At 52.0% G+C, this 70,539-nt stretch overlaps 2 protein-coding genes across 7 annotated transcripts; one reads left to right on the forward strand and one right to left on the reverse strand.

The window, feature by feature from the left end:
* Positions 1–5,035: 5,035 nt before the first annotated feature.
* On the reverse strand, positions 5,036–25,725 carry MIER2 (MIER family member 2). 6 transcript variants are annotated; one of them, XM_038384003.2, is made up of 13 exons: positions 25,606–25,725; positions 20,483–20,570; positions 19,877–20,028; positions 18,937–19,062; positions 18,083–18,206; positions 17,099–17,205; positions 16,369–16,438; positions 12,464–12,615; positions 11,742–11,823; positions 11,497–11,591; positions 10,799–10,902; positions 9,515–9,651; positions 5,036–8,565 (listed from the first exon to the last, which is right to left on the reverse strand). In XM_038384003.2, exons 1-13 carry the CDS (start codon positions 25,612–25,614, stop codon positions 8,108–8,110), a joined length of 1,704 nt encoding a protein of 567 aa, XP_038239931.1. In that variant the 5' UTR covers positions 25,615–25,725; the 3' UTR covers positions 5,036–8,107. The 6 variants fall into 6 exon arrangements, with proteins under 6 accessions (XP_038239931.1, XP_038239930.1, XP_038239929.1 ...); XM_038384002.2 differs by having other exon boundaries at positions 10,775–10,902; XM_038384001.2 differs by having other exon boundaries at positions 18,937–19,122.
* A 20,118-nt stretch (positions 25,726–45,843) lies between these two features.
* LOC119848524 (insulin gene enhancer protein ISL-2-like) lies at positions 45,844–49,757 on the forward strand. The gene is made up of 5 exons (XM_038384486.2): positions 45,844–45,940; positions 46,707–46,890; positions 47,668–47,915; positions 48,347–48,600; positions 49,554–49,757. Exons 1-5 carry the CDS (start codon positions 45,844–45,846, stop codon positions 49,755–49,757), a joined length of 987 nt encoding a protein of 328 aa, XP_038240414.2.
* The last annotated feature ends 20,782 nt before the right edge of the window (positions 49,758–70,539 follow it).

Below are 70,539 nucleotides of genomic sequence, written 5' to 3' on the forward strand. Positions count from 1 at the left end.
CACTCCCCAGTCTCCTCCCTCGTCTATGCCAGAGGGCTGATTGAGTCCCATGATCCAGAGAGGCAGATTTAGTATGTCACAGGTGGGGTTGAGCCCCATCTCCTCTTAAAGGACCAGCTCTGTGACAAAGGATTCTTTACAGAGGCTGCTGGACACAGACTGACGCCGGATCACTCCCTGGCTCCTGGGTTGTACTGCCTGGTGCTAACAACTCAGGCTCTCCCTAAGTCCCAGCCAGGCTTGGCCTCCAGCCCACCTTTAGGGCAATTCCTCTCGAGTTACTGTCTATTGTCCACGATCCAGTGTCCCCTCCTTCCATCACACGGGCAACTCAACAACAGTTAATTCCCTTGGACTCCACTGTGTTCCGCCGGGATGAAGATACCCACTGCAGAAACAATCCCTGTCCTATATCTACCACTTCTGACTGGATCCCGAGAGGGGTGGGACCAGATCTGCTTGGGCTGTAAAGGCAGAGTGGAGAAAACAGACAGATGAGAAGAGATTCTTAAGCATTTCCCACCTGATGTAGAGTCTATGGACAGATCCCAGCATTTTGTAGGCACTCATGCCACAAAAGGGAAAGGCTCAGCTAGACTTTACTTTGCAGAGTTTCCTGAGCCTTAACAGTGGCCCACGGTTCTGTCCAGACGGCTGCTCTCTCAACGTGAGCTTTGGGCCTCTAGAAATAGTTGTGTATTGGTGCCCTGCTTTACCTAGAACTTATATCAGAAGAAAGACTGGCAGGTGACAGAGGCAGCCACACGAACTGCCATGCCTGGAAGCTGACACTCTCCTAATTTCCAACCACCCATGACTAGTGACCTTCGCCAGCCAAACATCAGTAGGGGGGCTGCATGGGATGCAGAGTAGACTTTGAACATCCCTATAAAGCCAGGGTGAATAGTACAGCTGGTGCCATGGAACTGCTAGGTAACAAGGGGAGCTGAGGGTTGTATTTCACAGCTAAAGCCTAATCATTCAGGGGGCTGACTGAATAAAATACAGAAGGCTGAGAAAAATAGCTCCAGCATTTAGCAAATGCATGAAAATGATGAGTGTCTAGGTGTGAATTATCTCTGGAAATAATCGATAAGCTCAGCATGGGTTTACTGGCTGAGGAATTCCCAGCAGATCAAATCCTGGAGATCCTAAGGGGACAGAGGGACAGAGAGAGTGTGCACACAGGAATTACCAGGCTGGATCAGACCCAAGGTCCATCTGGTTCAGTATCCCATCTCTGACAGTGGCCAGCCCCAGATGCCATAGAGTAATGGTTCTCAACCGGAGTATACGTACTCCAGGTGATATGCAGAGGTCTTCCAGGGCGTACGTCAACTCACCTAGATACCTGCCTTGTTTTACAACAAAAAAAGCACTAGCGAAGTCAGGACAAACTAAAAAATTTCATACAGACAATCACTTGTTTCTACAGCTCTCTACACTATATGCCGAAATATAAGTACAGTATTTATATTCCAATTGATGTATTGTATAATTATATGGTAAAAATGAGAAAGTCAGCAAGTTTTCAGTAACAATGTGCTGTGACACTTTAATATTTTTATGTCTGATTTTGTCAGCAAGTCGTTTTAAGTGAGGTGAAACTTGCGGTACGCAAGACATATCAGACTCCTGAAGGGGGTATAGTAGTCTGGAAAGATTGAGAGCCACTGCTGTAGAGGAAGGTGTAAGAACCCCACAGTAGCAGATCTGGGATAATCTGGCCCCCTCATTGGATCTTATCCTGTCCCCTAATAGTTAGAGACTGGCTTAAGACGTGAAGGCTGAGGTTTAATATCCCTTCTGAACTTTTTATCCTAATTAATTATGCTAGATCAGGGGAGAGATTTCACTCAGATCCAGGTAGATATAGGCAATGTAATTTGAGACACTTGGGACCTGATTCTCAGTGCGCCTGTTCCTGGGCATGGTGGGGAGCTGGATGGGAGTGGCTTTAAACCACCTTGCTGCTTCCCATATTCTGTGGAAGGAGGGTGGGAGAGTAATTGAGTTGGGCCTGGTCTACACACAGATGTTACACCAGTCCAACTAGTTCTGCTAGTAGTGTGTCCACACTTAGGGGAGTTGTGCTTTAACTCTACCACTCTACTAAAGAGGTGCAATTTGTGTGTGTAGACAAGATCTTGGATATTTTCACAGGGGACATGGCTGTTTCTATAGCGAGGGTGGGACAATTGTGGCTTGCTCAGTGAGGATTATTGAGCTGTACCCCAACATGTGATTGATGGATTTGACTTCTAAGATGGCATGTTAGACTAGCAGAGGGGAGCAAACAGTTGCAACACCTGATCCCACAGGTAGAGACGGGCAAGGACTTCACTGCATAAGAGGTGGATGCAGGGAGGGGTTACATGGTATAACTCAAGTGCATTCATGCTCTAGCTGTAAAATCCTAGTGGAAACAAGGCACCTGTGGTTTTTGCCACGAGGGGCCTCCCCTGCGCGTGGTTGCCCTCAGCTAGCTAGCTTTGTGGTAAACAGGGCCTTGTCTACACTAGGATTTTGCAACAGAGGAGCTAATACACATTAGACAGTAAAAACACACCTTTCTTGGGCAGTGAAGACAAAACCATAGTCCTGAGAGGAGTAATTACGAGCCACTGAAACTGAATGGGGCTTTATGAGACACTGTCAGAGAATGTAGCTTTCTCAATGGCTCCAGCTGAGATCACTTTGAACTGGGTGGGTCAGATGGATAGAAGAGGCTATTTGAAAGACCCTCGAACTCACAGGGTACATGTATGCTACCGAGACTATATGGCATAGCTAGTGTAGATGCAACCTACACCGACAGAAGGGGTTATGCTGTTGGTGTAGGAACACCACCAGCCCAAACGACATAAGCAATCTTCCATCAACATAGCTGTGTCGACATGGGCTTTTTTGCCAGCCTCGCGATTTGGTTGCGGGGTGGGTTTTGCACACCTCTGACTGGTGGAGCTATGCTGCTATAACTGTCAGTGTACACCAAGCCGCAAGTGGTTCGGAGCTGGCTGGGAGAATGCAAGTTTGTTCCTCCCGTAATTTAAGAGGCATGCCTGTCTGCCTAGCAGTGAGGTAAGGTATCAGGGAAGGTTCCAGAACAATTAAGGCAGGCAGGTTAATTACAACACTTGCAGCCAATCAAGAAGCTGCTAGAATCAATAAAGGCAGGCTAATCAGGGCACCTGGGTTTAAAAAGGAGCTCACTTCAGTTTGTGGTGTGCATGCGAGGAGCTGGGAGCAAGAGGTGCAAGAAGCTGAGAGTGAGAAGGTGTACTGCTGGAAGCTTATGCTCAAATAAATTTGTTAGTCTCCAAGGTGCCACAAGTCCTCCTTTTCTTTTTGCGAATCCAGACTAACACGGCAGATAACCAGCATTATCAGACACCAGGAGGAAGGTCCTGTGGTGAGAATAAAGGTGGTGGTGGGAGGAGGCCATGGGGAAGTAGCCAGGGAGTTGTAGCTGTGACGCAGCTGTTACAGAAGCCACAGTAGACAGCTGCAATCCACAGGGCCCTGGGCTGGAACCCGGAGTAGAGGGCGGGCCCGGGTTCCCCCCCCCCCATCCCTCCAACTCCCTACTTGATATCAGAGGAGTTGAACTGGACTGTGGGTTCCACCAGACAGGAAAGTCTCTGGCCTGTTCCCCGACCCACTAGGTGGATCAGCAGAGACTGCAGGGATTGTTCTTCTTCTTTTCCCCATGCTGGCCCATGATGAGGCTGAGTCAATGGCAGGTTTGAGCCACGAAAATGGCCAAAGTGAGGGCTGCTGTGAACCTCTGAGGCGAGAAAATCCGCCAATAAGTGCAGGACCCACCAAGGCAGAGGAGGAACTAATGGGGTTTTTAAAGATGCCTAACGCCATCATTAGGCGCCTAAAAACCTGGCCCAAAGTCCCTGAAGCTGGATTTTGGATCAAGATAGGAACTGCGAGCTCAGACCTGTAGGCTGTGCAATAGCTCTCCTGCTTTGCAGACAGATCCCACTGAACGCATTGCTATCTCAAGTGGGTTGTGATACACGTTGCGTACAAGCACTGGGTTGGGTGTCTGGGCATCCACACCCACTGCTAACTGGGTCTGAAGCACTTCAGCTCTCCCAATTTAACAGAACTTTTAGCCAAACCGCATTCTTTCTGCCCCAGGTTACAATTGTTCTGACTCCCCTCTCACATGCATATTAAATTGCCCCTTACAACCTGCAATGGAAGGCGCAGGACGATTGGAGACAGACATCTCAGCATACTTATTAGCAGGGAAGCCCCCAAGCCAGCCAGCCCAGCTGTATGCTCAGGAGGCACCAGGCAGAGCGAGGGCCTATGTGTAAATCCAGGAGTTGGGACACCTTCTCTTGAGGGATGGAGTGGCAGAGAAAAGGTTAAGAGCTGGCAGGCATCCATTCTTGGGGCAGCGGGTGGGCTCACTGTTCCAGGACCTTATCTGGCTACCTTGCTGTCTTACCATAATATCGCACCTCAGGGGAGGCAGCATTACCTGGTAGACAGAGCAATAGCCTGGGATACAGGAGACATGGGTTATATCCCTGCCTCTGTGACTGGGTGTACTCACAGACCTGCTCCGTGCCTCAGTTTCCCCACACGTACAATGGGGATAATGATTCTACCCTCCTTTCTAAAGTGCGTTGAGATTTAGGGATTATTATTATTACTTCGATGGCCCCAGTCATGGTACTCTCTGGGCTATTGAATTAATCCCTGCAGTCACTCCACGGACACTAACTGAGCCATAGCACAGGCGAATTTGCAATCCACTATGGCAACCCGGGAACAGAGCATCCACAGCGACAGCCTGTTAAGATTAACCATCTATGTGCTCTGGGGAGTGCTCTCTCCGCCAGCCACACGCACGGGGCTCATCTCCTGGTAACACGAGCACTGGTCTCTGGAGATGCTTTGCCACTCTCACTAGTGCAGAGTAGCGAATAGAAGCCAACAGCCCCTCTCACTACCGGTGCCCAAAGGGCTGTGACAGCCCAATGCCTCGGAAAACAAGACGAGCTCCCTGTTTGTTTTCAAATCATATTTTTAATTAAATAAATAACGGCGAGGGGTTTTCAAGGCAGTATCACTTCACAGTGCGGGGCCTCCGGGGGGGAGGGGAAGAGTCTGGCATTGGGGGCAGCTCAAAGTAAATGTGCTTCGTGAGAAAAACCAAACCAAACCAAAAACTGACTCCCTCTCCCCGGCCTTTTCCGTCCCTCCCCAGACAGGGCGTGCAGAAAACATGCCGCGTTCGCTTTAAGCCCCCGCTCGAATCTGTAAACAACATTGAAGAATATAAATAAAGAGACATTTCCCCGCCCCCCACTCCTTATTAGGACTCAAAAATGAAAAACGAAAGAAAAAACGTTTATCAATTTCCTCCAATGTACCTGGCTGTTGGAGGGGTGCTGGGAGCTCCCCCCTCCCTGGAAAAGCCTCAGAGCTTCCCCACACCCTCCCCCTACTCACTCCTTCTCCTTTCAGAAAGGAAAGGCCCCCAAAAGGAAATCACAGCCTGGGGGCTTGGGCCAGGTGCTGGCAGCTCACATTTGTGTCCCGTCTCCAGCAGGCGGGAGCAGTGGGTGGGGAGACCCCCCCGAGTTAGCACCTCTGTCTCACAAACTGACTTCATGGTCAAGGCAGCTGTACTTTGGAGTTTACCACCTCAGCTGAGCTGGCCAGGGGCAGGGTCCCTGACAGAGTGGGTGACACAAAGCTGGGGTTTAGGTGATGTGAGATAAGGCTGGCTTCTCCGTCACCATGTGCCTTGGGGAGCCACTCCCCCGCTCCAGTGCAAAGTGGGTGTAAAATGCATTGGGACACTAGCACTTTCCACCTTCTTCATGCTCACAGTGAACAGGTGAACACGGCCTGTTTGTTCAGGGGAGGACCCAGCCCACAATGGCTGATAAGGTCATTTCAAATCCATCAGCAGCAGAACTAGCTTCAGGGTGGTGGCCTGAAGGCAGCTATCAAAAAAAAAATTGCAATTGGATGAAGGGTGTCTGTCACTGGAGTCCCGAATGGCCAGCAGCCTGCGGGAAATGTGTGCACATGACTAACGTCCACAGCACGGAGGACAGGCACTGCACAAGTAGCCACATGCCGCAGTGAAAGGCTCCAGGGCGCGGGAGCTGCCAGAGCCTTTCACTGCGGTGGGGAAAGGCTCTGGCAGCAGGACACTCCACTGGTAAAAGTAGCAGCACAGACGGGGAGCCGCTGTTTGGGTGGGTAGACAGCTGCCTAGGGTCTATACTATGGGAGCTGAGGTGTGTCTGGCACTCTGTACCACTTTCCTCAGCGATGCCTCCTTGTCTACACTGCCATGTGTAGCTGTGCTTGCTGGGTGTGCAGTGTGCGTACGCCATAAGCGTCGATGCACCGTGGGTGTATGTGTGCTCCTGGAGGAGTGGGGAAAATTCAGCCAGCAGCAAACCCCAAATCTGGGTAGTGCCGGAGAAGCTGAGAGGTATTGGGCTTCTGCAAGCCACAGACGGCCCTGTCTCGTTTGGCACGCTCCGCAGTGACTAACGCCCTGCTGCCATTGGACACAATCTCGGTCACCTCAGTCATGTCTCTTGCAAGGGTAAACACATTCCTTTCTCTTACAAAATAGAGAGTTTCTTTACATTACATTTTTGAATATCAGGGTTGATGTCCCAGAGGGCTGTTGCATCATCTTGCCAGGGCTGTGTGCCATGTGCTCACACAGGCTGGCAAAGGAGATGATTAAGGTAGACAAGCGGTCCTACCAGCGGTGAGTGTCATATGCTCGGATGGGTTACTAGGGCTGAAAGCTCTCCTTTCAGGCACACAGCTACACACCTTGTGCTTGCACAGGATACAAGGGACGTGCCCAGGTTTGATGCACCTGCCTGGCACCTGTGTGGGCCCCTGCTTAGCACCGGATAGGCGGGCTGGTGCGCCCCCACCTCCTGGGCACGTATACCATGAGCTCAGAGGCAGCCCGCTAGCTTCTGTTTCAGTTTCTGTAGGATTCTAATGTAAGTCCCAAGATCCAACTCACTGATTATTACTACCCTTTTCCCCCAGCTGATCAATGAGCTTGGAACCAGTCAGGCAGTTCTGCAGGCAGCTCATTCAGATTTAACTCTTTTGCAATGCAAGCAAGGATTTTACAGACCATGTCACCCACTGCCAGCCTCACTAGAAACTCCCTCTGCTACCAATGCAGCCTCATCCCTGTATTCGGGTTCTCCACGGAGCAGCACAACCAATGGTTAAGTGTTGGGAAGGGAAGGAGAGTTGAGCAATGTGCAGACAGGCTGCCCACCCTAAATGGTACTTTCCAAGAGCTGAGCCTGTAGCCAGAGGTGTGGGAGGGGATGGGACAGGCTGTTTCTCATCTGGACCTGGCAGTGGAGAAGACAGACGGATGCTGATGGCGCTCTAGATCTGAACACAGTCTCAATACACATGCCTGCCCCCAGATTAACAAATCAACAGGCACACTACAGCTGTTAGAAAAGAAAAGATGAGAGAATTACTTCTATTGCAACACAAAATCTGAGGGTGAATGGCCACGCCTGTCCACCCCCTCCTTCGGCACAAACACGCCCATCTCTGCATCCAGAGGGACACTCCAGCCTGGACTGACTGTGCTTCTTCATGTCACTTTCCTAAGCACATGTACCTCCGATTACATTGTCCATCCCAGCCCCCAAAGTGCCCACTACACATCTTCATCCTCAATAACAACCCACTGTGCAACCGGTTTTCCCTAGAGAAAGCCCCCTCTGTTGGGGTCACTGGATACTTCCACTGTCCTCAGGCCAGAGGCTGTCTGAACTGCATGGTACTGCCTGTGGCGACACCAGGAAGGCTGGGCTCATGGACTCATCCCCCTACTAAAACCTCCCATCAGCTTTGCGCAGGTGTGTCAGACGGCACTAAAGCAGAAAGGTGTTTGGTTTCACTGTAGCCTTGGAAGGACAGACGCCAAAACATCAAGGAGATGGAAAGACAGATTCCGACCGACAGCTCCAAGCTGGCCCCGTGGAACACGGAAGCCCAGGGAATTCACTCAGTCGGGTCAAAGTCGTAGCTCGGTCTGTGACAAGGTCAAGACTGGAAATTCTCACTGTGACAAAGGCCCCGGGCAGGCCTGGTGAGCAGCCAGGAAACTATTTACATCTCCAATACCGATGATGCCAAAATCTGTGACCGATAAGGACACTTGAGCAGGGGACACCAGTGCCTCTGGGTCCCTGTCCAAATCCACACGGCCGGAAATTAAAGGCAACCCCTCGTTAATGTCTCCGGGGAGAGTGAAGTCCATAGTTATCGTCTCGCCGGAGCTCTGCAATGTCTCCTGTTTCTCTGCCAGGCCCGGTCCTGCCGGTGGCAGCTGATAAAGCCCCATTTCCGAGGGGTTACCTGGATGCCGTGTGCAAGTGGCTGAGATGCCGCCCGAGGACGTGTCCTCTGCAGGGTCAAAGGAACAGTTTGTCTCTGAGGGAGTGCTGCACTCGTAAGCCTGGCCCGACTCACTCATGCTGCCCAAGCTGCAGGCTGCGCTCTCCACGCTCAGAGGCTCTGCATGGCCCAAGGGGCAGAGGAGGAACAGAGAGACAGGGTGAGGAAAGCAGATGAGAGAAAGCTAGAGTGAGTTCATTGTACACACATGCAGATAACACTGTACAGGGTCTTATTCACACCCGCTGACCAGAATGATCTAGTCAGACTGTACGTGGCCATGATCACTCGCTCCTTCATGGTATCGGCCAAGATCCATCACAGTTTATCACTGTTATTGCTACTGTTTGCCAGACACTGGGAATGGCGTGGATCACTTGATGACCACCTGTTCTGTTCATTCCCTCTGAAGCATCTGGCATTGGCCACTGTCGGCACACAGGATACTGGGCTGGATGGACCATTGGTATGACCCAGCATGGCCATTCTTATGTGGTTCCCCTGTGTGGGATGCATGTGTGGAGTGGGGAGACTGGGAAGACGGTTCATTGGGGCGGGGGGGGGGACACATACATCAGTGCTTCTATGGAAATTCAGATGATCCTCTGATGTGACTCTCCAAGATGTGCCTGATGCTAGGAACCCCCACCGCCAAACACACCCCAGGGTGTTTTTCCCCCAGACGTGGATACGCGAAGGTCCAGGTTTGTTAGGAGATGGTAAGAGAGGCAGATTATTCCCCACTCCTTTACATTCTCCCCAGAGCTCACCCTTAGCGCTAAATTTCCAACCTCATGCTCTGACCGTGGGATGGGCTGATTTAGTGACAGACTAGGCCCCTCCCTTAGCACTGAGCCCTTTCGTGCTGTGTGGGTGTCCTCTCAATGGTTTTCCCAGGACCTGGTTCCAACCAGTGGAATTTAAGGAGCTGCGATAACAGGCGCACGCCTGCAAATATGCCATGGGAAGTCATGAGAGAAGGACAAACAGAAGCTCCGTACTCCAGAGCAGTGGGAAGGAGAGGCTTCCATCCCCCAGCTCTGGCACTGGAGGAAGGCAAAGGAGTTACCTGCACTCTCAATTGCCAGGTGATCTTGATTGAAGCGAGAGTCCAGGCAGCTGGTGGCGGAGGGAATCGGTGGGGAGTTCCGAGAGCGGGTGGCATTTTCCGCCTCACCCCCATCCAAGTCGTTATCCACATAATCCCTGCAGGGGGAGAGACGACGCTGTGACCATCCACTCAGTGGGGTTAAGTAGGTGGGGGAATCAACAACCCTCCCTAACACACTGCCAAGGGACAACGCAGGAGGTAACAAGGACATTCTCAGCACCATGTACAGGGAGCAATTGGCAACAGGCTCGCTATGCAGAAAACATCCTTCCACTCAAGGTCTGTGGGGCCCCTTCTGTTCCTGCATGGGCGCAACCCTCCTGAAATCAGTGGAGCTAAACCAGTGCATGTGAAATCAGAATTGGCCCTCTCAGGTTCCAACACTTGCTGAACTCTGCAATCCCAGAGACCTACGGACTTCTCTTCCTCCCACAGTGTACTCAATGGGCAAACACTCCCCCCAGTGAGCCGGCCACTGCACAGAACTGCTGTCCTGGCCTGCTGCAGCGTCAGCGTGCTGGCAGACAGAGCTGGGTGGGAAATGGCTTTCTGGTCCCTGGAAAATTGTCAAGATTTTGACATTTTTTCGTATCCCAAAGTGGGACAAAAGATCAACATCTCAAAAACATTTGCTAACCAACAAGCCGAGATATTTTTGGGCTTGGGTCCAAAGCTTTGTTTTGACATTTTGAAAACGTTTTGTTTCAATTTCATCCTTTTTTTATTTCAAAAAAATGGTTTTTATTATAATGAGCTTTTATTTCTATCCAAAAAATCATTTCAAACAAAACCAGAATTTTTCGGTTAAAAAAAAAAAAAAAGTCAAAACGGGACGTTTCAACAATTTTGAAACATCCCCCCCTTTCCCATTTTTCGAACTGAGACACTGGCCCAAACCTACCGTTTCCCACTAAGTTTCACTTGTGATTAGTTGTTTTCCAACAAAAAACATTTCCTGGAAAAATGCCCACCCAGCACTACTGGCAAACAGCTGCTTTCCTTTGTTGCGGGACAGTGGGCTACACTGTGTATGCAACGTGTGCATCAGTTGGCCTGCCATCCCCCAGTACCCTCCCAACTAGAAGACCTATCTCATGAGTTTTATGGCGGGGAGCGTTATTTTAAGATCAAGGACCCTGAAGCAGGGCGTTGGGCGAGACAGGGAGCCTCGCTGGTAAGTAATATTTACTAATCTTAGTCTGAGAATATTCCACGCACGTGGCTCCAGGGTGGAGGACATACTTCTTCCTTCCGAAGCGAGTCTGCTGGGTGAAGTAGTCATAGCGCTCCGACTTCTTCCACATGTAATAGTACTCCACGCATTCTCCCACTGACCGGGTGCGGACCTGCAGGGAGCGATTAGTCAGAGTCCCTCCATAGAGCCCCAAGGGCTTTACGAAGGGTCAGTACCATCACCCCACTTTGTAGATGGGGAAACCAAGTTCATTCAAGTGACTTGACCCAAGTCGCATGGTGAGTCAGTGGCAGGAACTGGAATCTCTTGACTCTCAGCCTTGTGCTCTATTCATTGGACTACATGGCTCCCCTTTCATCCTGAAGGATCCCACTGAACTCTACAAACAACCCACACCCTGCAATCACTGACCCCCAGAAACATCGCAAGGGTGAAGAGAGTTTGCAAAGCACTTTGAGATCCTCAGCTAGCCAGTGCTAATTTTTAATAAATTAAGCCTCGCAATCTCTGATGGACGTCTGAATTGTTTTCCCTGTAGTACAGATGGGAGAAATCAAGCAAACAGTGTTGATTACATGCACCAGACCCATGCACTTGACAACGACCACACAACAAATCAGTTGGGATTAGAACTTTTAGCAGTCCGAATTTCCCCATATTAAGTAAGGTTTAACATATGTTCCCAGCACTAGCATGCACTCCTGCAGCTCCTCTCAGTCTGTGACACAGAAACATGAATCTTTACCTTGTTAGCTTGTATGAGATGGAAGTTTTTCCCATGGACTCTAAACCCGTGTTCAAAGTTTCTGCATTCTTCCTCACTCCAGGCACAAAGCTCATCTGCAGCACAAGGAAACAGGATGTTAGGAGTTCCACAGAACCCCAGGGTTACTGAGAGACAGACACGTCCAGGGGCTGCTGGAGTTGCAGAAGGAATCTGGACATTTGGGATACAGCACGCAAGAGAATCTGAAAGGTTGGGTATCTCACCTCTGATGACCTTCACGTTGAATCGCAATCTCCGCAGTGCCTCTTCTGCATTGAAGTTACATTTAACCAGTTCATACAGAGCCTATGCAATGTAATAAAGAACTGCTGATTACATGCACTGGCCGCATATACCACTAACTAACTCAGCTGTGGCTCACTGAACCTGCCCAAACAGCATTTTCTCTTCTGGAGCCACTTATCTACACCACCCCACTTGGACCGTCAGCAAGGATTGCTCCACAGTTCGAGGCTCTAAATTATGAAGCACGGGGCTATCTTGGGAGGATTCTAGAGACAGTAGGTGTGCATGTGTCCTCATACAGCTGTAATTAAAATACTAGTATGAACAGGCCAGTTCAGCAACCTGGTGGCAACACAACCCACATGGAGTATTTGAGGCAAGTCCCAAACACTCCTTTTGCTCCTCAACCCAGCAGGAGGCAGTAGAAAGCAGCAGGCTCAGCAAGAAAGGTTCCCTCTGTCTGATCCATGGAGCAGCAGTGATGGGCCCCAGAGGGAGATGTATCATCTAGAAAGGAGGTCTCATTCACCCAGGGTCTTTATGAGATCCACTCCCTCACCTCTGAAACAAACAAGCGATCCATTCTGAAACTCCCTGTGATATTTCCTGCTCCCATGGCCAGTGCTACTTGACTTCTGTCCACAACACTAAGACAACAGAGAATTTGGTGACTGCACAAAGCCCTGGCTCCCAGGCTCACCTGCTCATTGTCCTTCACCATCTCTCCATCTGACAGACTGGCACTGGAGACCTCGTCCCACTGCCGCTTAACTGCTCGGTACAAGAACTCTTCCACCTCCCGCTCAGGGAGGATGTTTGGGTCCCACAGCAGCTGATCTTCATTCTCGTAGGCTAATGGGAACATCAGGGCATGTCTGAAATGAGCTGGTCAATCCGAGAGCACCCCTGGTTTTCAAGAGGTGGGCTGTGAGTGGATCAGAGAGGAAGTCTCTGGGCTCCAGCCTGGCAGTTATGGTCAGATGGGACACTCCAGCTCAGAGTCCTTAGATTTGAAAGCCAGGGTGTTTTCTCTCCTGAATCTGGAGAGTGTAGGGCTGCTGATCCCAGATTCCCCCTTTCGTCTGATTAGCCCAAGATTGTTGACTGTCAGAGCACAGTGACTCTGTTTGCTCAGGCTTTTCCTGAAGGGGTGACTGGAAAGACTTTTTGATGCTCATGACTTCTCTAGGCTTATTAGAGAACATGTTGTCAATTGATGCATGTGGTTTTAAAAGGCCAGATTCTGCAGTGCCCCTTCCTGCACTGGGCATAGGAGTGGGAGGGCAAAGGTGGCTTTAAGCAGCCACTGTTTCTGTCAAATTCAGGCCTGGGCATCCCCCTCGCTGCTCCCACTCTCACACATTGGCACACGGCTGTGTATTGTGCTCTAAGAATATAAGAATGGCCATATTGGGTCAGACCAAAGGTCCATCTAGTCCAGTGTCCTGTCTTCCAACAGTGGCCAATGCCAGGTGCCCCAGAGGGAATGAACAGAACACCCATTCCCAGCTTCTGGCAAACAGAGGCTAGGGACTCCATCCCTGCCTATCCTGGCTAATAGCCATGGATGGGCCTATCCTCCATGAATTTATCTAGTTCTTTTTTGAAACCTGTTATAGTCTTGGCTTTTACAACATCCTCTGGCAAGGAGTTCCACAGGTTGACTGTACATTGTGTGAAGAAATACTCTCTTTTGTTGTTTTAAACCTGCTGCCTATTCATTTCATTTGGTGACCCCTAGTTCTTGTGTTATGAGAAGGAATAAATAACACTTCCTTATTTACAGGTTTCAGAGTAGCAGCCGTGTTAGTCTGTATTCGCAAAAAGAAAAGGAGAACATCCGAAAAGGGTGCATCCGATGAAGTGAGCTGTAGCTCACGAAAGCTTATGCTCAAATAAATTTGTTAGTCTCTAAGGTGCCACAAGTACTCCTTTTCTTTTTACTTCCTTATTTACTTTCTCCACACCAGTCTTCATTCTATAGACCTCTATCATATCCCCCCTTAGTCGTTTCTTTTCCAAGCTGAAAAGTCCCCGTCTTGTTAATCTCTCCTCAAACGGAAGCCATTCCATACGCCTAATCATTTTTGTTGCTTTTTTCTGAACCTTTTCCAATTCCAATATACCTTTTTTGAGATGGGGCAACCACATCTGCACACAGTATTCAAGATGTGGGTGTATCATGGATTTATACAGAGGCAACATGATATTTTCTGACTTATTATCTAACCCTTTCTTAATGATGCCCAACATTCTGTTTGCTTTTTTGACTGCTGCTGCACATTGAGTGGATGTTTTCAGAGAACTATCCACACTGACTCCAAGATCTCTTTTTGAGTGATAACAACCAATTTAAACCCCATCATTGTATAAGTGTAGTTGGGATTATGTTTTTCCAATGTGCATTACTTTGCATTTATCCACTTTGATTTTAATCTGCCATTTTGTTGCCCAGTCACCCAGTTTTGCGAGATCCTTTTGTAGCTCTTCCCAGTCTGCCTGGGACTTAACTATCTTGAGCAATTTTGTATCCTAGGCAAATTTTGCCACCTCACCGTTTACCCCTTTTTCCAGATCATTTACGAATATGTTGAATAGGGCTGGGCCCATTACAGACCCATAGGGGACAGCACTATTTACCTCTCTCATTTCTGAAAACTGACCATTTATTCCTATCCTTTGTTTCCTATCTTTTAACCAGTTATACATTCACAGATATGTGGGAAATTGTTTAAATGAAAACAAAGCAAATAGAAAACAAATACTTGCAATGAACTAAAACAACAGGCAAGGAAACATTTCTATTCAGATATAAGGATTGGTAACCACTGGCACCTAATATACTTTTCAAGACAAAGGGTCTGATTCTCCTTGGCCCTTCACCTGGCATATTCATTTACACTAGAGCAAAGTGAGTGCAGAGAAGGTGTACATCCACTTTGCACTGGTGTTCACATGAAGCATATGGTGCAGGACAATGGAGAATGTGACCCAAGATCTATGGTGCTGAGCACCCTCAGTTCCCATTAACTTCAGTAGGAGTTAAGGGCACCCAGCGATATGAGAGAGTCCTAAATGTGAGCTTAAAACTAGTAGGAAGTGAACCCTTTAAAGTAAATTTCCCAGAGTCCGCCTGGCATAGAGAATGAGGGAGGAAGTGAGTCATTTCTAGAGAACAGACTCCTAGCTAGCAGACTGCATCTCAGTTCCAGCTAACGGGTGCAGAGTCTTGAGATAATAAATGATTGGACACAAACTGAAAACCAAAATGATTCTCTGCTTCTGAGAGATCCTATCTAGCTGGAAATTGTGATCGGAACTGGGAATTTAACATGAAAATGTATAGATAAATGGTATCGCTTGCCAGTTTGTGAAATATAAATACAATATTACTGTGAGGCATTAATTTTTCTTTGGCCATGGCTGAGACTCACATCCCCAACTTTGCAAACTCAGACCAATCCATCAGAAATTTCACATGCTTGATATCAGGATTTTTCAGGAAAGTTTTGAGGCAAATAAGACAAAGAGTTTGGCAGACAGAGTTTCAAATATAAGATCAACGGTGGGGAGAAGCAGGATCCATCTCTGCATGACTTCTGAACCCACAATAAGCTCCTATTGGTGATTATTTGTGAAACGTTCGGGGGCAAGGGAGGAAAGCAAGTAAATTCTCAGGGTAAAAACTTTGTTCACTTGGAATTAAGCATGAAAACAATCTAACACTGCTGTTCAGGAACAAAATCAAGTGAACACAGTTTTCTAAAAACAAAACCCACATCAATTAGAAAGCCTGTAAAGTCCAAGTTTTAACAAAAACCCAAACACCAAAAATTATGGAAAATAAAATAATCTGAAAAATCTTAACTCTGCTGCACTTCACTGCCCTGAGAAATGCCAGAAATGTAGAGACAATGTGATCCTCAAAGAGCAAGGTGTCTATAAGAACCAATGGCTGGAAGTTGAAGATAGACAAATTCAGAGGAGAAGTCAGGAGCGCGTTTTTAGCAGTGAGGGTAATTAACCATTGTGGCTGAGTCGCCATCACTGGCAATTTTTAAATCAAAACTGGATGTTTTTCTAACAGATCCGTTCTAGTTCCACCCCAGCTACTGGACTTGAAGCAGAAATAAATTCAGAGAAGTCCTATGGCCTGTGTTGTGCAAAAGATCCGACTAGATCACCACAATGTTCCCTTGTGGCTTTAAAATCTATGAAACTATATTATCAGAGACTCCAAAAATGAAAGATGCCTTCGTACTTTACCTTCATTGTAAACTTGCAGTGATTACAAACTGCCAGATCACATAAAGCAAACTGCTAAGACTGCTGGCTCTTTTAGGGCTACGCACAGTCTTGTTAAAATACTGGATCACACTGTGAACCAAAGGAGAGCACACTGGTGACAACTAATCCACTACCCTTTTCCTAAAAGCCCCACTTCTGTTTGGAGGAATGAGTATTGTTAGACATACAGACATCATATCTAGAGATACAAACCTCAGCGACAGAGCCAACACTCTGGCAGTGGCTCAGATCAGTGGACCCCATATCCAGAAAAGATACAGCACAAATGTTACAGTCAGAGTGAGGAAGGGCTCTCACCTTTTTCACAGTGCCTGTTTAAGTGGAGGACAGGAACAGCTGCCTGGTACTGAGGTCCAACCATTATCTCCTGAAAACCATCACAGAGAAGGGAATTAATACAAGGTGACTGCGTTATGTGGTTGTACTAGAATCAACTCAGAGGCCTGGTGATGAACGAAGCTTAATCTGCCTCACTAAACACACTGGCAGACCACACTGTCTGGGTTTGCTCTAGGGGGGATCCCTCCCATTCGTTAGAACAATTACGAAGGGGTTTTCAAACAAATTAGTTTGTGGACCCTCTGACTTGAAGCCTGGTCTCGCTGCTGAATATTTATACCAAGAGCTTATGTCATCTGAGGCTGCAGAAGAGGAGAGGCATTGTGCGTCCAAATAGGAGTCTACTCGCATTTTCCACAAGATAGTTCTCCAAAGCCCCATCCTGGGCATGCAACACCAGACCTCACCTCCCCTAGGCTACGAGTTGCCGGTTTGAATTTTGAGGTACAGCAGCCCCCTCGCCGGGAGGATAATCTCGGCTACATGCTCCACAGGGCACGCTTTAAGATACGTCTGGCATAGCCTTGCATAGAATGGAAGACCCAGAGGACAGGCACCTGACACTGAGCTCCCCAAGAAGGCACCCCCGAGGTTGGGTCTCGTGGTTTTCTTGAGCTGTTCGGCTTTCTCACGCTCGAATGCAGAGCATGAGCCCCCCAGGGAGGTGCGGTTGGCTCGGATCACTCACCTTCTTGCACTCGTTGGACGGGATGGAGTCCTCTTCGCACTCTTCAGCCGAGGAGGAGGCACAAGGAGAAGAGCAGGGCTCTTTGTCTTCATCAGCCAGGAAGTTTGCTTTGAAGAAAGAGAATTCACTTGGTCAGTTACAAGATGGTGAACACCCAGCCTCAATACCTCTAGATTCTCTCTCCTTCCCTCATTTCCCTTCGTGGAGTTGTTTTGAGCCTGCTCCGTTTATTCAGAACAACTTACCCAGATTCTCTTCTATAGGCAAAATACCCAAGTCCTTGCCACATGAGCAGTGATCATTCAGCAGAGCCTAGGCTCCCAAATTTTGCAGGATTAGGGGTAGAAGCCCAATCAATCATTCCACACTGAGTTCTCCCTTGCTTTGGCTCCCTACAAACCCCCAATATTAAAGTCCGAGGAATGTAGGAGTTGCCATACTAGACTGGACCATTGGTTCTACTAATCTGCAACACCCCTTCTAGATCAGACCACTAGTCCTTCTACTCAGGAATCCTGCTTGCTGTCATACCAGATGAGACCAGTGCTCTCGCTACTCTGAGAGTGGATGCTGCGGAGGGGGCATCTGGCAGTGATATTTCTCAGGAAGGCAAAAAACCCCCAAAATCCCATGCACTTCACCAGTTGTGTAGTTGCCCCAAAAGTCCACGCTGGGCATGTAACAGAAGTCCTCACCACCCTGAGGTTATGAGCTGCAGCGGGAGAGAACTGCTTCCTGACCCTACAACTGATCAGTTCACTCCCTGAACCATAAAATTCTACTCCCCTTATCACTACGGCCTAATTCTGTCTGTGCAGTCGCATCAGGAGGGCTGAGTTTATCTCCAGCTCCCCGGACCAACCTCAAAAGTTGCTACTTCAGGAATTTCAGTAACCAAAAATTTAAAAATAATTTTAAAAATTGGCCTTTCCTCCTGAGCCACCTCCAAGTGCAAAAGGTCCGTTAGAAATCAGGGACACATACAGCCAGGCTGGTTTGGGAAAAGGTCCGACGCATCGTGGGACGTGACGGATGGAGTCAGGTCGTCGGCCGAAGACTGCGTCTCCTCCTCTTCTTCCCCTGAAAGCAAATCCTTCGCTATTTGTTCCTTTTAACAACAACAAGAAAGTGAAAAATGTTTTTAAATTTAAAAAAAAAAGGGAGGGGACGCCTAGAGTAAACCATCCCTGGCCAAGATCCCTTCCTCCGTGCATCTCCCCTACCCCACAGGTGCTTCCCATAGACCTTCCTTATCCACAACTCCAAAAGACTGTTTCCTTATGGGCTCACTGGGAGAGTCAAGAAGAGAGTGGCTTGCTGCAGATGCTACAGGGATAAAGGGTAAGGAGCACTTTCTGCAGAGCCCATCCCAGAGTGGGTGACTTTCAGAGGGGCTGGCAGGGAATAAACTTTTTTAGTGGCTCTTATGCTGAGTGGCAGGAGTCCTGGCTTCCCTGGGAATAGAGGGTGATCCAGGTTTTCAGGCAGAGATGAGGCCTCCTGCGAATCTCCCTAGAGTCACATCACACACAGAACAGGAGGGATCTACATTCCAAATAGGGTTTGTAGTTTGTTGCTCTTTGTAACAATTACTCTTTCTTTAGTCTCCTCTGAATTTCCTGTTTGTGTTAGCACCTCTGCAGCTGACATTCCCGGTTGCACACTGGGATCAGTGGGTTAGCCAATTCCCACCTGCTGGAATTCAAGCATCTTGAATAAACTAGACCCCTGAATGAGGGACCCAGTAGATGCCCCCCGTTCTAAACCCTACACCAACCTGGGGTGCATTACTTTCTCCCCTTGCTAGCAGCTAGCACGTGGCCCAAAGTTGCCCTTACCTTATCCAGGGTCATGTCCGGCAGGTTGCGAGGGATGTCATTGCTCTCGCTGTCCTGCTCCGAGATCGGATCAGATGCCTCATAGCCGTAAAGTGCAAGCAGCTCCTCGAATGGCATTTCACTGCTCTGAGCGAGAGGAGGACAAAGCTTCATCAGGAATGGAACAACCACCGAGTACAACACCAGCTGCAGTAAACACAGAGATATGCAGAGGCAGTCAGGGCAGCTCTGCTCCTCTGGGGGCTGGCTCTGATCTATCTTTGGTGCTGCTCTATCATGCAGGAAACCAAAAGGTACTAACGGGGCTATGACAATCTGTACTTCCCAAAGCTGTGGACAAACCTGGAAAATTATCCCAAAGCAACAGATTCAAGGGTGGCTTTTTTACACTGGCTTTTCATGGTGGTGAAGAGGTTCCAGTTAACAGCCCTGGAGACTAGATGCCTGTATTTACCCAGAGAACAGGGCAGCACAAAGGTCCCTTATGTATACTGACACTGACCTGAAGGTACAGTCTCTGTCAGAGAAGGATGCTCACACTCCATAACCTACTGAATTCTTGGCCTCTTGGCTGCCCACAAGGGAGCCAATAGATGCACCAGTGTTTTCTGAGAAACTGACACCTGTCTGTCATGAAGCGGATGGCACAGCAACAACTCATTTCACATGGACCAGACAGCCAACAGCTTTTCATCACCAGGGATGCAGACTGGATTTGAATTGGCAACCTAGATAGTGGAGGGCTCCAGAGCTCATGACTGGTCCCTTGGGCAATCCAAATGTCAAAGCAAGGCCTTATGCTTAGGAGACTTAAAGATAGTGCACAGCCAGCAGATCTCCCTGAGTGTTGGCTCAGTGGAGCTATTTGATCTCAATAATCTATCAAGATAGACAAGAAATCCAACGGATAATTCCTCCTCGCCACCCTTGCTGCCTTTACCTGAGATGCACTGAAACTCTTTTCCAGCTCTTCTAAAGACTTTTCTTTCTCTTGCATATTTTCTTCCTCCTCTCTCTCTTCTCGTACACCATAGTTTTGTGACAGGATCTCAGCTAGGGTGAATCGGTGGTCAGATGAGCCCATTGACACAACTGCAGGGATTAGAAAGTTGGTCATTAGCCACGCTTGACTGCAGACCACAGCAACAAAATTTGGAGAGACTTCGGTCTGGTCTACCCTACCGCTTAAGTTGATGTAACTTACATCACTCAGGGGTGTGAAAAAGACACTCCCGAGTGACGTTAAGTTACATCAACCTAAGCACTGTCCACACTGGCACAATGTCAGCAGGAGATGCCAACATAGCTTCCACCAGTAATTATGCCAATGGGAGAGTTCTCTCCTGTCAGCATAGCATGTCTTCACCACATTCGCTACTGATGCAGCTGTGCCAATGTAGCGCTGTAATATAGACTTGCCCTCCATTGTGTGTGTGCGCTTAAGTTCATGTGCGTGCCCAGAAGATGTCAGGGGGAAGAGACTAGATGGAAGAGAAATGGGAGTGGGAGGGGAAAACAAACATAAGCACACTCAAGCTGTTGGTACCTGCTGCAGTCTGAAGACCAGGCTCTCCAGGACACAAGTTGTGGGCTGGGTACGGAACCACCCTCGGACTCTGCCTGCCGACCGAGGCCTTCACAAACAAACAAACATGGATGAGAAACATCTTCCTAATAATGTGACACATTTCCAGCCCCCAAATGCAATTCACTTAGTTTAAAAACCAAGTAAAGAGAGCTTCTGATCAGGTGTACTCAAGGACCCTCCCCACGCAGCCTCCCCTGCCCTGTATTTATCACATTCCCTTCAGAATCCCTAAGTGCGTGCATGGGTGCCTCTTCATCATCACATCTCTGATATCTATTCTCTCACCAGTTTATTTGAGAACCACAGTCCTTAGGACTTATATTGCCATGAGAGGAGATTTTATCTTGCCACAAACTTTATTCTAAAAGCATATGACCCTTTTGTTTGAATGTGGCACTTCCTTAACCTCTGAGCAATCCATCAGAGGTAGAATCAGAAATGATCTGGCCACCCACGCAGGACATCTGACCACGTGCTTCCCATCTTCCCCCATTCCAAAGCACTTTAAAGACTCAGAATGGTCACAAATGGCATTAACAACTGAGCAGGCAGGGAGGGAATCCAATGGTTGCAAGCAGCAAGGGTAAGATAGATAATGGATAGGACAGGTGGATGTGAGTGTAGGCATCTGCTTTCTGGCAGCCAGTGTTCAGTCAGAAGTTCAAACAGCAATGTGGGCTGCAGTCTGGGTAACAATCCAGAACACCTGTTATTTCTGGGATTGCTGTATATTTGTTAGGTCTAGGAAGGGAGCAAGTGAGTAATCAACTGACTCAACCATGTTGACTAAGAACATCATAGCTGTGGAACAGAACTGTGGTGTCAGTCCCCAAACCGGCATTACTACATTTTAATTAATACATACCATGGCCCTGATCCTGGGAAGTGCTGAGCACTCTCAACATCCATTCAGTCAATGAGAGTTGTGGGCATTCAGCACCTTGCAGGACTGGACTTCAATAGCTTATTTTGTTAAGAAAGCAAAGGATGGGTTGAAATCAAAATGTGAGATCCTCCCTCCCCCATTCTAGTTGAGACAAAGTACATATTCTCACTCACACACACAAGTCTTTCCAACCAGGTATCAGGTTGCTGGCTTAGAACTAATGCCTCCAAGTCTTAAAAATTTGTAAATCTGGTAGCAGTGCCAGTTATTTTGTAGAAATAAAGATGGTGATGATTTTTTATGACTGATGATCTAGGAGGCAGCAGGGTGTTGTCATGAGAGATCCAAGAGCTGAAGCAACCTTGGAACTACTGCTCCTTTGTCTACTAGGCACAATGCAAAGAGAATGCCTTTAGCCTGAAGTGAAACATGCAATGTGTATTGCAATTCGCCATCCCCTAGTGTCTGATTATAGTCTCCAGAGGATTTTGTTGCTCTATCTCGTCTTCCTGCAGAAATAGCGCAATACCTGTGTGTACTAAGAGAAGGGAGTTTATGAGATAATAAAGGAGAAAGGGGTGAAAAGATTTAGGACTGCCTCTGTTCTAAGATTTGGCATTTCTATGTTTTCTGCACTTGGGAAGATGGCTCCATATCAAAAGGGAGATGCCCCTCTGCTGGGGATTGATGGGACATGATGAAGAACAAGACTATTTTAATAGATATCCTTCCCGTAAATAACCTTGGTTGTATGAAGATGATCAAGGTGTGGTCTACAATCATTCACTCTGTAGCTTTGGGAACATAATTCAGTGTAGTCTCCCATTTCCTGAGACAATCTACTTTCGGACTGTACTACCTCACAGAGGGTTAGTAAGGAAATGTGTTCAAAATGTTTCAAAAATGAAAGTTTCTACCAAGTAATATTGTTCAGTTAACAAATGGTGGTTGGAAAAAATGTCAATCAGAACACTGGATAAATGAGGATACATTATATCGAAGACCATTAGGTGAGATGATGAGTAACATTAGTTAATAGTAAGATACAAACTAATACTTATGAACATCTTCAGGTTAATGAGGATGAAGAAAGACTCAAAGCTGAAGTAGTAACAGGACATTACTGGACATGGAAACTGCCCGTGCTGAAAATCACCATGAAGACAATGGTAACAATGAAAGTAAATCAAATCACAATGGTGTATGTGGATTGAGAAGGGACAAAAAAGAGATGGCAGGCGGAGCCAATGGCCAATTCTTACATCCTAACATAGACATGGATGAAGCTGGAGCATACAGATGGCTGACACTATAATTATTTTTAGATCTGAAAGACCACATAACAGAAATCCAGGCAGAGCCAAGCAATGGGTGAAGAAGCAAGATCAGACTCAAATGTGTAGATAGTGACCACGCAGAGGGAAATGTTGTTGATTGAACTGACTGTTAATGGCATGCGATGTAAAATTATTTCTCTCTAACATGAGAGAGCGCGCTGCCGTCTGACGCTTAAAATCCTACTGTGAGATAGGAAGTAGAAAACCCAACAGCATTGCATGGGTCAGAAAAACTGACGTAGATGGCCCCAAGGTATGAATGGCTACATCTAGGTCAAGAATGGCACTTAGACATGATGATGAAGATGCTTCTGTCATTTGTGATGCTGATAGTTCTGATCACCTTCCAAAATCCATGGTGGTCACCTCAGATAATTCCAATAGCGCCTGAGCTGATGCTGAAATTGGCTCTGCTGCCTTCAAAACTGGATGGCCACCTGGATTAGGACTCTTGGCAGCTTCTCGCTACACAAATCGCTGCTTCTTTTGCCTGAAACTGACCCTCCTCATACAGCAGTTATGAACACAGCTGCTGGCTTATCAGTCTTAAAAGACTTGAGCATCCCTTCCCTGATTCCAGAGTCAAGATTCCAGGAACTCCATTAAAGATACAGCAACAATGATTTTTAAGAAATGCAGGGATTTTTCCATGCAGTAGTGGATTTCATGCCCTGTCAAAGTTGTTCAAGTGCAATGGTGATTGTGTGTATGTCCAGAACTATTCTCACAAGAAAGCAAGACAAATAGAAAGAGGAGGGTTTCCCTTCAGATTTCATTGCTTTAATAACAGTGTTGATTTTTCAGGCCAGTTTAGGCCATTCCATGGCCAGGTGAAGTGTACCTCTTAGTGCTGGCCCATTATAGAACTGCTCCTTGTTGCTCCTGTCTTGTGCACATTCCTTGATGTTTTGGGAAAAGAGTGCTGTTGGCTATTTCCCATTGAGCAAAGGTGCACATCTGAATCTCACTCATTTTGTAACCTCCACATAGTGAGTTTTTCTCTGCAAGTCCATAAAATTAATGATGGAAAAGACATATTAGGCCATCCGGTCCATCTCCCACTGGGATCGGTCACAATTTCATTGTGGTGATCCCACATATAGCAAATCTAGTTTGTGGGATGTTAACTGGTCCTAAATTCCCCTTGGGATGCACATCTCATCATAGGGACATCATCACAGTGCTCCAGGACATCGTCTCCATGCCACATGCTGGGGGTGAACTTGAGGATGCCGTGGTGAAGTCTCAAAATGATGTTTCAGAACAAACATGGTAATGCAACAGGGATGCTGCATCCAAGGGCCATTGTGATTGACAAGATGTAGCGGGGACAGTCTCACACCAGTAGGGACAATTCCCTGATGTGACATGTTGGTGCAACCGTTGTAGTGTGACATGTGAATGACCTCTCGTTGTGATGGAGAGGATGCCTCCATGAGTGGTGCTCAAGAAAAGCTTGCAATGCAACAGGTGGGCCTCTTGATGGCTTCTCAATGCTATTCTCCCAAGTCAACGTCACAATAAGGATCTTGCAGTGTGACATCCTGATGCCTCATGTAACTGGTGTGATGCAACAGGGATGATGTTTCAAAGTGACATCAAGACAGAACGGGGATGACATCACAGTGCGATGCCCCAGCGTAAGCGTGGTAACATCTCTGCACGATGCACCAACATAATTATTGTTGCCTTGACACAACGACACACTCCAAGAGTTCAAGTCCCTCCCACTGAACCATCTGATGCACATGACAACCCCCTCCACCTCCATCCACCCATGCTGCCTTCCCCAGCCATTGCCCCCAAGTTCTTACTGCCCCACCTCCATCACCTTTTGCCCCAATGCCCCCTATCCCCAGCCACCTCCCACCCCTGCCCACAGCTCTTTCTGCTTTCTCCAACCTCCATTGCTCCCCATGCCCACAGCTTTTGCTGGGCCTCTCCAGCCCCTGATGATCCAGCTTCCTCCCAGACCTTGATGCCCCCCATCCCAGCTACCCCCTCCAGCCCCTACTGGTACCCAGCCCAAGATGACCTGGCTATCCCCACCCTTATGCCCATATGCCCCAGCCCCTGCTCCCCCCAAGTCCCTGACACCCTAGCTACCCTGCAGCTCCTACTCCCCCCTGCCCCAGATGCCCCCCAACCTGGCTATCCCCCCCAAGTCCCTGCCCCATGTCCCCCAGCCCCCTGCTCCCCCCAAGTCCCTGACCCTCCGGCTACCCTGCAGCTCCTACTCCCCCTGCCCCAGATGCCCCCCAACCCAGCTATCCCCCCAAGTCCCTGCCCCATGTCCCCCAGCCCCCTGCTCCCCCCAAGTCCCTGACCCTCCGGCTACCCTGCAGCTCCTACTCCCCCTGCCCCAGATGCCCCCCAACCCAGCTATCCCCCCAAGTCCCTGCCCCATGTCCCCCAGCCCCCTGCTCCCCCCCAGTCCCTGACCCTCCGGCTACCCTGCAGCTCCTACTCCCCCTGCCCCAGATGCCCCCCAACCCAGCTATCCCCCCAAGTCCCTGCCCCATGTCCCCCAGCCCCCTGCTCCCCCCAAGTCCCTGACCCCCCGGCTACCCTGCAGCTCCTACTGCTCCCTCCCCCAGATGCCCCCCAGCCCCCTCCAGACCCTGCTGCCCCCCAGCCCAGGCCCTCCCGTCCGGCCTGGAGCCTAGGCCACGGAGCAGCCTCCGGGCCCGGGGGGGGTCCCTATGAGCCCCCCCCCCGAGGCCGGGGGGGTCCCGAGTGGCGGCCACCCCTCCCCCGCCAGGGCCCCGCCCCCCGGGAGGGGGGCTCGGCGGGGTGATGGGGGGAGGTTTGGCCCCCGCTCTGCCCCCCCCGTTGCCCCCTCCCCCCGGCGCACTCACCTCCGCCATGGCCGTGTGTGGCGCGGGGACGGGCAGGGACGGGCGGGGGAGCCCCGGATGCGGGGCCGCCCGCTCATTGGCTGCGGCGCCCAGGAGGGAGGGGGAAGGCGCGGGGGGGGGCAGATGAGAGAGGGGCGGGGGGGTGAAGTGACGGGGAGGGGGCACGTGGGGCGGGGGAGTCACAGCAGGGGGGCTACGGCAAACGGTGGGGGGGTGAAGTGACAGGGGAGGGGTCAGGGGGAAGGTGGGATGGGGGTTGGAGGGGTCAGGGAGGGGGAGGCTGGGGTGGGGGTTGGAGGGGTCAGGGAGGCTGGGGTGGGGGGGGTCAGGGGGAAGGTGGGGTGGCGGCTGGAGGGGGAGGTGAGGGGTTGGAGGGGTCAGGGAGGGGGAGGCTGGAGAGGTTGGGGTGGAGGGATCAGGGAGGGGTCAGGGGGAAGGTGGGATGGGGGTTGGAGGGGTCAGGGAGGGGGAGGCTGGGGTGGGGGTTGGAGGGGTCAGGGAGGCTGGAGGGGGGAGGCTGGGGTGGGGGGGTCAGGGGGAAGGTGGGGTGGCGGCTGGAGGGGGAGGTGAGGGGTTGGAGGGGTCAGGGAGGGGGAGGCTGGAGAGGTTGGGGTGGAGGGATCAGGGAGGGGTCAGGGGGAAGGTGGGATGGGGGTTGGAGGGGTCAGGGAGGGGGAGGCTGGGGTGGGGGTTGGAGGGGTCAGGGAGGCTAGAAGGGGGAGACTGGGGTGGGGGGGGTCAGGGGGAAGCTGGGATGGGGGTTGGAGGGGTCAGGGAGGGGGAGGCTGGAGTGGGGGGTTGGAGGAGGAGGGTTGGGGTGGAGGGATCAGGGAGGGGGTGGGTTGGGGGGAGGGGTCAGGGGGAAGCTGGGATGGGGGTTGGAGGGGTCAGGGAGGGGGAGGCTGGAGTGGGGGGTTGGAGGAGGAGGGTTGGGGTGGAGGGGTCAGGAGGAAGCTGGGGTGGTGGCTGGAGGGGAAGGTGGGGAGGCCAGGGGGGAAGCTGGGTTGGGGGGTTGGAGGAGTCAGAGAGGCTGGGGGGGGAGGTTGGGGTGGGGGGTTGATGGGGTTAGGGCGGGGGAGGTTGGCTGGGGGTTGGAGGGGTCAAGGAGGGGGAGGCTGGGGTAGGGGCTTAGAGGAGGACAGAGAGAGCGGCAAGTGATGTGGTGGGGGCAGGGGAGGGAGGGGATAAATGGGGCAGGGGAGTCAAAGGAAGGAATAGGTGCTGTGTGGGGATGGAGTTAAAGGAAAGTGACTGGGAAAAAGCGTGTGGGTGGGTTAGGGATGAGAAGGTTGGAGGGGGCAGGGAGGGGGAATCTGGGTTGGGGGGTTGCAGGGAGCAGACTGGGAAGAGGGTTGGGGGCAGGGAGGGGAAGGCTGGGGTGGGGAGATTGGATGGGGTTCAAGGAGGGAATCTGAAGTGGGTGGGTGGGTTGGAGGTGGAGGCTGGCTAACGGGTTGTAGGAGGAAGTGATGGGGAGGCTAGAATGAATTAGGTTAGAGATGCAGGCATGGGGGTGAGAGGGTTTACCAGGATCTGGAAAAAAGTGACCAAGTGTCTCAGGAATAGAGGGTCTGGGGCAATGAGAGAAACCAGGGCGGGAGAGAGAGAGGTTCAGGGCATGGCTTGGCAGCTAAAGGGACACAAACCCATACTAGTGATAATAAAGTGACAGTTTGCAGGCCAGGAAGTGTGTTCAGATGAAGACTGGAGGCCTTTTTGGAGGTTATACTTTAGCCTAGCACAAGTTTTTGGCCTCAATTCGGAAGTAACTGCATGAAATGTAATGGCTTGTGTTATCCAAGGAGTCAGACTAGAGATTAGACTCTATTGATCAATAACAAGCCAAAGAGACTGAGGTGGATTTGGAGGGCTGGGTGCATAATTGAAGTGGAAGTTTTCAAGGGCTGAAGACTTGGGGGTTGTTTGCAATCTTGATAGACAAGGGTTCTGTAGATAGTTGACGGGGCCATGGGGCAGTTTACCTCATTAAGGAGAGGATAATATAGGGGTATTTTATCAAAACAATTAGAAGTAGGAGCAGATTTTTAGATCATGTCCATCCCCTATCCTACCCTACGGGCATTTAGATTTAAACAGAAACAGCCTGTGAAAATCAGTTGTATCTGGAAAGGTCAGAAAAAATGATCTTCTGAAGTTAGGGCCTAATCCTGCAAAATGCCCAGCAGCTTCCGCTTCCAGTGCAATGAAAATTGAGCCTTCTCAGCACCTTGCCCACACATAAAATGTCGTTCTATTCAATGGAGTGCCCAAACACAGGCCACTGGGCTGAGTGGAGTTTATTTTGCAGAGGCATCTCTGAAAATGCCTCCTTTTTTGAACCAGAGTGGGCTTTGCATTTGGAACAATTCAGGTTGAGAGAGAAGTCTGGTGCTTTCGGTCTTATAGAATTGCTCTTCCTGGGGCCACTGGCTGGAGGACAATTGGAGACCCTGATTAGAGATCCAAGCTGGATTGTGGTGTTGCTGGGGGCTGGATATGAAAACTCTAATTTTCTATAATGGGACCATATTAATCTCTGGTGCAGCTCCACTGATTTTGGCCCATGAATCTGAGTGACCTTTGGGCTAACATCTCTATTCAAACTTTGAAATGAATGAGTCCATTTCAAAAGGCCAGTATGAACTTTAGAGGGCTAATACTAAGGTATTAGCTGGTGGGTGTGGGAAATATTTTTATATGTTGTTTTCTGGTAACACTCACAAGGTGGGTAGTCACTGTCCACAGACACAGGGAGACACAAGGACCAGCTGTTCATAATCCTGCATTTTGTGTACACTTGTGAGTGTAAAAGTCTACCAGCACCAGTGTGAGTGCAGATTTCTGATTTGCTAGCATTTGATACCCACTTTTCATGGTGTAAAGGGCGACGGAAGGTGCTATGCAGTGGAGAGTCAAACCCCTCTCGGTTCTCTGAAGACCTTACAATCTAAGGCCTTCTATACATGAGGAAATTGTTCTTGTTTAACGTAATCAGTCTTAAAAACAAGTTTAGTTAAATCGGTTTAACTACCTTGCTTGAACACTCTTCTTCCAGATGCTATATACCAGATCTACTTACCAATGAAGTCCTTTTTAATATGGTCATGACCTACAGACTTCCATGGCAAAACCATCCAGTGCAATCAGTTCCTGTTTAATGCCATGCGTCTCCAAGGCTTTCTGAAGCCAACAGGCCCTTTGAAGGGACCCCCTGCATCCCTCTGTGACTTACAATTGTAGCTAGAGGGCCAGTTGCATCTCCTCTCAAGGGGTGTATTAATAAGGAGCCAGCACTGCTGAGGAGTAGTAGACGAGACGTCGCTCTGCATTCGCCACTAATCTCACCGTTTTCTGCAGCCTAGTAAAACAGTTTTGCTCAGGCTAGTCCAGAGTTGCCACAGACAATAAAGATTCAGCTACAAAGATGTACTTACGGCAGCTTTATTAGCATTTAGTGATTACGGAAGGACTTCATACCCGGCGTCCCAGCCATCTGCTCCTTGTTCATTTTAACTCATGCGTTTGAGCTTGGGAAGCAAAGCATTATCAAGTGTTTCTGAAGTGAGGGTGGTGGCCCTTGAGCTAAGAGCCAGAGTACTTCAGCAGATCTTTATCCCATGGCACTGCAGATCTGTCTAGGTCTATTTGAAGGCCTCCACCAGATTACACACACTGTTTATTCAATAGAAAAAGAACCCAACCACATCTTGCTTCCAAACCCATTTCTCTGCTTTCACTCCTGACCACGTTGTGTCTATGGGATTTTCACCGCGAAAGCAGACGAGTCTGGATTTTGGAACTGGACTATAGCTGGGGGTCCTATTCCATTCCCTGAATTTAGCACCTCTCTCTCTTTATGATTTACCCAGAAATGGACGTATCAATTTTGTTTGTCATTCAAAATGATTTGATGAATGGTTCATGGGGACATTTCTCACACCCGCTATTTGCCATGCTATTGCTTTGAGCATTCGCTAGTTGGAATCTGCACGGTGGACTTGGTCATCTGTGTCACACGGCATCGCTTCCACTCCTTGACTGATTGACCCCTACACCTGCAAAGCGCATGCAAGCTGGCCGTGCGAGCACACAGGGTGGGAACGGTGGGGGGGGGGGGGTGCAAATACACATTCACCTTTGGACATTTTCCCTTTCCAGGAATATTCTTGCAAACTAAATTTTGCTGGCACCAATGAAGAGTAGGGGGTTGTGGGTACCCCGGGAGCAAATTCACAAGTTGTATTGCAATTACAGCATTCACCCAGCATTCACCCAGTTGTGCCCAGGAGGTGGGTGCTGGCTGCGAGACACGGATACTCCTCCCGACACCACAGTGACAGCCTGGCCAGTTTTCACCTTGTATTTCATGACTGCAAAGCCAATAGCCGGGCTGGCATTCTCAGAGCGTCTGTGCTTGTGTGTGGGGGGGGACAGCAGGGGACTTCCCACCCAACAATTCCCTTCCCCAGCATGCAAGCGACTGCCATCACCGTCAGCCCATGCAGCAACTTCCAGCCTCCAGCTACCTACCACAATGGATCCTGAACACACAAGGCACCAGGCCAAGCTATGCTGCAGAACGTTTAATGTGCAAGCGAAGGCAGTCAAAGCCAATGCAGGGGAACCCAAAAAAGTACTACCTCTTTTTTCTTACTCTTTGAGGGATACTAAGTTCCTGCAGACGGGCACTCGCCTCTGTGTGCAGGGCGGCACTGGAGATCCTGTACGGGTTGTACCCCTCAAAGATCTGTTTGCGGACTTTGGGTCGGGCGAGCTCAGAGAGCTTCGCTGACATGATGGCATTCCTGGCGCCCGCAGACACGGCCCACCGGATGGGTTTGTCATGGAGATAGGACGGATGTTCCATTTTCGGCCCTGCGAGAGCAGAGTGGAAAGAGAGAGAGAGCAAATGCTTCATGTTTTAATCTGCGGCTCAACGCTGGGAAATTTCTTGAGGTTTCTGTATTGAGGCTGGAATATATACTTTTAGTTAAACTGATCTTAAGTGTCTCTAGCCCCTTCCCTGTGAGGATCTCAAGGCATTTTACAAGCATTCATTCGTTAAGCTTCACAGCACCCCAGTAAGGCAGGTGTGTTATCCCTATTTTGTGGATGGAGGAACAGAGGCACTGAAGGGCCCAAGGCCAGGCACTGACTCAACTGCGGAGCTTGAGTCTAGAACCTAGATATTCTGTCAGTTCTGTGCTCTAACCACTAGAGAACACTTCTCACCCCAGGGATAATACTCAGTCCCGATATAGTGCATTTGTTCTACAGACTCTGACAAATCCATCCTGAACTCGAGATGCAACATTTTAAAACCACTTGCTGTCAAGAGACACTGGCTAAGACCGGAGGGTGAAGTGGGGGTGGGGGAGCTCTGTGCCATCGCCTGAGCAAAAGGGACGGGCTCTGATTTTGCTTCTGGGTTTGATCATTGGCAGCTTATCCCCCAGTGACACAGGCAGCCCCTCCTCCGCCTCTCTGATTGAGCGGGGAAGGGACTTGGAGGAAGGCAAAAAGAAAAGGAGTACTTGTGGCACCTTAGAGACTAACAAATTTATTTGAGCATAAGCTTTCATGAGCTACAGCTCACTTCATCAGATGCATTTGGTGGAAAATACAGTGGGGAGATTTATATACACACACACAGAGAACATGAAACAATGGGTTTTATCATACACACTGTAAGGAGAGTGATCACTTAAGATGAGCCATCACCAGCTGCGGGGGGGGGGGGGGGGGGGGAGGAGGAAAGCCTTTCATGGTAACAAGGTAGGCTATTTCCAGCAGTTAACAAGAACATCTGAGAAACAGTGGGGTGTGGGGGAGAAATAACATGGGGAAATAGTTTTACTTTGTGTAATGACTCATCCATTCCCAGTCTCTATTCAAGCCTAAATTCATTGTATCCAGTTTGCAAATTAATTCCAATTCAGCAGTCTCTCGTTGGAGTCCGTTTTGGAAGTTTTTTTGTTGAAGGATAGCCACTCTTAGGTCTGTAATCGAGTGACCGGAGAGATTGAAGTGTTCTCCAGCTGGTTTTTGAATGTTATAATTCTTGAAGTCTGATTTGTGTCCATTTGTTCTTTTATGTAGAGACTGTCCAGTTTGACCAATGTACATGGCAGAGGGGCATTGCTGGCACATGATGGCATATATCACATTGGAAGGCAGAAGAAGCTACCCAGCCTTGGGAATACACACAATGAGCTTTGTTTGGAAAGTTGGTTTCCCCAAGACCCATATATTTCTCTAAAAGATTTATTTCTTTTGCTGCACAGCCCCAGCTGATGGGATTTCTCGTGGGGGTGCAGCAGGAAGAACCTGGAGGCGAAAGGCTTGTGACTATCAACAAGGAGGGGAGCATGGTCTCTTACGGGCTAAGTAGGCAGTCCTGGTGAATTGTGTGATGCTTCGTGGAGGCGTGGGTGGGGCGTCCAGCTTGGCTGAGAAGTCCCGTTTCTTTGGTTTAGCCAGCTGGGTGGTCCGTTCCCGGGCAGCGGCAGTCATGGCTCCTTTGCTCACCTGAAACCAAAATGCTTAGACTTCAGCTTGGGTCAGTTTGGAATTCCTCCAGCTCCCCCAGCTGTGGATATTTTAAAGAAATGAAACTTTTCAGTCTTGCATAGCATGAACTTGAACTTCCCTGATGGTGCATGGGGTGGCCATTTGGAATTCCATATCCTCAGCGGGGTCAGATCTCTGTGCTGCAACAACACTCAGCACTCCTCACCAGTGCTACAGGAAAGGTTCACCAAGCTGTATAAGGCCTAAGACATACCCGTGGACAGTTGTGACTCTATCCAGCAGAAGGTGGTGCTGTACACACACACCCCCACCCCCATCCCAGTGCGGGCTTGTGATTAGATCACCATATCAGGACAGCTAGGAGACTCTATACTGAGCCAATGACTTACTGTGTGACAACAGGTAAATAACTCAACTCAGATGAGAAACTGAGGAAAAGGAAAAGGAAAAAACAAAAAGATCAGCAACTTCTCACAAAACCAGGTGTTGCTTTAGCGCTGAGTTTTCCAGAGGCAAGAGGAAAAATGAAACATTAACACAAGCTGCAAGTTTCCAAGATTATAGTTACTTTGAGAAAACAAAACAACAGCAGACGTCACATTAATGTAGCAGCTACCCACCCATGTAACACGTCAAACTTTTCTATGCATGGATAGGATGACATGCCGGCTGCCTATGTCCCTTTTCACGCCCCTTTCTTCCCCCTCCCCAAGATCTACCAGATTTAAAAGTATGGGGTGAGTCAGCTGCAAAGGGACTTGCTCAGAGACTTTCAAACATTACATGGAGATTATGTTTGCTTGGGGTTTATTTGTCAGCAAAGCATCATACATACCTGGGGCCCTGTAGAACTAATGACTTGTGGGCTAAGCTGTATGTTGCTGGTTACTGCAAATATGTTCTTTGTTATTTGGCCCTATGGCCCAATTCTCTTCCTACAGGCTATGAAGGGCCTGATTTTTCATTGCCTTGCACCATCCAGTGCAGAGTGAGTTTGAAAAACGCTACACCTAGCACAGCAGAGGTCCATGATTAGGGCTTCTCGATGCTACAGGAATACAAATAATGCCACATTGGAAAGAGGACATGGCATGGTCTTGTGGCTAGGGTCTTGGGAATGGGAGTCTGGAGATCTGGGTTCTCTTCCTGGTTTTCTACAGACCTGCAGTGACACCTTGGACAAATCGCTTCACCGTTCCTTGCCTCAGTTTCCCATTCCACCCCATTGTCTGTAAGCTCTTCCGGGCAGGGACCGTCTTTCACCATGTGTCTGTGCAGCACCTAGTGCTATCTCAGTTCGGGTGTCTCGGTACTACTGTAATAGAAGTAGTTAGTGATACTAATAGTTTTACATCCATTTTGCACTGGTGCAAATGAATGTGCAAGGCAGAGACCAGCAGTGAATCAGGGCCATCATCATCAGTGGGAGTTACTCCTACCCTGCGGCAGGAGAATTGGAGACTGCAGAGGCTGATGGTCGAAAATGTTATGGCTGATGCAGGCAAACGGGTAAAAACCCAACACGCGGACACAAATACCCCTGTTGTCAATAAGGAGTCATTGTCAAACATGAAGAACCTTGCAGATAGAGGGGTAGCAGACTCACAGCACCACTGATCTACGTACTCTGGTGTAGACAGGCCAGTCAGCTTCCCAGGCATCGTTGACAAGTTTTGGATGCGCCAGCTCCTTCACTCTGGGAGAAACCACAGCATGTTTGGAGGCAACACTCACCGGCCATATTGGGAAGGATCTGTGTTCAGCAGAAGAGGAAAGAGTGGTGATCTGGTTAGGATCCATGAAGCAACACCACCCTGCGTGTACGCACCACTTTCAAACCTGCGGGATCCCAAAGTGCTTAGCAAACAAGACAGGGCGCCGTTCACCCAGCTGCTGGAATGCAGCCACCTCAGGCGTAGAGCGAGGTAGCAATTTTACAGCACCACTATACATCTCTCTAGGGCTGGAAGGGAAGAAGGATACTGTATCGGATTGAAGCAACAGGAAGAAACTAGGTCAATATCAGGCAAGGACTCTGAGGATCTAATAAACCCTCCCTCCCCCCCTGCCCCCCGGATCTTTAGTGTTCCAAGCCGCAGGTCTATTCTTCATGTGTAGTATCTCCAGCAGTACAATATCCAGTCCATGACTGCTTCATCCAGACCATCTGCCTCTTTTCTGCTGCTACGAGACATTATGCACCCTCCACGCTATGCTGGGGTGTCAGTTCCATACCTCACCATACCTGGGGTGTCAGTTCCATACCTGCTGAATCAGCATTTCCTGCAACACCTAGGTGTTTTCGAGAGGTTGCCCATACAACTGCTGCACCAGGCCAATCCTCCTTAACTTGCAAGATCTGAAAGGCTCACAAGTCAAATGAGTACTGCTATATGTGCTTCCTTAGGGTAGGTCTATGCTATAAAATTATGTTGACCTAAGTTAGGTCAACGTATAGCCATCGCAGGAATTAAATTGTTTTGGCATGTCCACACTATGCTCCTTGTGTTAGCGGTTCATGTCCTCACCGGGAGCGCTTGCAACGAGTAACTGTTGGCGTGGGACATTGTGGGACGGCTTCTGAAAGGTAGCAACCTTCAGCATAAGCAATGCAGTGTCTATGCAGATGCTGCGTTGACCAAAGCACTACACCTCTTGTGGAGGGGGAGTTATTAAGTCAGCATAGTGGGCGAGTTATGTTGGCGGGTAACATTTTAGTGTAGACACTTACAGAGTTGGGGTGATGTAAGCTGCCTTGCGTTGACCTAAGTCTGTAGTGTAGACCATGGCTTAGTTTCATAAACTCCATGTTGAAATTCCCATTAGTGGCTCAGCCAGAAATGGTCAATCTGACCATTTGAAATAACATTGGGTTACAAATTGAGCTGTTTTTGGGTAGCAAATCATCTGTGAATCACCCCCAATTTCCATGCATCGATCCATATTTGTCAGTTTTTGCCAAACGCTTTCAAAGAATTGTTGGGTATGTCTACACTTTGAGCTGCAGGTCTGATCCCTGGCTCAAGGAGACATACCCACGCTAGCTCTGCTTGAGCTAGCCTGCTTAAAACAGAGTGTGGCCACAGCAGTGCAAGTGGTGGGAGGTGCTAGCTACCCCGAATCCATGTCTAGTATCTCAGATGGGTACATACACCTTTCCCACCACTTGTGCTGCCACGGCTACACTGCTATTTTTAGTGGGCTAGCTCACCAGAGCTAGCATGGGTATGTCTCCTCAAGCCAGAAATTATGCCTTCCAGATCAAGGCGTAGTCAGACCCATTTTCACTGTCTTGGGTGTTTCCTATGACTATCTGGTATTCTTGTTGGTGACCTCAAATCACCTGGCATTCTTTCTGCTTCCCGGATGGGTAGCTGAGCCTTCGTAAGCAGGGGAATAACAAATAATCCACTTTGGATTTTCAGACTTGTAAACGTTTGTGCTAAAATTCATGAAACTTTCAAGGTTCGCTATCATCTAGCTATCTGCCAGTCTATATATTTATACAACCCATAACCACAGCGGCTGCGCAGAGACACAATGAATAATATGGTCTCACAGCAAATCAAACTTGGAGCTTTCATTCATGAAAATATTCATGGAGCTGAATTTAAAAAAACAAAACAAAAACAAAAAACCTATCCAATCGGATCTACGCATGACACAGAAATCATTCTAGTCAATTTTTCCGCACCTGTTTTCTTCAAATCCTCGGTAGATCTTTTTGGATCGAGAAAGTTCTGCCTGTCGCGGTGTTAAAACTGGGGAGGAAGAAAAGTAAACTGTAAACCATGGAGATTTTTCTGACAGAGTCCCATCACCTTAGCTGAACAACATCCCATGAAAGACATGAATGCACTTTCTGCTGCGAGACATTCTCTGCCTGCCCCAACAGGGATTCGGGAGCAAGAGGGAGGAGGTTTATTCATGACACCAAGAGTCAGATTTTTGACATAGCTGCAGATGCTGAGTGCTAGGGTCTCTTGGAAAGCTGGCCTTGCCTGTGGAAGCTGAGCACTTGCGAATCTGGCACTAAGCCCGGGCCATAAATATTCAACAACACCCCCTTCTGCTGACGAAAGAGCAGTCCTGATGGGCTCTGAAAGGGACTTCTTTCTAGTCCTTAGCTGAAAGGATAGCGGCTTGTTGACTGAACCCCTAGAAGATGGAGGACTGGGTCCTCAAAAGTATTTTTAGGTGCCTAAATCCCATTGATTACAGGGGAAAGAAAATGACCCCTTAAGCCACGTGATGCAAGCAAACATCTTGAAAGGCGACTTTGAACGTGCCTGCGTGACAACACTGTATTCCAGGTTGGGTTCTTGAAGGTGCAGTGCTTGAGTGGGTGTGACATTAGGCAAAAAGAAGCGTGCTTCTCCCTAGCATTAGCCCACTGGATTGATTCTGGCCACTGAACATCCTAACAGTATCTTGGCTGAACAGATGCATCTGAAGTCAACTGCAAAGCTGAGATTAGACTCGAGTGGAAAGCTACACAAAACCAATTGCTGAAGTCCGTTTCAAAATGCTGGCAAAGGGTGCACCCCTTCGTGAGTAATGCGTGATATGACCCTAGGACACTGCACACTCTGAGCAATATGGGCCCTTGTTTACTTGTCTGGGGCCTGGACTAAGAACAACTTTTTTCTGAGGCCAGCAAACATCCTTACACATGGAGCTGACTTTTGGACATGACAGACTCGGACTGGGGACCGACAGAGGGGAAAAGCTCAGTGTCCCATTGCCAGTCCCCAGAGCCATCCACTCCTCCTAGATTTACCGTTTAACCCGCTTTTAGATCATATAGACTCTCTGGTTAATGTCTCATCATGTGGTAAAATAGTCATCTTACCCGGGACTGTGAATCTGTGAGTCTTCGAAGGCAATTTATCTATCCAATATACTGAAATCCTGCAACAACCACCGAACACCTAGTCAGTTTATTGGCAGCGAACATGAAATGTTATCCCCATTCTTTAGATCTTCTGAACCCAGGGGCATGCAGAAGTGGGGGCAAGTGGGGGCACCCCAATAATGGTCGGGCGCATAGAGTTCCTCCAGCCCCAGGGCCGCAGTGGTGAGGGTGGGGGACAGCAAGCTCCTGCCTGGCCAGGGAAGGAAGAGTCGGGGGGGGGCTCTGCTGGGGCAGGGGGGTGGGAGGGAAGAGCAAACTCCTCCCAGGGGGTTGGGGAAGAGCAAACTCCTCCCAGGGCAGGGGGGCACCCCCCACAAAGGGAATCAAAGTAAAATGTCTACGCACGCCCCTGTCTCAGTTCAAGCTTCATATAGGCCCTAATCCTGTTCCCAGTGAAGTCATTGGCAAAGTTCCCATAAGTTTTAATGGGATCCTGCCTGAGCCACTGGATACGTACTTGGGTGGCGAGCCTAAGATACAACAGCCACACCATTATTTTTAGGAGATATCTCGAGCAGAGCTCAAGCAGGTATGTCTGCCCCTGCTGCGAATGACACCTCCCAGATGCTATGTATGCCTACATTGACAATAATTCATCGGACTTACATGGGCACTTTTCCTCTCTACCTCTCAAAGCACTTTACAAAGTTAACCCCATTTTGCAGTGGGGGAACTGCGGGTCTGTCTATACTATGGTTAGCTCAGGTATTGTCCCTAACACCCCTTCTGTCCACACAACTACACCGGGGTAGCTGACCCAGCTGGGGGTTTGGCTAGAATCCAGATTTGTCTTCTAATTGGGATGGTAACCCACCCAGGTTGCAGTGAGGACGTGGGCTAGTGCACCACTCCAGTGTTGATAAGTCCTCCAGTGCCTTCCCATAACTCCCCTTGTGTGCCCAGAAGGACAGACAATTTCTCACACAATTCACTGGGATTCACAGAGCGGCTCAGCTGACTGCAGCAGAGAAAACCATGGGATGTGTCGCCAGAAATCCTAGCGACCCCGCTGGGGAGTGCAGAGCCAGTAACTCAGGTCAGGCTTTGCAGTGTGGCTGCTCCCACCTGGGCATGGATATCCTGAAGCACAGGGAGACAAAAAGACTTACGCGTGGAAGAGCCAGGGATAGTACCCAGGGCTCCCGATTTCCCAGTTTTGTGACCCAGCCACCGGCCCACACTGCTAATCTAACCACTGTCAGACAAGGGTGGTTTACCTGCAGAGAGACAGTCCCTCTGCGACAGTAGCCGGAGAAGGCAGTAAGTCAGTCTCTGGAAGATGGTCTGCTAGTTAAGGGACTGGCCTGGGACCTGTCACTGACTCTCGGGGTGACCTTCTTCTCTGTGCCCCTGGGATGCTTCTCCCTCCCATACCACACAGCAGACAGTGGCTCTTTATTTTATTTATTTATTTATTTATTTATTTTTTAAAGCAGCTTAGGGATCTTTGCACCCACATCAGACCGCACCCTAGCAAACCCATTGAGTTGTTTTGTAAACTCTGTGCTGCTGATGGGTTTAATTAGAGAACAAGCTCTGTAGCTAGGACACTCGGAATCTTTAAAGGGTACCAAGGAGTCTGGACACCTGGGTTCTATTCCCAGCTGTGCCGTTGATGTATTATGTAGCCTAGGGGAAGTCACTTCACTCCTCTGTGCCATGGTCTCCCCATCAATAAAATGAGGTTAGTTAATAATCCTTACCGATCTTAAGCAACTATGTAAGTGCCAAGCATTATTATTTAGTGGAAAGAGTAACAGACATGTAGAATATGCTGGTAACGGAAGCAGGGTGTATATATGAATCCCAGAGTTGCCTAAAACCATATTTTGATCTCACCCGCACCAGACTGACTCCAGAGTCATCCCACTGCAGTCAAAGGAGTGACTCCAGATTTACACTGGTGTACAGGAGAGCAGAATACGATCCCTCAGTTTTGTTTCTGGAGAAAGCAGGAAGACGCAGGGCTGAGATCACCCTTATGGTTAGGAACAGGGCAGAACTGCACTCACCTGTTGCAGATGATCTGGTGATTGACTTTTGGCCGGGCGAGGTAACTGATGCGTCTCTCCCTGGTGCTGTCCCATGGTGGGTTGCCATAGCAATCGGCTTCTTGGGAAATGCTCCAGAGCTTAGTTCCCTTCCAGATGATGTGAGATGCTTCCAGGGGCCAGCTTCGGGTTCCCGCATACCCTGAGGGGACAATAAAGATTCTTTTGAATCAAAGACAACCACGTGACTAGCACACCTGAGGGGTTTGCATGGGGATCAACACGCTCTCAGAGCAAAAGGCATCCTGTTACCTTGAATCACCGTAAGTAGCCCCACGGAGTAATGTGCTGTGCAGTGAGAGGGTGACAGAATCAATAATAATAATAAATGTATTTTATTATAGGTGTGTACAGCCCCTAGCACAATACAGCCTTGATCCATGACAGGACTCTCTAAGTCAGGGGTGGGTAAACTACGGCCCAGGGGCTGCATCCGACCCTCCAGATGTTTTAATCCAGCCCTCAAGCTCCCGCTGGGGAGTGGGGTCCAGGGCTTGCCCCGCTCCGGCACTCCAGCTGGGGAGTGGGGTTGGGGGCTTGCCCCACTCCACGTGGCTCCCAGAAGCAGTGGGATATCCCCACTCTGGCTCCTACGCATGGGGCAGCCAAGGGGCTCCGCATGCTGCCCCCACAGTTCCCATTGGCCGGGAACTGCAGCCAATGGAAGCTGTAGGGGCGGCACCTGTGGGCAGGACAGCGCACAGAGCTGCCTGGTCATGCCTTCATGTAGGAGCCAGAGGGGGGACATGCCGCTGCTTCTGGGAGCTGCTTGAGGTAAGTGCCACCTGGAGCCTGCACCCCTGACCCCTTCCTGCACCCCAACCCCTTGCCCCAGCCCTGATCCCCCTCCTGCCCTCTGAACTCCTCAATCCCAGCCTGGAGCACCCACCTGCATTCCCAACCCCTCATCCCCAGCCCCACTCCAGAGCCCACACCCCCAGCCAGAAGCCTCTCCCTCTGCACCTCAACCCCCTGCCTGGAGCCACTTCCCGCACCCTGATCTCCTCATTTCTGGCTCCACCCCAGAGCCTACACCCCCAGCCAGAGCCCTCACCCACTCCTGCACCCCATCCCCCAATTTCATGAGCATTCATGGCCCATCATACAATTTCCATACCCAGATGTGGCCCTCGGGCCAAAAAGTTTACCCACCCCTGCTCTAAGTGCTTCAGCTCTGAAATAAATATATATTACATAATTTTATATATTACAATGTATAACAGTGTTTATGTCAGATTCCAAGGCCATAAGGGACCATCAGAATAATAATCTAGTCTGACCTGCTGCATAACACAGGACAGAGAACTTTCTCAAAATAATTCCTAGGGCAGAGCATTTAGACAAATATCCACCTGTTATATTATTATTAAATGAACTGTCTATTGTTTTGTTACATGTGTTTGTGCAGCCCCTCGCACAATAGAGCCCCCAATAGCTAGTGATGATCTCTAGGGGTCACTGCAAGACAAGGCAGATGATTATGATGATCACACAGTCCTTCAGTGCCTGCAGCTTTCACTGAAATCAATAGCGATTTTTCACGTTTAAAGACCACAGAATGCGGCCCATTATTTGTTAATCTTCAGAGCCGATGCTGTAATTACCCAGCCCCTGTCCTACGGCTGGACATTTTCCTATCAGACTAATATGGATTAAAAGGGCTAACATACACAAGATTAAAACAATTACAGTCTTAGAGGGTTTGTCGGTAACACATGATTATGTCAATTTCAGGCCGCTCAAGCTATAACAGTTTCAGTGAGGGTGTCTTTTGCCTGCGAATCACCAGAGGGGAAGCCTTGAAATGCTGCCCTAAAATCACTCCCATTGCCTGGGAGGCTGCTTGCTATGCTAACCATCAGGAGAACTTGAAGAGCAGGAGTGGGATCCTGGCCCCATTGAAGTTAATGGCAAAACTCCTACTGACTTCACTGGGACCCGGGTTTCACCCCAGGTGTCTCGAGGCTTCCCTGACCATCTCCCCATCCCTGGGGGTGAGTGGATGCAACTCCTCCCTCTGGAGTCCCACAAAGATCCTTGCTCCAATCTACGGGATTGTTTACTATCCCTCACCCCTTGCTCCGACTCCTTCCCCCACCCCGTCTGCCCACTTTCCCTTCCATTGGTCCCGGATGCTGCTCCCACCACGTACCTGGCCTGGGTCCCCACATGGCATTTCTCCTCCATGGAACACACAGCGATGGAGACAGGCGGTTGCCATGGGGAGGTGGATTGCACCTTCTGTTCCCAGGGGAACCCCCAGCTGAGGGAGGATCTCTCAGTGTGGCCCAATGTCAGAGACTTGGGAGCCCTAGGTTCAAGCCCTGGTTCTGCCACTGTCCTCCTACAAAACCTTGGGTAAGTCACTTAGGCTCTCTGTGCCTCTGTTTTCCCTCCCACCCTTTGTCCATTTAGGCTGGGAGCTCTTACTCTGTCTGTGCAGCACCCAGCACAATTGTGCTAAGCATCGGCCGTGCCCATCTTAGGGAAAGGCCATCTCTGCCCCAACGAGCCTACGGGCCAAATAACGCTGCTATAGGACAAACAGGCCAGAGCGGAAACCCAAGGGAACCCAGAAGTGTAGGAGGTTCATGGAGCTGTTCCTTCCCCTGGTGCTGAAATCCCTCCCCATGAATGAAGTAGATGGCATAAGCAACCCCTCTGGATGCTGCAGGATCGTGTGCTGCTTCCTAGTGATACAGCAGCTGGTCTCTGTGCTCAGACCTCCCCTCTCCTTTGTCCTATGTCAGTAAATAACCCCCCCTCGCCCCCCTGGAGAGAGTCACTCCCACCAGAGACCGAGCCTGCAACAGGTTTGGTCTCACTGTGGCTATGTCTACACTACAAGTGCTGCAGCTACGCTGCTATAGCGCTGTGGTATGGACGCTGGGTATCATACCAGAAGGGTTTTTTCTGTCGCCGTTGTCAATCCACCTCCCCGAAAGGCGAACGGATGAGTCCTCCCATTGACTTGGCATGGTCTACAACGAGACTTCGATCAGCTTACCTACAGCTCTTTGGGGGGGGGGTGAATTTCTCACACCCTGAGCAACACTGCTTGGTACACCTATGTTTTAGGTGTAGGCCAGGCCTGACGCTTTGTGGGGAGATGAGCTTGTGAGGGAGGATCTCTTTCCTCCCAGCTGGGCCAAGCAGACAGGACTGGAGCCATGTCCTCAACAGTCAGGGTCCATTAAGGATGAAGGGGGAGGTCACATTGGTTCAAACATCCTATGGACTCCTGCTCTCCTTGACAGTCAATGGAGGGGTGTCTTGCTGTTCTGTGTTTGAAGAGCCCCTCGCATGCTTGGTCTTGCTCCATGACGCGGGCTCTGCAATACCCACAACGATAGCCACTAACATCTGTCCATGCTCAAAATAAACACAGGGCACTCTATTTTCCGTAAATCCAACCTTACCCATCCATCAGACACCCCCACTCCCGAATGCTGCTCTGAGCTGCCCGGCCTAGCAGCATATGTTTTCTGGCAGCATGTCTGTGGCCCACAAGACAGAGGCCTGGCCAGGCCCTCAGGAAACCTGGGTTCTGATCCTGGCTCTGTCACTGGTCTGTGAATCAAATAGCTTCTTTTCCATACAGTGAGCTAGATTTGGGGTCCCTGGAGATTCTGGGTCAAAGAACAAAGGACCAAACCCCAATTAGCTAATCACTCGGTAGGTGAGTGATCTACCAGGCACAGGCTCTGGGTGAGAGTCACCAGGTCCAATTCGCCTCTTACCAGGGTTTATCTCCCCTGACCCCTCATTTCCAATGGGCAATTCAGAGTAGAATCAGCTTCCTCCCCATCCCCAACCCGAATTCCCTTGAGGATATGGAGCCAAATGTTGGGGGTGCACAGAGTGTCAACCTGCACCGAGCTTGGACCCTGCTGGGCTTCTCCGCTCAGTCTCCAGCTGGGGAGGGATGCAGCTGGCGTGTGCTCAGATGGGTAGGCTGTGGCCCATGGATCGAGGAGGCTGGTGGTAGCGTTGCTTAGTAAGGCCGTGCCTGGGGACTGGAGAGCGCACTTCATTTCCTCTCGCTGTTTATTAGTTTTCAATCCTCAACGTGAATGTGAAGAATGGGGATTTGAAATGAATGTCAGCCAGGAAGTACCAGAGAAGGAGTACCTCAGGTCTAGATCTGCAGCGCCCCTGCCCCTCTGCTATTCCAGCTCTCATCTCACATGCCACTCAGCCAATGCACCTTTAGCATGGCCAATCAATGCCCCTCCATACTGACACCTTGCTTTCCCAGGAAAGGCACAGGGCTGGAAAGACAGTTAAAGCTCACACCGAATCGTGTCTGATGCAATCCAGCAGCCACCGCGGCTACGCTGAGCCCAGCAAGAGCCCATGGCACTGGTGGCTAGAGATGGTTCTGAACTGAAGCCACGCATCCAAACAGCCCAGCCCCTGGAAGCTCAGATCCATGTCATGCATCAACCCAAACCTCCATGCAGAAAAGGCCATTTTCACCCGGCGGATCCCCTTCCATCACGCCAGGAGACGCACCATTGCGGGACGACCTTAGCAGAGTCCTTCCTTGTCTTCCTCCCAAACTTTGCCAACCTCCCCCCTGCACCCCCTCCTCTCTGAATGACTCACTGGAGCTGAGGGCTAAATGAAATTGATTTAATATTCAGAGGTTGATCTGTAACAAGCAACAGACATTCTCCCCACCCTCCTCCATCTCCCCCCACCACCCAGCGCAGACCAGGTAATTAAGAGCAGGCTGGGATTCATGCCCGCTTGGGTGATGGATGCATATGCTAATGAGCAGAGGGAGAGGGCACTAGCAATTTTCTCCTGTACTTTAAGTCTCTGTGTCCATCCCCCACCCCCCCAATCCACTTCTTGCTTTGCCTAATTCCAATAAAGGCAGGAGAGACTGAGGCGTGGTTTTAATTTGCAAGGCAAAGAGAGCGCCCCATTATTTATTTATATTAATCACCATGACCGGCCTGACGGTGCCTTTAATCAAAGGGAGAGACGCCCTTCAAGGCTCTAATTTGCACTCTTCCCATCACCCCAGGGGGCTGGAAGAAGCAAAAGCAGAGACAAAAGACCCACTTGTCACTTTCCCCACCTTTGCTTTGTCCTGGATCACCCATGGTAAATTCTAGGGCGAAGGGCTGGGATCACCCCAGCTATGTCCCCCTAAAGGTCAGTGCATGATCTGGATTCTGTTCCATTGCAATCAGGTCACCTGCATGGGCGTGATCAGCTAGTTACCAGCGACACCCACAAATGGACCATGTCAGCCACTCACCCTCTCTTCTGCGCTGGGACCCACGCTTCAGATTCTGTTGTCCAGTCCACAACTGCAGGATCCAGGGCAGGATTTAGGGAGCCCCTGTAAGCCGGCAGCCAGAGAGCGCCCCAGTGTCTGTCTCTATCCAGCAGCCTCCCTAAAGAATCCCCTTTATATTCACTACAGCCTCCTCCTGCCTTGTCTCTGCTGCAAGGCAAGCCACATTACCAAGCAGGGGGATGACGGAGGGAAGAGAGACAGCTACAACAGGAAGACTGAATCAGAGCAGAAAGCTGGCATGCTTCAAAGCCAAGAGACTCAGGCCCACGGACTAGCATGGGCCTGGCCAGAATTGCCAAACAGTTCAGTTCCCAGTTAGGCACCTCAGTGAAACAGGTGGATATCCAGGAGTGCTCAGCATTGCTGGCAGTGGGAGCTGCGGGATAGTGGTCACTGTTGAAATTCAGGCCACTTTTTTAATCTACCTCCCAGCCACATGGCAATGGACCCATTGGGATGGATTTAGGCTGGTTTTATGTTGGATCTGGGTCCTGTCCGCTGCCATGACTGTCATGTCAGGATTGGGCCAACCAGGCAGAGTCGCCAATGGCTTGTCTGGGCACGGACGCATCCCTCATTGTATTTTACAGTTCTCTCTATTTCTGCCCTAGGCCCATAAAATGGGGCTCCACATGTGTCTCCTGTGGGGGAGTTCCTGGTTCAGGGGGCAGGGGAGGCAGTTATTCATACACCATGGCGATGGGTGCAGTGGAGAACCAACTCTGAACCAGGGGAGGTGAAGGGAGCTTGGACTGCGTGGTAGCTTACAGTTGAGGTTGTGGTCTTCCTCTGGAGCAGTGCCACTGTGGCCACCAAAAACGACCTGGGGGGCGAGAGACACTGTTAGAGAGCACCTCGGTGGCTGGGAATCGACAGCGCTGCAATGACATCAGCGGAGCTGCCTGACACCAGCGGGAGAGCTGGCCCAAGGCCGGCAGCAAGAGGAGTCAAAGAGCTGGGCTGGGGGTTTCTAGAACAGAGAGCAAGGAGTGGGGCTGGCGGCGCAGCTGGGGGGGAAGGGGAGTGACGTTTGTGCCGTGTGAAGGGTAATTTTCCTAAGAGGGAGGCAGCTCGTGGCGTCTCCTTAATGAAGGGGCGGGCGGCCTGTCAGGGAATTAACCTAACAGATGGGGGCCAAGTGGGTATAAAGGGGGGCTGGCCCCCCATGGACTCTCAGGGAGCGAGATTGTACAGAGACAGGAGAAGATCGGGGAATGAGACAGGAGAAAGAGCTGGGCTGAGCCAGAGAAAGTAAAGGGCAAAGCCGAAGAGAGGGAAGGAAGAGGCCAAAGGCAGGAGAAGCAGAGAGGGCTGAGGAAAAGGAAGAAGAGAAGGTGGAAGAGAGAGAAGGGAAGAGCTGAAGAAAGGAAGAGGGGATGGAGGCAGGAGAGGAAGAAGCCTAGAGGGGACGGCAGGGAGCCAGCCTCATGGAAGGGGGGCCGGAGCGAGCCCACCCCTTTGGGAAAGAGGAGCGGAGGGCAGGACAGCGGGTCTGTGTGCCCAGCCGTGGGGAAGGCTCCCAGGGTAAGTAACCCTGATAATGACCATGGGGAGGGGTTGCGTGGCTGGGAATCGGGCTCCGTATGGCACAGAGGCGGTTGCATTCTAGCCTCCGGTCCCCCCAAGCCACAAGGAGGAAACACCCCGCTTTTAAGCAGCAGCAGGGAGAGCAGACAGGGGCCAGGTCTGATCCCTTGCTGTGGGGTGGGGGTGGGGTCACAGGGCAGGTGCACCCCAGAACCAGTTTCCCCCTGCTGTTGAGACTTAGCCCCACTAGGCAAGAGAAGGCAGCTCCACCTCCAAGACCCCCAGAGAATCATCAAGGGGCCAGGCAGCACCAGGCATAGGTGATGGGGATGCTTGTCCACTAGGAACAGTGATGAGGCCCAGCAAACTCGTGCCATGGCACCCCCAGCTGGTCACGATTCCTAGTGACGGCCAAGCTGTCCTGGGATTCAGCCAGCAGCTTCTTCCCAAACCTGTTCAAAAAGAGCCGTGAATCCATCCTCTTCCAGATGGAGACAGCTCGGGTGGCTATTTGGGGGGGTGGGGGGGCGGCTCTGGCCGCTTGGCCACCTCCCCCTGGTCCTGCCTTGTGGAGAGGCAGGAGGGTCTCATGGTTAAGGATAAAGAGAGGCGACCCAGCTGTGGCAATAGAGGGGCCCCTCTCTCGCTCCGCGCCCGTGCAGCGCCTAGCGCAAGGCAGCCCTGCTCTCTGCCGGACCCACGGGTGCCCTGGTTCTGGTGGGGCGTGGCTGCTGAGTGCGGGCTCCGGTGCCGGTCTCTCTAGGCGCCAGGCCGGCGTGTGCTGGCTGTGGGGGGAAGATCAGAGGCCCCTTCCTGCTCCGCGTGGCGCCCGACACAGAGTGGCACGTGGGCTGCCTCCGCTGTATCTGCTGCCGGCTCAGCCTGGCCCACAGCCCCACCTGCTTCCTACGCGACGGCAGCGTTTACTGCCGAGCCGACTATCTCAGGTAAGGCCCTGCCTCGCGGGGGGAGACTGACCCCGGGGCCTCCTGCTCCAGCCCAGGGACGCCGCCCCGCAGCCGGCTCCTTTTAACCTCTCTGTGGAGCAGCCACTAGGGGGCGACAAAGCCCCATGTCGACCCACCAACCAGGTGCATGTTGGGGAGTGGCTGGCTGAGCGGCCCCAGGGCCGCGTCTCTGCCCCAACCCCACTGGGGCCGTTCCCCCCGGGGTGGGGGGAGAGGAGCTCAGCACACGTGGTGGCGGCTGCCGCCCATGGTGCCCCCTGTTGGTGGTTCCCACGCTGTGGCACTGAGCTATCATGGCTGGCGGGCATCCGACATCCATTAGGCGGCTGAGAACCGGCAAACTCGTTGCACCTGGGTCAGCGCCTTCCCACGCTGGTTTAAACAGGAAAAAGCAAAACAAAAAAACCAAAACCACTCGCCTTGCGCGGATGCTGCAGGACAGTCAGAGGCTGGGCGACCACCAGCCTGGGGCTCCTCTCGAAGCCAGCCTGGGTGAGGCCCATGGGATGTGGGCAGGACCCGGAAAGGGCTGGTCTAAATCGCCCTGGATCTACGGTTATCAAGGGAACAAGGCCCATTTACACCAGCTACGCAGCTGGATTTTTGCCCCTTGTCCAGCTGGAGATGCTGTAATGGGCTACCTCCCCACCCCATGCCCATCTGTGCCAGGCTTGCTGTAGCAAGATCCCTCCTCCTATACACCCCATGCCCATCTGTCTGAGCATCCCCTTTTCTCTGCGCCCCCTCCCGCTGCAGGCTCTTCTCCATGAGATGCACCCGCTGCCGGGAGACCTTGCTGCCCTCTGACCTGGTGTTGCGGGCACGAGGGGCTATATACCACCAGGCCTGCTTCCGCTGCTCCCGCTGCCAACGCCGGCTGCTGCCCGGTGAGCAGTTTGCTCTGTGGCAGGATGGGTTGTACTGCCCCATACACCAGTGGCCTGGGCAGGAAGGGGCAGGGCCGGAGAGGCCAGTATCAGCATGGACCAAGTGGCACCGGTCAGGTAAGCTCTGGGCCAGGTTGCTTGCACAGAAGGGGGCTCCCTGTGGGGAGCACAAGAAGCGGCCTTGATACAACCCCATGCTGAGCTACCCAGACACAGCCTGGCTTTTCCCGGGGAGCCCTGGGCGAAACCCAGTTAAGGGCAAGGCAGGGGGTTTGCCTCACCGGACATACCCCCCACGTCGTCTGCACACACTGCGGGGGGGGTGGACCATGCGATCAGGAGGGTATTTTACGCAGGAGCTGGCCAACAGCTTCCAATCTCTGCCACCCCAATTTGGACTAGCCTCAGAGAGGGGACCGGTTCCCTAGCCCACTCCCAGTCCCCCAACCCACGCTGAGTTCCGGTGCACCAACGCTCCCCACTGCCTGGTGTTTCGCCGGAGCCCATCCTGCTGGGGTCTAACGTCCTGCTTCTTTCCCTGCCCCCAGCGAGGGGCTCGAGCGTCCCCGGGGCCCAGGGCGGCTCAGGGAAGCTGGCCCGCGTCCGCACCGTCCTGAACGAGCGGCAGCTCCAGGCCCTGAGCGCCTGCTATGCGGCCAACCCTCGCCCCGACGCTGGGCTGAAGGAGCAGCTGGTGCAGCTGACTGGCCTCAGCCCCCGCGTCATCCGGGTCTGGTTCCAGAACAAGCGCTGCAAGGACAAGAAGCGGAACCTCATGAGCCAGCTGCAGCTGCCACCCCTGGTAAGAGGGACGTGCAGCCCGGGCCAGGGAGACCCAGAGGCAGTAGAGACTGGAGAACAGAGATCCCCACAGGGTCTGTCTGTGTCCAGGAGCCTTGATAGAAAATCCCCTTTATAGACACTGCAGCCCCAATCCAGTTTCTTCTCTGCCACAGGGATGCTGCAGGAGAAGCTCGGTGCCATCCCCATTAGGAACACAGCAGCATGTGGTTCACTACTGAGTGTGAAACCATCACTACTTACACTAGTGAAATGAGCCCTGCAGGATGGCTTCTCCATTCAAGGTCCCTTTGCGGGGTCACAGCCCGCATGGCGGGGTTTGGAGTGTAAACCCTGTAAGAGAAAGTGTAAATCGGGTGGGGACTCCAGGGAATCGGAGGTTTGCAAGCCTCAGGCTATTGTGCGGGTTCCAGGTCATGAAACTTTTTACCTGGGATTTATGCCCAGGGAAAGGAGGATTCAAAGGAAAACTCCTGCAATGTTTGAGCTGTTCTGTGTAGTAACCCTTCACCTTTATATAGTGCTTTTTATCCCTAGAGCTCAGAGGCCTTCCCACAAGTGGGAGACCCCATTTTACAGGGGAAACTGAGGCACAGAGCAGTTTAGGAAACTTGCCTAAGGCCTAGTGGCAGAGCCAGGAATAGAACCCAGGAGTCCTGGCTTCCGGTCCAGTTCTCCCATCCACAGGCTATTCTGCCCCCAAGTTGGCCCTGCCCTACCCAGCCCAATCAGAACCGGTTCTCGTATTAAAGCCCCATCCAAGCTTGAATCAATTTTCCCACAGTGCGATGCCCCAGCAGCGTTCTGGAGGGGAGCTTGGTCTCACCCCCCTCGGCCAGTGAGAGCCAAGCACTGAGGCACTTGTGTGGAGACGAGTCGGCTGGGGTGAGACCCGCCAACTCATTTCAGAGATGGTCACGTCACCTGGCCTCTCTCTCTCTGGTCTCGCCCCAGAGCCTGCAGGGTGCTGTGGGGACCCGGATGGTGGCTGCCAGCCCGCAGCCCCAGGACGAAGCGTATGCGTGGAGCCCGGTGGAGGTTCAGAGGGGCAGGCCCTCATGGCAGCTGGTGAGCTGCACCGAGGAGGCAGGTTTCTCCCAGCTTCTGCAGCTGATGGACCCCGAGCAGCGCAGCTGGGTGAGCTCCGTTCTCCGCTAGATTCCTGAGCCGAAGTCCAGCAGAGTCAATGAAAGGGGATCCACTCCAGGGACTTCCGTGAGCTTTGGGTCCAGGCCCCAACTATACAGTGTGGCTTGAGGGGTAATTCACACACCCACCCCAGCACACCACATCCACTGATCACAGTGAGTTATAGAGACACATCCCCTTACCTCCACTTGCTCCAGGCCCCGTTGGGTCCAACTCCACAGACCTTGTGGGATTGCACCTGCATGTACCACACCTGAACTTGCTCCTCAAGGATGCTGGCCTCGCTCCCTGGCCAATGCCTGCAGCCTCCCCTGCTCTGCTTCCCCCCACCCCCCTCTTTCAGGAGGGGAGGCCAGATCCCCCCAGCAGAGCCCACCGGAGGCAGTGAAACTTGGCTGCAGTCCAGGGAGATCCTGCCCATTTACATCAGCTGAGGATCTGGCCTGGGATGGCCCTGCAGGTATCCACCTGCTCAGGTTTGCAATCATTGACTCCCTGCCCTGCCCAGTCCAGTCCAGTCCAGTCCAGTCCAGTCCAGTCCAGTCCAGTCCAGTCCAGTCCAGTCCAGTCCAGCACTCCCAGGGCTGGATCCCTTCTCCAGCATCTTTCCTTCTCTCCCCCATTGCCCAGCCTCTGCCTTATTTATCTCAGAGGCATGATGGGGTCACATGACCCCTTTTCTTCACCTGGGCAGGTGTCACAGGTGGGGCTGATACCCATCTCTCCTTAAACGGCCAGCTCCCTTGTCTCCCTGCCTCACCAGAACAATGAACCCTCCCTGTCTCTCTGGCTGTTGTATGTGCCTCTCGAGAGGCAGGTGGGATGAAGGACCCTGTACGTCCTGTGCTCAGGCTTTGGGAGATTTTGGGCAAATCACAGCCAAGTGGGGGATGTGGGTGGGGGGCAGTTTGCAGTGACAACCGATATTTGGGACTGAGGGGGGTGTGGTTGACTAGGGGGTAGCAGGGATTGGGGGGGTGAGGTAAGGAGGGGAAGTGTCGAACCGCCTACCCCTCAAAGAAATCTTAAAGCCCAGCCTGATCGCACGGCCTACATCAACACCCTGCTGCATGACCGGCCAGCCTGGTTAGCGGATGTGACGGGTGTGCTCTGCCTCTGGCTAGGTGTACATAGAACAGGTGACATGGGCGGCGCTAGGAACATGCCCCATTGTTCTGGGTTTGGTAGCACCAATAAAACTTCTTGTGTCCTGCAAATGGGTTCCCTCTGCGTCGCTCATTACACCATCCTTGGAGTGTTAACGCACCCCCTCCCTCTGCCCCTGCTCCAAGGCCCTGTTAGTGACACAGGACAGTAATAACCTCCTCCTCTAGCTTGTAATCCTTTGGCAATCCTCACGACGCCAGGCTCAGGAGAAAGATAATCCTCCCAAACCCAGGCTCTCTCTTGCCAGCGCAGGCTTGAATAACGCCCTCCAAGCATCCGTTAGGTGTCAACCCACTCAGTCGCATGGCAAATGTAGCCATGCTGCGGATTTGGGGCCGGAGGCAATTTGCTTGGAAAGCTGGTTTGGGAGAGTTTATTCATTCAGCCATGGAAGTGTAGCCTGGCTTGGAAGAGCTGCCAGGCAGGGTCCCACAGGGTTTGCAGCATAGACTCAGAATAGTCAGAGCTCAGACATCCCCGAGTGAGACAAGGGGGCGGGGAGGTGGAAAAAAGGCAGGCTCTTGGCTTTTCACCCCATCAGAAAAGCCTCTTTAGACGATCAGCTCTGTGGAATAGAACACCTTCCAGTCATGCATTAAGCAATGTGGCCCGCTTCTGTCATGTGTGGTTTGTTCTTTCTCTCATCCCCTAGCACAATGAAGTCCTGATCCTTGCCCAGGGCTGCGAGGCACTACAGAGATAATATTAATTAGTAAAAAAGAAGAGGAGGACTTGTGGCACCTTAGAGACTAACAAATTTATTTGAGCATAAGCTTCTGTGAGCTACAGCTCACTTCATTGGATGCATTCAGAAGTAGCTGTAGCTCACGAAAGCTTATGCTCTAATAAATTTGTTAGTCTCTAAGGTGCCACAAGTCCTCCTGTTCTTTTTGCGGATACAGACTAACACAGCTGCTCCTCTGAAACCAATTAATTAGTAGGTGCCTCAGAGAGATGACTCTCGATGGGATTTGCAAGTCTCACACCCCTAACCACTTTTGGAAAGCCCAGCCCTATATTACTATTACAGCCCCTCCCACCCACCACCATTGTTGCATCACCACCAGCAGCTGCCCTCCTCCCCAGAGGTGGTGATGCCCATGCAGACGTGGTGCTATGGAATGAGCCGTTTGATTCCAGACCCCAGCTGTTATCACATCACCGCATTGGGTTCAGCTTTCTGTGCCACTGAGCTCCCAGCTCAGGGACCGGGTACCAAAACTCAGTAACTCGTTCGGCATCTGTCATGTACCCACCCACAACCTCTGTGCCTACCAGGGCCCATCTTTACAAGCTCAGCCTCGAAAAGGAAGAATCTATCTTTGCCACTAGGGGGCAGCACGACTCCAACAAAGACAGCCCCCCCCCCCCCAGTTCTATTGGAAAGGAAACTTTCTTTCATGCAAAAAGATGAGGCCGTTGGTCCACCAAAGCTGCAGTGAGCCTGTAATCTCCCCCCCTTGCTGGGAATGTTGGAGGGAAGGGGTATCCCCAGACCCTGCTTTCTGGGCTCTGGTCAATGTAGGAAGGAGTTAAAATGGAACGAGCTTGGGAGGGGGAAGTGTCATTAATCCTGGTGCCTGTCACTGCAGGTCTCTTATGGGATGACAGAATGTTGCGTCATTCTGTATAGACGGGATGCAGTAAGGGGAAGAGGATGTGGTCTGTCATCGATCCATCCATCCATCCCCCCACACCCACCGTGGCGTTAGCTAAGAGCTGAGAGACACAAGGAGAAATATACATGAAAAGAATTCAGTTCCCAAGCAGCAGGCCCATAGCCTGCCAAGCCACAGTGTGTGTGGATGTGTATGGAGTGTAGGGATGTGTGCATCCAGTGTCTGTGTGCATCCAGTGTGTGTGTGCATGGCTATGTGCGGTGTGTGTTTGTAGTAGGTATGCCTGCCTGCTGTACATGCGGTGAGTGCAAGGCATATGTGTAGCATGTACAAGTGTGTGCATGGGCCATGTGTGGAGTTAACATGGGCTGGAGAATTGGATGTGAAATCACACGGGCGCTCCTTGCCCTGGTGGCTGCCAGCCCCTGTGGCAATGCCCTGCATTTCCAGGCCGGATTGATCTGTTCTGTGCCCCCTGACCCGCCTTGCCCTAGAGCAGCCAGATCTTCCTTGAGGCTGGGCTGTCAGCTGGAACAGTGCTTCTTCCCTCTGCAGAAAGGAAGGATGGGGGCCCCAGAAACATCCCACCCAAGCACCTGCTCCTCCTTGTCCAGGTTCCCCTGCCTGGCCAGTCCTCAGGACCCCAGCTGAGGGGGCAGGGGAGCACCTCCAAGCTCCGGGGAAGGGGATCCAGATGATCCAGGCCCTCCAGGATTTCCTCTCCAGGAGCAGGCTGTGATTAGCAGGTTGCTGAAACTTTCCGGCTGCACCAGAGGAGCATGTTAAAGAGCCCGGGGCACTGGGAGGATACAGGCTCAGCGTCAGCCCAGGAATAACAAGGAGGAGATGCAGAGATCACAGCACCAGTGGGGCTAAAGGAAACCAATTCATATGCCTCCCCCACGCAGGCATGACTGCAAACTGCTAACCCCTCCTGGGCAGCCCGGCCCTCAGCTATGATGTGGGGACTCAGCTGTCCCGGCTGTAAAATGGGGCTAATAAATCTGACCTATTTAAGCTATGAGCTCTTAGAGGCAGGGGCTCTCCCACAATGGAGGCCCTGATCTCAGCCAGGGCCTCTCCGTGCTACTGTAATACAAGGAAAAACTGGGGGCGGGGGGGGGGGCTGATTGTGGGAGCTCTGACGCAGTGGCTCAGCCCGCTAGCCAGCTGGCCTAGTGGTCAGGCAGTGGCGTCACAGGTCTTTCCAGTCTGCCTGTCCAGAGGGGGCCTTGCCAGGCTATATATAACAGGCTTCAGTCTCTCCTTTGCATTCCCTCTTTGGGGGTTCTGACATGACAGAGGGGTGGGAGAGCAGGGGAGAGGGTCCCAGGCTTCCCACTCCACCGGTCCCAACCCAGCGCCTTTAAGGGATGTTGCAATGGCCAGAACACTCATTGGTCCACCCCAAATTATGCTCCCTGCTGGGTCACGGCCTACCGGGCTCTGGCTCTTCCGTTTGGGGTGTGCTCCCAGACTCAGTATCTGCGTCATCTGCCAGGAAAACCTCCCATTCTTCAGGGCCTCTGGCAGAGTTCTCGGCTCCAAAGAGAAGGGAAACCTGGATCCCTGCTCCCGGAGTGGCCTAAGCAAGGCGGCTGCCGGTGGCTCCAGGCATCAGCCTGACGGCGCAGTGCAGCCCGTGCACCCTCTCACCGGGCTAGCAGTGTCCTTTTAAACTGTCCCTTTGCTTACACCATGCCCTGCAGCTGCTGAGGGGCAGGGCCTCCCTGGCCCAGTGTGGCTCCAGGCCTTGCCCTGGGTCCGCATACCCCTTAACCCAGCGGGATGGGGAAACGGCATTGAGGTTCACAGTCAGCAGGGATGGAAGGAGGGAAATCAAAGGCCTAAGACAATGCACACAATGTTCCCTGGAAGGAAAGAGGAGAACACTGCTCCGATTCCAAGCTTTTGAAAAATCCATTGCAGGTCCCAGGGGAGCCAGTGCTTGAGTCCTGGCTATGGCCCGGCTTGGATAATATATCAAGTGAGATGGCAACGCAGCCCGGAGTGCATGGGGGAAGGGCTGTTAATGCATGTAACCCAGGGCTCCAACCCGGCTGCTTCGCTGGGACGTGGCCAGATGGAGCTCAGTGTGTGTGGGGGCAGACACTCTCCCCCTAACCTGAAGGGGGTGCTGTGTCCTCCTGATGGTGCAGCTCTAGGTGCTGCCAGAAACTGCTGCCCTGAGAGTCTTGCTCCCAGGGAGGCCGCTGGGTGATGGGACAGAACAATGAGCAAGAGCCTGGTTCTGAGCTCGCTAAGGTCAGGGCCGGTCCATTGACTTCAGTAGTTACCCCTGCTTGCACCAGCAGCAGTGAGAGAAGAACCAGGCCCTCAGGATCTGGCCCAAGAGCAATGACACCAGACATGTGGTCTGGCAGCCTGTGGGCTCTGGGAAGCCCCTTGCTGGGCCGGGCTGGGTTTAACTTTGGCCACACATCGAATCATAGATTAGGGTTGGAAGAGACCTCTGGAGATCATCTAGTCCAACCCCCTGCTCAAAGCAGGACCAACCCCAGCTAAATCATCCCACGTCTATCCCCTGCCATGCTACGGAAGTACATAGTACTGAACTGAAACAGGGAGCCTGGGTCTGCCTGACTGTGTGTGCATACAAATGGGTGTGCGGGATTTTTTCGATACCAGTATATGGGGGGGGGCTTGGGGAGTCCCTCTGTGTGCCCATATCTGTATGTCTAGGCATGTGTCAGTGTATCTGGCATGTCATGGCGTGTACACTGTATGTCTACTCATGTCTCAGTGTGTACATCTGCGTCTGCATGTCTAGGCGTGTATCATGTGTCTTCACGTGTTTTGGCATGTACACCGTATGTACTGTGTGGCGTGTCTCACTGTGTTCATCCATGCGTCTGTTCCTGTCCCACCTCCTCCCCAGCTCTTTAGGACCAGGTTCCTCCCTGCCCAGCGCCGAGGGCCGTGCTGGCAGTGATCCTAATGAATTCAGCGCTGTCCTTAGATCAAACAGCTGGACGAAAAGGTGTTTTTCAGCCCCCCCTTTATTCCGCCAGCCTCCCCTGCTCCCCCCGCCACCTGTCGCCCGTACAAACAGCTTGTTAGCAGCTGCATCTTCAAAGGCCCCTCAAAAAGGAGACTGCTGGGGGCAGGGGGGGGCTGAGCTGATCTGCCTTCTGTCCCTCGCCTCCTGACGGGTCCCCCCACCCCCAGCTTCAGCCCCACTTGCTAACAGCACCTGAATGCGGCCCCTCGGCTTCTTCAGCCAGTGTCGGGCCTGGTCCCCCACATTTGGGGTCACTGCCCCCCTGTTCCCATGCCCACTCTGTGACCTCCTGCCATGGTCTGGCCCCCCTCTTACCCTTCCCAGGCCCTCCCCCTCGCCCCCCCCCCACGAGATATCAGTGCTCCAGCCGGCCAGGGCCGTGGGAAGAAGGGTTTTGGCTGGGGTGGGGAAGGGGCTGGGACTAGCAGGGTGCATGGCCCCCAGTCTCCCCTGGGAGAGCCTGTGGGGTGACCCCCGGTTGCACAGGCTCGCAGCAAGGGAACTGAGAGAACCGCCAGGTCCAGCACGGTCCAGCAGCTTCGCTATCTTCTCTTCATCCCAGCCCTGGAGCTGAGGGGCACCCCATAGGGGAAGAGGGGTGGGATCTGGGAGGAGGGATCCATTCTCCATGCCTCCACTTGTCCCCAAAGCAAGAGAGCCGTTCCCTCCCATCTCCAGCTCCACGCGGCTCCCAGGATTGAAACCTAATTACAGTCCCCATGGCCAGGGCAGCTGACGCCCCGTATCTCCGATCAGGATCTTAATGGCTTCTCTATGGAGACCGAACGCAGCCTGGGAGTTACGGCCGGAGGCCTGGCTGGGCCCAGGGGAGGCTAAGCCACATGGGGAGTCATCGGCCCAGCGCACCCTCAGCGGGCCCCAGCCCTGGTAGGTTTCCCCACTGGGCGCCCGAGGTTAGGGCTTATCTTCCCAGGTGCGGGAGACAAGAGCTGGGCTGCAGGGTGGTGCCTGGAGGGTGGGCACCCTCCAGCAGCATGTGTCCTCCAGGCCCTGCTGCTGAACGCCAAGGGGTGCATCCCCCCCCTTCCCTTGGTCTCCCCCCCAGCCACATGGACCCGGCTACAGCTTGGCTCAGCCCAGAGGAAGGGGGCTGTGCTGGGCAGCCCGGGCCCTGGTGCAGTATGGAAAGAAGAGGCCTTTGGAGGTGGGGACCTCAGGGCCAGCCCTGGAGCTGAGCAGCTACTGCCCCAAGCCAGGGTCTACACTGCGGGACTCCATGTGGGGTTAGCGTGGGGCTGCCTGTAACACCCAGCCCCACATCGCAGGACAGGCCCCCTCATGCCTGCGTGCATCTGCTCCAGGATCCCCGGGCAAACACATCCAGACTCAAAGACATCCCCAGACACAAACACCCTCACACACACATAGCTACAGTCACACACACGCACAAACACGCTCCCACAGATACAATCATACAAACACAGATACAATCATCTACAAACACCCCCCAACAGACATAATCACACCCATACAGATAGTCACACACACGTACATGCACAAATAGACACAACCACGCACACAGACACAACCACACAAACACACGAGAAACAAACCTCCATACCACACACGGACACCAAGCATGCACACACACAAAAACATACCACATCAACACCAATAGAGCCAGACACACCACATACATGGACATATAGAGACACCCCTAGATAAAGCCAGAGAGACACACAAACACCCCCCCACACTGCCCACAGAGACACCGAGCCAGACTCACTTTGTGCGCGCGCGCGCACACACACACACAGAGGGAGAGCAAGACCCAATCCCTTTGCATGGTGAGGGCTCAGCCTCGAGAGCCCAGGGAGCCCAGAATCCTACATCATTAACACAACAGCTTCCCTGGCACCTGTCCCCCTGTCCACCGGTCTGGCTGATCAGCGTACGTGGCTCTCCCTTGCGGCTCTATTTCCCTCCAGGAGGAGCAACAGCTTCTCCCATTGACTTGGCTCCTTAGTGCAGAGGTGGGCAAACTACGGCCCGCGGGACCGTCCTGCCCGGCCCCTGAGCTCCTGGCCCGGGAGGATCGCCCCCAGCCCCTCCCCCGCAGCCACACCCCCACGTGGGCAGTGCTCTGGGCGGCGGGGCTGCGCGCTCCTGAAGGGCAACGTGGCAGCATGTCTGGCTCTGGCGCGGCTCCCGGACACACTGCTCTGAGCGGCATGGCAAGAGGGCTGGGGCCAGGGGGTTGGATAAGGGGCAGGGGGTCCTGGGGGGCAGTTTGGGTGTAGGGGGCGGTTGGATAGGGGGTGGGGTCCTGGCGGGGGTAGTTAGGGGCAGGGGGTCCCAGGAGGAGGCAGTCAGGGAACAGGGAACAGGGGGCAGTTGGGTAGGGCAGAGATTCTGGGGGGGGCAGTCAGGGGACGGGGAGCAGGGGGGCTTAGATAGGGGGTGGAGTCCCGAGGGGTGGTTAGGGGCAGGGGTCCTGGAAGGGGATAGTCAGGGGACAAGGAGAAGCGGGTGGGGTTGGATGGGTGGGAGGTTCTGAGGGGGGCGAGAAGTGGGAAGGGGCGGATGGGGGCAGGGGCCAGGCTGTTTGGGGAGGCACAGCCTTCCCTACATGGCCCTCCAAACAGTTTCACACCCCGATGTGGCCCTCGGGCCAAAAAGTTTGCCCACCCCTGCCTTAGTGGGTTAGTTCAGACCCTCCGTTGTCTATTCTGCTGCCCCTAATTGAATCCAGAGGCCCCATCCAGTGTTAAAATAGATGATAAGTCAAACTCAGGTCCTGAATACTGTGATCATTACAGATCTAAAAATGCTGGCACCAAATAAGGGAGGTGTTAATAACCTGGCACTATCCACTCGGTACCTACCAGGATTGGGGCCTAGAAAGCCCTAATTTGGGGATGCTCAGACTCTCTCCAGTGCCCCTCAAGGGCTGTGTTGTCTTGGTTCTTTCAAAGTAAGCAGCAATGAATCGGCGCTGGCTTGGGGCAGTCCAAAGACCACGGAAATCAGCACAAAGCCACTACCCGACGTCAAGAGCGGGTTGTTATTGCTCGGTCGGAAACAATGTTTTGAAAGCGCAAACCATTGGGGAGAATTCTTCCTCCCATTTGGATTTTTCCCACGGTTTTTCGACGAAAAGCCCTGAATGTCTCCATTTTCCTGCTTATGAAAAATGAAAGGTAAGGAGGACTTTTGTTCGTTTGTTTGAAAATTCAAAAAAAAATCCATGAAAAAACACGGGTGGCAGGACCTGTTAAATGCTCCCATTGCTTCTTGGCCAATCCCCTTTTCCAACCAGCTCTGCTGACTTCCTGGGGCGTCGGGTCGGGACTTTGAGCACTAGGGCCCATGGGTCAGCCATGGCCCAATTCTCTTCTCCCGCACACCATGGCTTGACGGGAGTGACTCTTGTATTGACCAGAGTCAGAGAGTGGAGAATCAGTCCCTTTGGTTAACAGCCCACAGCCCCTCCGGCAGCCCTTGCAGCCAATGGGCTGTCTCCATCCTTCTCTATTTCCTCTCCTCCACTCATGTGGACACGGCCCCTTCTGCCAGACGGCTGCACCGTTGACCCTCTGGTCATTAGGATGCTGATTGTAGGCTCGGATTCTGTTGGCTTCATTTTTCACAGAGGAAAATAGATTAGGGAAGCCGGCTCCTCCCTGGGGTGAGGGAGCAGCAAAGAATGGCAAGCACGGGCCTTGCTAAACCCAGCCCTTGGCTTGGTCTTGCTGCCCTCAGTCGATCCAACCCCTCTCCTTCCCCCCGCATCTCCCACACTGTTCAGAGCAGGCAGGACTTAGCCATAAGCCATGCCCAGCCCCAGAGCTCTGCAGCTGGGTCGATTCTCCCCTGATGTGCCTGCGAAAGTCCCTGTGTGCGACTGACGCACTGCCCTGGGTGGAAACGTTTAACAAGGTTTTCGACCGAAGGCCAATCTATCACTGCACAGCGGAGAAGCCTGGGGGGAGGGTGCCCTGCGGATCAACACAAGCAGCGGGAAATGGAGCTCTCTCCTCAGCTGCTGCCTGCCCCCACTTCGTTATGGCCAGGAGGCCTATCTCACTGTAACAATTCCCTAAGGAACCTCACAGCCCCCTCTGTGCCGCAGGCCATGACCAGTCGGCTCCAGCTTCAGCGGGGCTGCCAGTAGTATGGCAAGAGAGTCTCTGTGCATGGTTAGCAATACAGGGTCTATGACACATGGGTGAGCAGTCTGATTCCAACTAGTAGAGGACGGGGTGCCACATACACATTGGACAACTTATTAAAGGCAACACATATGAATAGGGGTATGGAAGCGCTTCCATAGGAGAGATTAAAGAGACTGGGTCTGTTCAGCCTGGAAAGGAGATGACTGAGGCGGGGAATAGAATAGAGTTCTGTACAATCATGACTGATGTGGAGAAAGAGGATAAGGGCGTGTTACTTGCCTCTTCACAGAATGCAAGAACCAGGGGTAATCCAATGAAATGAATAGGCAGCAGGTCTAGAACTAACAAAAGGAAGTATTTCTTCACACAATGCGCAGTCAACCTGTGGAACTCATTGCCAGGGGATGCTGTAACAATAGATAGATAATGGAGTATGTATGGTGATAGGCAGTTCTGCTACAGTTAAGGTTGAGATTCACTTTAGATTGAAAGATAGATAAACAGATCACACTTGGCACTTTAAAATGCTTCACCAATGCTAGCTAATGCGCTACAGGTAGGGACATATCATTCACACCATTTTATAGATGGACACACAGAGAGAAGTGACTTGTCCAAGGTCACACAGCAAGCCCATACCAGAGCCAGGAACAGAATCCCAGCATCCTGGCTTCTCGTCCCCTGTTCTAACCACTAGATATCCTTCAAACACTGCTCCGAAAACTGTCACATGCATATCCCATAGAGCATGTGTATGAAGAGCTGCTAGCCCAAAGGGAAGAGTCCATTTTAGATAGAGCAGGATCCAGGAACCACAATTATTTTCACTGTTCAAGGATAATTTCCTGCAACAGGGCATCAGACTCTAGGAGCTTGCAGAGAGATGCAGAGCTATTCTGCTGGGTCATACTTATGCCTGGAGCTAGGCCCCTACGCATAGATGCAGAGCAAGTTTGCTGACTCAGCCTGGCAGCTCAACCAATTGGGCTCTATTAATTTCAACCCAGGAGTATTCAAGGGTGTAAGAAAGAGGAAAGTAGGGGCAGGGGGCAGAGAAATCCTGCATAAGCAATGCCCTAGACTAGGAGAAGGCTTAAATTGAGAGTTATGTATTACTGTTGTCTAGACTAGCCGTAGGCAGCAGGAAGCTTGGGTCAGGTCCTATGTGTGTTCACACAGGTGCATGAGGGTAGGTTCGGCTCAGATCTCGCATGTGTGTGTATATCTCTAGCTATAGAGGTGTTCAGCCTCTCCCAGCAGGAGGCGTTGCAGAGATCCATGCAGGAGCTTTGGCCAAAGGGGTATTCCAAGTTATTCCAGCCCCAGCTTCTCCAAGCACAAGCAAAGAAAAGGATCCCCGCAGATCCTGCTGGCCTGTGAAATGTAATTAATGCCCTCACCCACACCTCTCCCTCCTCTGTGCAATTGCCACAACTTCTCCTATGCAGATAATAAACCAGAAAATATTCCCCATTTAATTGCAGAACATAGAGCTATCACAGGGTCATTAAAATGCCATGAATATGGAAATGAAATCCACAGGCACACAGGGAGATAATGGAGGGGAAAAGGAGCAGCAGGTGAAATGAAAAGGTACAAAGGTCAGCCTGTCTGATGCACTATTAACCCCTCTGCTCTGGGTGATCTCAAACAGTGCTCTGCAGTGAGCCCCCCAGTCAGTGGGGCAGGGGGAGGCAGGTCTCATCGCATCTTGGCCCATTGCTCAGGGACACTCAAAGCAAATGCTAAGGTAATCTTCTGTTCAGCTCCACATCGCACTTCAGCCTGAGCCGCAGAAGAGGTGCATCAGCTGGGGAGGCTCCTGTTCTCCCTTCCGGGTTCAGTCCTTGCTGATGGAGATCAGACGTGACGGTTCTCGTATTAGCATCCCTTAGATCACAGCAACATTCCCCAGGTGGCTGTTTAAGCCCATGCAGTCGAGTTCCAGCCGAGTGGTTCAGTCTCCGTCAAAGCTGCCCCAAAGTTACCTGGTCCAGGGAATCACACGTGCACCACGGATAATTGTGCACCGTCCCTTGTTCTGATGGTCTCCATCCTGCTCGTGCAGTGGCATGTGCATGCACGCTCTCCTGTGCTTGAGCACCGTGATTGAGGCCATGACTTGGGCGCCTGGCCTCGGAAACAGAGCTGGAGCATGAGGCTTTTCCCCACACACAAAGAGCAACCTGGGCCGCTCCCCAAAACCCCCTTCCAAATACCCCAGAACTTCTGCTTTTGTGGTTCCCACTGTGCAGCTCGAGAGGGCTTCAGGAGCCGTGGGTTTCATTAGCTGAGGAGAGGGCTCCACTAGCCAGGGGCTTTGCAGTGCGTGAAGGCCCTTGTTAGGGGCCAGTTCAATAGCAGCCTTCGTCTCCATTGCGCGGTGGCTCTCGGCGCTAATTTGGGGCTGCAGCTTTGCTGGGGGGCTGCCTGTGAGTGGGGAGCTCATTAGGGAGGTGAGTGACACGGCACTGAGGCTCCCCTGGTCCTTCCGTCCCCTCCTGCTGCCGCCTGACACACCCAGCTTCTTCCCACGCCCCTGGCTCGCTTGCCGCTTGCCAGTAGTTGACACTGATGCGAGTTGCCGAGTGGGGGGGGGGAAATGAATAGGGGGGATTCGCTAATTGGAGCGGAGCCAGCCTGGGAGCCACTACGCAAATGAGATGAGGCAGGGGAGGCTCCAGTTGGGCCACTGACAAAACCACATGGTGTTCCAGGCCCTGGAGACCAGGTCCCAAGAAGGTCTGGAGCAGATAGATCACATGGCAGCTGGGCCCAGGGCGTTCTACAGCCACCATGTCTACGGTTTCACACCCCAGCTCCAGGAGTCCACAGGGTCACCAGGTGGCCCTAGGCATCCCCAGTAGGGACTACACCACCTGGCCTATAGGGCTTCTGACAACTAGAACCCTTGGCTTCCCTCAGTTCAACTCCCCTGCCTCCCGGCTGCCCAAACTCAGAAAACCCAGCCTCCCCTCCCATCACCCACCCCCAGCCTTGGCACTGGCTCCCCGCCTTGTGCTGCAGCCCAGCCTAGCTCCTCACCCTGCCCAGGGCGTGCGCCTCATCCCTGCTCTCGTTCCCTTGCTCCCTACCCACCTCAGCATCCTCTCTCTCTGCCACGCCCTGCATCCCCCTCACTTGCTTTCATTTAGGCACCTTCATTCAGGGCACTTCTCTGCTTCGCGGGGGCTCAGCTGCCAGGCTGCGGAGAGTGGCATAAACCCCTAAATAAACAGATGGGTGTGCATGGGGATAGATAGAGAGATGGATGTGCATGGGGATGAAAGGATGTGTATGGAGACGGATGGATGGGTGTGGTGGATGGATGCATGCGTGTGTAGGGGGATAGATCAGGGGGTGGGCAAACTTTTGGGTATGGAAATTGTATGGCGGGCCATGAATGCTCACAAAATTGGGGGTTGAGGTCTGGTGGGGGCTGAGGGCTCCGGCTGGGGGTGTGCGCTTTGGGATGAGGCTGGGGATGAGGGGTTGGGGGTGCAGGAGGGTGTTCCAAGCTGGGGCTGAGGGATTCGGAGGAAGGGAGGAGGATCAGGGCTCGGGTAGGGGGTTGGGGTGCAGGAGGAGGTCAGGGATGCAGGCTCCAGGTGGTGCTTACCTCAAGCAGCTCCCAGAAGCAGTGGCATGTCCCCCATCCAGCTCCTACATGGAGGTGCAGCCAGGCAGCTCTGCGCACTGCCCTGTCAGCAGGCACCGCCCCTGCAGCTCCCATTGGCCATGGTTCCTGGCCAACGGGAGCTGCAGGGGCGGCATTTGGGGTGGGGGCAGCGTGGAGAGTCCCTTGGCTGCCCCTATGCATAGGAGCCAGAGGGGAGATGTGCTGCTGCTTCTGGGAGCCATGCAGAGCGGGACAAGCCCCAAACCCCGCTCCCTGTCTGGAGTGCCGGAGTGGGGCAAGCCCTGGACACTGCTCCCCAGCAGGACCTCGAAGGCCGGATTAAAACATTTGGAGGCCTGGATGCGGCCTCTGGGCTGTAGTTTGCCCACCCCTGGGATAGTTAGTTAGAGATACATGGGGAAGGATAGCTAGCTAGAGAAACGGGTGTCTCCGAGGATACACTTTCTCTTCTCCTTCAGATCTCCACTTAAATCCAAATCCATTCCAGACTCCTTGCTCCCCTCACTTCTCCAGTAACCCACCTCGGTCCCTGTCTCTTGCCTTGCATCCATCTTACTTTGTCTGTTCTCTGGGGCAGGGGACTTGCATGCCTGGCTGCCCGCCCCACACTGTGACCCAGGGAGCAGCTCGGACTCTCCCTCTAGCCTCATTAGGGTTTGGATGAAGAGGGAAGGAATCTGAGGAGGGAAGTGAGTTGGGGTGTCCTCATCTCCCTCAGGTTGGTTGGAAGGTACAGCTGGGGCTTCTGGACTGGCGCCGTTCACCTGTGGTTGCCTTATAGGGCTAGACAGAGATGCCCCAAAGGGGGCTCGAACCTGTATCAGCGGGATCAAACGCTCCATGCTCTGGGAATTGATTAACCAGCCATGAGCAGACATGTGCTCTCCTCTGGTCTCTGCTCAACCTTTCCCATCGATCCCAATTGGGAGCAGCATCTTCCAGCAGCGCCGGGCCGTCAGTCAGCTCCTGCCCACATGACTGAGAGCCGACCTGCACTGACAGCTCTGAAATGGAACTGGAGTCCCCAGGGGGCCAACACAGAGAGAGAAAGCAAGCAAGCGCCCTTTCATGTAGAAGCAGTGGGGAGGATGCAGCATCATATGAAATATCCCTTAGATTCTGCAAACGGGGCTTGTCCGGATCTGGGCTTTTTGGCTCAGCCCATCCCAGAATAGGAGCCAGGGGTGGAGCTCAGATCCAATGTCCAGGCCTATTTAAGTCCGGGGTTTCATTTTGAGCCTGTCTCCAGCAGACGTGGAGATTTCTGCGTCCAGCCCGCACCTTTTGGTCGAGCTAGGGCAGATCTTCCAGCAATTCTTCCAAAGCATCCTCCCTGCCCTTTGCAGAAACAGACTAGGGAAGCCAAGAGACAACGGCAGGGCCTAACGATCACGTTCATCTCCCTGGTTGCCCAGGCTCTGCCTCACTCTGTGCATCTGGCGAAGGGAGAAATAGACAAGATCCCCTCCTCTGGGGCAGGGAGCTGGAGAAGGAGTCTTTGCCATCTTCAAAAGCTCTTTGGGTGCAAGGTCTCAATTCAGATTAACCCCTGATGTGCCGGAAGGAAGCAAGGAGCAAAAAGAAATTAGGGAGGGAAAGAGCGAGGAAGATGGATTGCATGCATGTTCCTTGGGGCAGGGATTGCGTGGTACAGAGCTCGGCAGCCATTGTGCAGGAGCTAGTGAGAGAGAAGAGAAAGAAGAAATAGAGGGCAAGGGAAAGGAAGGGAGGGAGGAAAGGGGAGAACTGGAGGGAGAAAGCTCAGAGGAGAAGGGAAAAGAGAGCCCTGCAGACACACAGACCGAAGGCTGCGTCTGCTTTAAGGGCCCTGCGTGTCATGAGTTGGTTAATCTATTCCTCCACAGCGCTGGGCTGTTTTTATGAAGCGCGTTTCTGTGTCTGGTACGTTCAGAGCGGTTGGTGCTTTGATTTGGATTCCGTCCCCCTGGGCGCCCTCCCCACTGCAGACACGACAAAAGACCAGAGCCGACTGATAGTGGCGTCTCTCCGCTTTCTTCTGCAAACCTCTCTGCTCCTCTCTCTTCAGCATGGGGCCCCCCACCCCCACAACCTGTTTGCAGTGGGTATTTCCATTCAAAGGCAAACCGTTGCCCCTGTTTGTGGGGATCGCCCATTCCATACACCCGAGGAGAGAAGACCTGCTGCCTGCTAGGGTGGGGGGTGGTGCAGGGGTGTCTCGCTTCCCTGAGAAATTATGAAGGAATGGTCCCTTGTGGCATTAAACTCTTCAAAAAAAACCTCCCCGCCCTTTCTTGGCTTCGGCAGAGTCCTGATATTTTTCAGAACAATGGACGCTTTTTATCTCTGGGGAGAGAGATGCGGGGGGGAGAGAATATATTCATTCAGCTGCGGAACGAAACGTCAGGGTCAGCTGCGACTTGAAACGCAGCGATGGCAACAAGAAAAGCCTTCGGACTCTCCTCTAATGAGGGGATTTGAATCTCCTGTTGTTTGCCTCATCTCCTCTCAGCCGGCGAGGGGTGTATCTGGCTTTCTAGGGCAGGCGGGATGTGGGCTACCCATGAATCCCCCCACCTGTGGTAATCAGAGAAAGGGGGGTGGTATGATGGGTACCAGCCGCTCTTCACCTCTGAGCTCATCTCAAGGGTCAGAGGTGAGCTGCTGTCCAAGAAACTTTCCTCCTCCTGTTCCCATGGAAACAAGGCACAGACTTCTCCCCCAAGTTCGGCTGTCTGGGGGCGGGCATCTGTCCTGCCGCATCCATGGCTCATCCCCTTGGAGCCTGGAGGGGGAAAGGAGCTCTGGGGATGGGGGGCGGGGGGAGGAAAGGCACCACACATGAGATCTTACTATATGTTCCATTCTATGCATCCGATGAAGTGAGCTGTAGCCCACGAACGCTGATGCTCTAATAAATTTGTTAGTCTCTAAGATGCCACAAGTCCTCCTGCTCTTTTTACACATGAGATCAGCAAACATGAGAAGGTCAGTCGGCTGGTCTCAACCCATGGTGGCCCCTCTCCAGCTCACTGAGGAATCCCTCTTTGCAAAATGCTTGCAGCATTCCTGAGGCCTGGATCGATGTTATGCAGGAAGAGCCCCCCCCCCACCCCAGCCCCCACCACCAACACACTGATTGGAGCAGATGGAAATTAAAGGGCTTTGCGGCAGGGGGCGGGGGAGTGTTGAGGCGCCGGGGGGAAACCGCTATTCCATAGTATGGGGCAGATGGGTTTGCACCCACGGGGACGGGCCTCCTGCCTGGAAAGGCGAAGCCACTAGTCATAAGGAGAGTGGCACCGGCTGTTGCTGGGGATGGGCCAATCGGGTGAGGAACAGGGGTGCTGGAAAGGTCTTTAAAGCAGGGGTGCTGAAAGCTATTGAACCGAACAGCGAGCACTGTATGTGAGGGAGGCCGGGCATGTGGTTGCTATTATTACATCAAGCCAGGAGGGGTCCCGCATCCCAGCAGCACCCCTCATTCCAGTGCCACCGATCAGGAACCAGCCCCAGCCCTTCCGCACAAACTCCGGCTGACAAAGCTCAGGTCCCCCTGCTGCCTGGGGTTAACCTGGGGGACGAGGGCTCAGTCAGTCTGGGTTTTAGGCACCCGGGCCCTCCCTGAACACCCTCTGTGCTGGGGCCTCTCCAGCCAGCATCGAGCAGGTATAAGGGTGTCCCCTCCAACTCCGGCTCCAGACTCCAGCACAGGGTCTGGCATCAGGGGCAGGCTGGGCACATGGCCAGGACGCACCCGTACCACGGCTCTTCTCTGGTGCCCAAGGCCCATACAGGGCCATGGGAACCAGAATGCGAGTTGGAGCTGCCCTGAGGCTTAAAGCCACCTTTGCACAAGCCCCAAGCCCAGAAATGGAGTAAGTGAGAACAAGGCCAAGGCTGCCTGTAAAGGAACTTGGAGATCCACCAATGGAAGGCGTCATAGGGAGTGCAACCGATTCATGCACCGTGATCTTATTGCAGAAGTCTTTAAGCTGGATTGTCTCTAGCTCCCTTAATGACGGGCTTACAGGAACCCAGCAGAGTCTCCCCCTGGGTGCGTTATGCGCTCACGTCCCACAGAGCGCACGCACTTGGCGAGGGACCAGGTGTTACGTCTGTCCCTCTCGACAGGCGGCCCTTTCGTTTGCCCATTTCTCTTGATTAGCGAGGGGCTCAGGGGGCCTGCTTAATGTCACTTAAAACCTGAGCCGGTCTCTAGCGACAGACAGCAGATCCTGAAAGCAGAAAGCGGTCTCTGGAGGGCAGAAGCTGGTGTGGCAGCCTGCGTTTAGGCCAAAGATCCCCAAGGCGGGAAAACAGCCTCTGGAATGGGTTAGTTACTATTATTAACTGGTACGGCGGGGAGCCTTCGCCATGGGCCAGGACCCCCTCGGGCTGGGCACCGAACAGACAGAGCAAGAGACAGTCATAGAATCATCGAATGTCAGGGTTGGAAGGGACCTCAGGAGGTCATCTACGCTAACCCCCTGCTCAAAGCAGGACCAACCCCAGCTATCCTTATCCTTGCCCCAAGGATAAGCCAAACAATGCGACTGCCTCTCTCTGGAGCTGTACTGCACCTGGCAGGATGGGGATCAGGACTGGGGCCTCCTGGCAGACCCATAATAGGGACTTTGGCACTAAGCACTCAGCTTGCGACTGTAGAGAGTCTTCCTGGCTTGGAGCTGGTGGGTTTTCCATGCGAATGGCTGACACACCCACAAACTCCCCAAGACAGCCCAACAGCCACTGAGGAGGTAAACTGGCCTTTCTTCTCCCCCAGCATGGCTATATTGTGTGCGCCCAAATCCACCTGCTCCCACTACCTGAGGCTTATTAAAAAAAAAAAAAAAAAAAAAACACACAAGGGGAGGAAGCAGTGAGACTTCCTCTTCCAGCAAGCAGTCCTGGGCGGCTGGGACTTGACAGGCAGAAAGATAGGTGGCCTGACACCAGCTTGGCCCTTAAGGACAGCCTGGGATAAACAAAGGTAACTGCAGAGCTAACAGTCTATGTGAATTGCCTTGATGCTGCATCCAGCTCCGATTTTTCCTCTCCTGCAATCAGGATGCCATGTGGTCAAGGGGGGGGACATCGTATTCTGAATTTAAACCATGACCCCATGGTAACTTGGCAGGTGAACACGGGTGGCATGCTGGGAAAATTGCCTGCCTAGAAGTTGCCTGAAGGAGCCCTCTTTCTGAACTACACATCCCCCCATTTCCCAGCCCCTTTATGAAAGGGAATGAGAATGATTACTGCTTCTCATTCAGAAGCATGTTCCGGAGGGAAGTCAAATCCCAGTCCTTTGGATCAGACTGGAAAATGCAAAAAACTGCACAAGTTTCAGGACCCATCTGTATGTAATTAAAGGGTTTTGCTGCTCTAGTCAGTTTCAATAGTAAGATTATGAGCCAGTTTCTGATCTCTGATGAAAGGAAATACTTCTAGAACAAAATGCTCGGTTGGCCTGTGGAACTCATTGCCACTGGATATTATCAAGGACAGGAGTTTAGCAGGATTTTAAAAAGGGATTGGACATCTATGCAGATAATAAGAATATGCAAGGTTATAGCAGATTGGTTTACATCCCTTCCAAATCATTTTGAATCCTGTCTGCTTCAGGTCATAATCAATCCCCTAACTAATAGGGGTTAGGAAGAAGATTCCTTTGGAGGTGCTTATTCCATAATTAGCCATGTCAAGGTTTCTTGCCTCTTCTTCTGTAGCTGGCCACTGTCAGGGACAGGTTACTGGTCTAGATGGACCCTTGGTCTGAGCCAGTCTGGCCCTTCCTTTGTTCTGCTATGCTGCTGTAAAACCAGAGTAGCTCCGTTGATTTCAATGCCTGTGTTGGCATCACTGGAGTGACTCCAGATTGATAACTGGGATCAGTATCAGGCCTGCATGCCCCGATGGGAAAAATCAGAGCCCACCGTGAGAAATTGAGGGAAATGGTGGGAGCTGTTAAGGTAATCTACACAGCCAAAAAAAAAAAACCAAAAAAACCACCCCAAAAAACTGGCACCAGCGAGCATCAGAAACCGGCTCTACAGACTCGGGTTGATGGGGTTCATGCTAGTGTGCTAAAAATAGCCAGGTAGCTATTCTGGCGAGGGCTGGAACTCTGGCTCTGAAACCCACCCTCCTACCCAGGCTTCAGAGCCCAAACTCCAGCTCGAGCGGGAACGTCTGACTCTTTTTTACTGCTGTCACTAGCACAATCCAGAGTCTGAGACTTGCTGCCTTGGGTTTTGGATGTTGTTTTTTTCCTTTGGGGGGGGAGGAGGGAGGGAGGCTGTTGTCATAGTAGCCAATTCGCTCCTTCTCCACCAGGGATCAGAAGCTGGAGTCAACTCAGCTCAGTTCTGGTAAAATTCACCTCTGTGTGGATGGCCCAGCACAAGGTCCCAAGGCCTAGGTACTGCTGAAGTCGGCCTTTTAGACCCAAAGCACCCTGGATTCACACCCTCCGCATGATTGTCCTAACTTTTGTATAAAATATGCCTTGTGAGGAATTGAGTGAAAACGAATCACTCGCTGGTCAATAACATCCCGGTGAAAAGTACATAGCGACATTATATGTAAAGTTATGAATTCTCCCTGTATGACTTTACTTATTCAAAACCAGACAGCCCTGCCTAGGCAAAAGCTGTTAAACAGGATCTATCCCAAATAAAGGAATGTGGGTTTACCTCAATTTACATATAAGTAGTAAACAGAACCATCAAGACAGCAGGGGGAGGAGATGGAAGGAAACAGAACAATTTGCATTTCAGCAAACACAAGTGGGAGAAGAAAGAGCATGGAGCATCCTTCATCACCAGACTCCATGTCGCCTTCCTCACAGCTGGAAGGAGCTTTACTCAAGGGTGGGGTTATCTTTCAGAAGAATCCATTTCAAAGATTCAATGGACTATAAAAGAAACGGCAGGGAACCCCAAGTTAGCTCTGTTGCCTATAAAGACAAAGAAACCAGCAACTTTGGGCCCAGGCTGGATTTAGGGGCAGGGAACCCAGGCAATGACCCAGCTGGGGTGCCAGGCTTGGGGGGCACCAGACTCTGGGTGCTGTTTTTGTTGTTAGTGGCAAAAGGGAAAATAGGACGTTTGAAGTAAAATGTTCCAGTTTTTTTTTTTCCACTTTTTCACTGACTTCCTAGAATGTTCTGGACCTTTGTAGAATCTCGTAGAACTTTCCAGACTTTCTGAAAACTACATTTTCC

Source organism: Dermochelys coriacea, chromosome 25 (genome assembly GCF_009764565.3).
Source record: "Dermochelys coriacea isolate rDerCor1 chromosome 25, rDerCor1.pri.v4, whole genome shotgun sequence".
Classification (NCBI taxonomy): domain Eukaryota; kingdom Metazoa; phylum Chordata; order Testudines; family Dermochelyidae; genus Dermochelys; species Dermochelys coriacea.

Coding starts and splice junctions, on each gene's coding strand:
- MIER2 (XM_038384000.2), bottom strand. Junction 12,616..16,368: donor AAACAGGCACTGTGAAAAAG/GTGAGAGCCCTT, acceptor TGTTCCCATTAG/CCTACGAGAATGAAGATCAG. Junction 11,824..12,463: donor TGGTGAAGGACAATGAGCAG/GTGAGCCTGGGA, acceptor TACATTGCATAG/GCTCTGTATGAACTGGTTAA.
- LOC119848524 (XM_038384486.2), top strand. CDS start 45,844: ATGGAAGGGGGGCCGGAGCGAGCCCACCCCTTTGGGAAAGAGGAGCGG. Junction 46,891..47,667: donor TGCCGAGCCGACTATCTCAG/GTAAGGCCCTGC, acceptor CTCCCGCTGCAG/GCTCTTCTCCATGAGATGCA. Junction 48,601..49,553: donor AGCTGCAGCTGCCACCCCTG/GTAAGAGGGACG, acceptor GTCTCGCCCCAG/AGCCTGCAGGGTGCTGTGGG.